The following is a 69,810-nucleotide window of genomic DNA, read 5'->3' on the forward strand; positions in this document are numbered from 1 at the left end:
TACTAGAGTCATCTATAAGTCGTTGGGTCTAATAGGTCTCGGGTTCAATTCCCGCTTAAGTTGTTTTATGTTTTTATTTAATTTTGCTACTTCGGCTATTCTAAAAATTCTATAAAAATATCCTAAAATTTCAGAAAAATAATAGAATATTTCTAAAATTGATTTGAGAATTTTCGGACATTACACTAGCGGCCGCCATAGGGGCCAGCGGGTCGCTGGCGGTCGACACATGCAACGGCCTGATGCCAGCCGACACAGTGGTAACATCGGCCACCGACACGGCCGACACAGCGGCCAGCTGCCCATTGGGCCAGCGCCGGCTGCCACAAAGGCAGCAGGTAAAGGAAAAAAAATGAGGGAGAGGAGTTCTTACCAGCGAAATCGGGGAGGAGGAAGTAGGGTTGGTGTTTTAAGCGGATTTACAGACGGAATCTGTATTCCGTCGGTAAAAACGTAAGTTACCGACGGAAACTATTTTCCGTCGGTGTAGAATTTTTTTTTTTTTAAATACATTTCCGACGGAATAAAAGATTTCGTCGGAAATGAAAATAATACCGATGGAATATTTAATTCCGTCAGTGATTAAGAATATTACCGACGGAAATTGTTTTCCATCGATATGCCCGTCAGTAAAACTGTATCAATTTCCATCGGTATGTCCGTCGGTAAAACTGTTTTTTTTTTAATGAGAATAACATTACTCCCATACATCCATACCATGTCTAATTTTTTTTTTAATTTCTTTAGGTTTAATACTACAACCAAAATCTTAGAATTAAATCTTAAATTCTAACTCTTAAGCGTTATTTTTTTTTTTACCACAGGGCGCTTACACCGCACCATTTAATACGTATGCTATTTTGTCTAAAATGTTATAATTTTAATAGATTTGTTAAAAATTATTATAAAATAGCTCGAATGAAAATGATTAAACTTTTATACATTGCAAAATATATATATATATATATATATATATAAAACAAGCCTAAAGTATGCGGAAGAGACGTGGGAATCATATATATATATATATATATATATATATATATATATATATATATATATATATATATATAAAACAAGCCTAAAGTATGCGGAAGAGACGTGGGAATCAAGTATGTCATTGATTGAGTTTCATCAATCATTATGATGTAAGTTTTAAAACTCTACTGCAAAAGTAATGGCAAACCTATTTCGATTAGAATTCAGCTAAAAAAATGTTTACTAATTAGGATATATATATTTACTAATGTTCAATAACACAATTATGGATAAAATAAATTCATACATGGAAAAAAAATTCGCCAACTAAAAACAGTAAGTTTTTTAAAAATTAAGTTATTTATTTATTTTTGTTTATTTTAAAGATGCTGTGATTAGTTCCGACTTTCCGCGGGACTCAACCTGTTGACCTGGTCAAATCTACCCAATACACACACACGATTCCTTTCCCGCCCACAGACGCAGTCGCATGCATCCTTTCGGTGGGCCCATTGCTTCTTTACGATTCCATCCGACCTTTTCTATCCGCGTTCGGGTACGACTTTTACGGTGCGCGTTTAGCCACCGCCAATTCTTATATAAAAGCACCTCGAATCCGTAAGCCTTCTCCTCACTTCGCTCTTCTGCCCGTTCACGCCTTTCTCCTCCCCTTCCTCTCTGTTTTTTCCCCTTTTCTCCGTTTTTTCCCCTTTTCTCCGTTGCTGCCCCTCAAATTGCAGGAGGGGTTGCGATCCAGTTCTCCGGAACCCTACAACTCCCCCGTGCCCTCCTCAACTCCCTAGTTCTTCCGTCTCGATCCGATTCCGAACGACGGGCCTGCGCGCCGCCTTCAATTTCGTCGGATTCGCCTCTCGAAGGATCGATCTAGGGTTTCGTCTCCGATCGATTTGGGGTAACTGAGACCCGGAAGGTCCCCCTCGTACGTTGCGATCTGCTTCCGATTCGTAGGGGTTTGTTTCCGGTACCACGCTACCTCCTCCTGCAGCCATATTTTGGTTTGTCGGTGCCATCCACTCAAGTGAAGGGGCTTTAGCTTGGAGAAGCTTTTTTCCGTGCAGCGTCAAGTGGAGATTGCGTCTTCCAAGCGGCGATCTAGGGCTCTTTTATCATCTTCTGCGGATAGCTGACTCTGCTGCGTCCACCGTTCAGCCCGTACAAGAAGGCGGTCTTTTGTACTATTTTCACTTGGCGTTCGAGATATTCATCCAAGACAGACCCCTCCTGCCCTCCCTAAGGGAGTCATTAGAAAGGAGATAAATATACTGTATACAAATCTATGATTTATGTTGTTCTAGTTTAAACTCAGGCCTACTTAAATCTGGCCTAAATCAGTTTGCGGCTCATTTTTACTGCAAGAGTTTTGTTATTTTGTGGTTGATTTTTCTTGATATTGGACCAGAGAGAAAAATAGAGAAAAAAAAAGTAATGGCTGTGTATTATAAGTTTAAAAGTGCGAAAGATTATGACTCAATTCCCATCGAGGGCCAATTTATATCTGTTGCCAATTTGAAAGAAAGAATTTTTGAAATGAAGTTATTTGGAAAGGGCATTGATTTCGACCTCATGATCTCTAATGCACAGACTGATGAAGGTTGGTTCTTTTCCTAAAGTAATACTGTTGAATTTAGTTTGAGCATTTCGTTTCTGTAAGTAGCAGTTAATAGATTAGGAGAGACCAATTTTTTGGTTTACGAAACATTATCATATAGGCGATGTGGGAGTGACTGTTCTCAGCTAGTCTTATTCAGTTTAGGGGATATGTTTTTGTTGGAATTTTTTTTTTTCAGTGTGTGGAAGTTGAAATCATTTCTTTGGGTTTATGGACTTTTTGTTCCTCCCTTTTTCGGTTTCAGAATACGTAGACGAAGGAGCGATGATACCCAAAAGCACATCCGTTTTGGTTCGTCGAGTTCCAGGACGACCTCGGAAGCCTATTGTTACTCAAAGAGACAAGTACTTCCTTGGACCTTAATTCTTTAAGTGCATGCTCTTAGTTTTTACTTAATTGTGCTAATCGACATTGAAGATTTTACGATAAGAATGTTGTGACTATCAGTTTCAAAAATTGACTGGCAGGTGAACCATTTACACTGCAGTGTCTCTCTTGTTCTAGTTGGACACTAGTGATTACAGTAGAAACTCAGAAGTTTCTACATTTAGATTCACTACGAGCATTTAATCCAAAAGGATCTTTTCATGTATACTTTGAGATGCTAAGAATAGAATATATTAATCTGCAGGCCTAACGTTGTAGAGGATAAGATAGAAGAGCTTCCACCATCCAGCAGCATGTTGGCTGGGGATTCGGCTACTAACAGATATGTGAGTTTTATATTTTTCTTGATAGACGAAATAGGTCAGTGTAGTATTTTTAACTTTAGCAAAATGGACTTTTAGCTTTTGTTTCATATGGCTTACTTGTGATGGTCGGGGAGAACTCGATTGAACTATGTTTAGCCTCAAGGTAGTAAGAAGAGTATAACACAATAGTGGAATTTTGCAGCATGAAGAATATGAATGGGATGAGTTTGGAAATGATCTGTATGCTATTCCAGAACAAAACCACTCACAAATCAGTATTCCTGTCGTCGAAGTTCCTACTGCAAACAATGTTGATGAGGAAAGCAAGATTAAAGCTTTAATTGATACGCCTGCCCTTGACTGGAATCAGTGAGTCGTATTCATACAATTTTCTTAAAATATTTCTTTTTTACAATAGATAAACATTCAAATATAAAATAGTAAATCACACTTACATCCTTTATTTGCTCATAATTAGTATTCAGAACTTCCCATTCTAATTTACTTGATTGCTTTTCTTTAGTTCAACTCAAGAGTCATATGGTTCTGGAAGAGGTCATGGAAGAGGCTTTGGTGGCAGGGGAATGGGTGGTTGCGGTTTTGGTAAGTTTTGCCTATCATTTCCTTTAATCTTGAGAGGTTCATGATTACGAATTGCATCAAATTAAGATAGGAAAATCCAATGACAAAACTCTATCATGAGTCTCTTCCTGGTGTACTCGTTGGTTTGTAACAGAGAAGCATTTCAATTTTTCATGTATGCTAGATTATTGGTTTAAACAGTTGATTAAGATGTCTGCTGAAGATTTATTTCTTTGAAAAATGAAGGACGTGGTATGCTTGAACGGAAGACACCTCCACCTGGGTATGTCTGTCATAGATGCAAAGTGCCAGGTACAATATGATCTCCTGGTATCTAGTTTTTTTTACACTTAAAGCACGTGTTGAAATTAAGCCAATGGTACTTATCTGTAGGCCATTTTATTCAGCATTGCCCCACAAATGGAGACCCTAACTACGATATCAAGAGGGTGAAACCTCCAACAGGGATTCCAAAATCAATGTTAATGGCTACTCCTGATGGATCCTATTCTTTGCCAAGTGGTGCAGTTGCTGTTCTAAAGCCAAATGAGTAAGGAATTTCTTTATTAATATCTGTGGTCTAACAGAATATACTTCAGAACTCATGATTTTTGTTTCTTTTTTTTATTGTTATCTAGAGCTGCATTTGAGAAAGAGATTGAGGGTTTACCGACTACTCGTCCTATTGGTGATCTTCCTCCTGAATTGCGGTGCCAATTATGTAAAGAGGTAATGAAAGATGCAGTGCTAACTAGCAAATGCTGTTTCAGGAGTTTCTGTGATAAATGTAAGTCTCATTGCGTGTATATTTTCTTGTATTATAATTTTTAGTTGAGATATTTTAGCCTGTCAGTATTTCATTAAGTCGAGTTTATTTGGTCTGTAATCAGGCATCAGAGATTATATTATGTCAAAGTTGATGTGCATCTGTGGAGCTACTAATATATTGGCAGATGACCTGCTTCCAAATAAAACACTCAGAGAAACAATTAATCGGATATTGGAATCAGCAACCAGTAGCACAGAAAATGCTGGAAGCCTGGTCCATGTCCAAGGTATGTAGTATAAACATGTTCAATTGTTGGATTATTCACACTGATCTTGTAGTATCAAGCAGAATGACATAAGAATAGCATTTGCAGATATGGAATCAGCTCATCCAGCACTGCCAAAAGTTCCATCTCCTTCCCTTTCTGCTGCTTCAAAAGATGAAGCTAATCACCCTACCATGGATCAATCTTCCCACATGAAGGATGGGGAAGTTGCTAGTGAAATTAAAACAGCAAATAACGAATTAATTTCTTTAGACAAGAAGGCTGCTATAACTCCAAATGTATCTGAGGCAACGCCAGAATCTCTTGGCAAGGGGCAAAGGTCACCAGAAAGTGCTCCAATAGTGACTGAGGATCTCCATGAAATGCAGCCTGTTGGAGGACAAGGTAAAAAAATATTTTTCTGATGGCTAATCGTGCTATATTTGTTCTTTTAGATTCAATGTTGTTCTAGTCTATAGTCACCTAAGTGCTTTGTTTATCATCATCATCAACTTGTTTGGTCCGAACTATTCGGATTGGCTAAATGGCTCTTATCCCTTGCTATCCAATTGTAATTTTGGGCCTTTTGTTTATACTTAAGTTGAATTGCAGAATTACCTTTTGATTTGTTCCCTGCTGTATTTTCTAACACGTGATTTTTGCAGCAAAGAAGAAAAATAAGAAAGCTCAAGTTCCTGCCACAGGTTCGTTCACTTGAATTAGATTCAATTTCATATTGCTTTTACTTCAAGTGTGACAACTTGAAATGTACTGCAGTTCAGGTTGCAAAACAACCTAAATATTTTCTTAACTCCATTCTTTCACTCAACTGCAGTTGCTGATATGCAATGGAGAGGCTACCAAGACCTTGGGGCTGAAAGTTTTGGCATGCCTTTAGTAGCTTCAGGCTATAACCCTTACTGGGGCGGTGGGATGTCATTAGTAGTTGATGCCTCCTATGTGACACCTTTTGGTGCAATGCCATTTATGGGTTATCCACCTGGCCCCTTTGATGTTCCGTTCGGTGCAGGAATGTTTCCACAAGATCCCTTTTCAGCGCAATCTTATATGATGCCAGCGGCTCCAAGGTGTGCTATTGAAAGTTGATGGTTGATTTAATGGTTGCTAGTATTCTTCTGTTTTAGATCTAGAATGCTTGGAATGCTACAACTAGATATGAAGGGTGCATCTGTTTAAAATTCTATTTCATTTTCTGCATGGTTTATTATTTAATTCTTATCCTATTGTGTGTTCCATTAATTGATTTAATAAGGTGGTGGAATTGGTATACTGGTTTAACTTTAGTGTTTGCCAGCCTATTGTTGATGCTTGGTTGATACGTTCTGTAGGGATCTATCTGAGTTAGGCATGGGCATGGGTCAGAGGCCTCCAGGCATGAACAGAAAAGAGATTGAATCCCGGAAGGCTGATATAAGGCACAAGCGAGGGATGGACCGACTCAATGAAAGGTGTGTGATCAATTTTTACTATCTTTCTTCTTGTGGTGATTAGAAAGTTATTAATTCACGGAATTGGTTAAATTCATTGTATTATTCCTCTATGCTTTTAATTGCCTCAATCACGTTTCTAATATCTGCGTACTATCCATCCTAATTTAACTCACAAAGTATCCCAAACTATACTCCTATGGTTTGGATTGGGTAGGAACGTTGGGATAGACCCATTTGTCATTTAAATTATATGATAGTGCATTTAGTTAATAGGAAAAATATTCTATTCTGAATGGATTTTGATATTCCTATATCTGTTGAAAAAAAAACACAATTTTCATGGATTTTTTTATCCTTTATTTTGAAGGAATAGTTATTACTTTATTTCAGTAGTAATAATTCCTTATCTGTTGTATTCTTCAAATAATTCATTGGCTCATTTGGAAAAGCCTGAGGGATCATATTGCTTGGTGAGGCCATTCTAGTTATGTGAGCCAAATGAGTCAGTCTTTATCTTTATCTGCTGCCTAATGACTAATGACTAATGAATAATGAGTAGGGTGGTCAGGTTGGTCAAGTTAGGCAAGTCAAGTGTGTTGGTCAAGTTAGGCAAGTCAAGTGTGTGGATGATTTAACAGACTGGTTGAGGCAGTTCGAACAAAACAAAAAGGTCATTCAAGCTTGGTAGGTTGGATGAGTTAGTCCACCCAATCAACTGATTGGTGAATCAATTGAACTAGGCAAAATTTTTGGTGGAAGCATGTGGATTAGTCAGGCTCTTCCTACCCTGTCCGAGTGGTTGGATGGTTAAGCTGATTGTATTGAGCTAGCTAGCGGACAAATCAGCGCAGTTGAGCTGGGTGGATTAAGCGAGTCACATAGGTCTATCAAATCGGAGGGGCTGGAAAATAACCCTTTTACTGTGTTCCTTTTCTGTTGAAGCTGCAGCTGTGATTTTGTGCAGTGCTTCATTTAACAGAACATGAATCTCTTTGGTTACATTAAACTTGCTTCTTGAATACACGCTGCGAACTACCGTTTCCTTATAGTTGTGCTACCTTTGTCACTTAAATGATCCTCTGGCTGGTCGCAGGGAGAGGGAGCATTCCAGAGGCAGGGAGCCAAGAAGGGAGTCTAGCTGCATTAATGATGCTTCTTCAATGAAACCAAAGCATGTATGTTTCTTTTTGTCGATCATTGTTCTTACTCAATTTTGTATTGTTGGTTCTGCTACTTTACCCGCATTGAACGTAAGCAAGATGGCAACAGCCGAGCATGATGAAAGACCATGCTTACAGTGGACCGATCTTCTTTAAGTTAGCCGTTTGTTGAGATCGGCATGCTTATCCTGTCTTCATTTATCCCACTGTATGCATCTCTCCGAATGACGACTGACGCAGCCAGTTACGCACCATCCAAGTTGTAACATCGTGGATCTAAAATGGGCAGTGTCTCCTGAAACGATCCATCATTTTGAGGGTGGAAAATAGTAGTAGTCATTTCAGTGTATTTTTTTTTCTGGAGTATAGCCGTTGATTCTACTCGTTCTTCAAGTTGTTCAACAATTAAGCATTTTAATGATCAAACAACAGATTCATTGGAAAGTAAATCATTAATTGATGATCATGATTAGTTAAAGAGTGATAGGTAGCGTTAAGGCCTTAGTGTTCGAGTCTAAAGTGCCGCGATCGTGCCCAAAATTTATCCGAAATTTCAGTGGTACCGCTTACGGAGTTTCACATGTAGGCTTGTGGACCCGCCCGTGGTTCCCACTTAACTTTAGTGGTGCAACAAGTGGTCAAAATTGTAATTTTGTTTCTTCGTTGTTTCACTCATATAATTTTGATTTTGCAGAGGTCAACGCCCGTCCCTGATCGGGCTGACCGTGATCGGTCTGAGAAGTCATCAAGCATGGATCGGCATGGATTGGTCCGCGAACGCGAACCCACCCGGCACTCGCCTCCTCGTCGTCCTCGCCCTTGCAAGAGGAAAGTCGCCGACCACGAGCAGCCTTCCAAAGCAGTGACCGCTGCTGCGGCCGCCGAGGCGGACTGGAAACAGAAGGCGGCTAGCGTCTTCTCCCGCATCAGCTTCCCTGAGCCCGGCGAGGGCAAGAAGAGGAAGGCTTCCACCTCGTCCGATGCCGCGCCGAGGAATGGGCTGAAGGAGGTTCCGGCGATTCACAAGTCAGGCTCCGATGGGCACCGCGACGAGGCCAAGCGCGCCAGGAGAACCTCATCGGTGAGCGCGAGGAGGGGGAGCAACGGGCACGACCACGTGTCTACCGAGGAGGACTACCACTTTAAGCGGAGGCCCTTGTCGTCGTCGTCCTCCTCAGCGAGGAGGGAGGCGACGGCGGACGTTGAGCAGCGGACAACCAGGCCATCGAGCCGCTCCCGTGAGCGCGAGTCTCGCGAGCGGAGCGGGAGGGATCACGGCCACTACCGTGCTGCCAGCAAACGGAGAAGAGAGAGATAGATCAGCGAGAAATAGTTTTATGACTTGATTATCGATGGATTAAGTCCACAATTTCACAAATGAAAATTCAATTTTTGATATAAGATAATTGCATCTATTTGTTTACAGATTGTGATTAATTACGTGCCTTGGATTTTTTATTTCTATCGTGTAAAAAAAATTCAGGGCAGAATGACGAAATTTAATTTCCGGATGGCTCGATCGACACCGCCAACTCTACACCCAACGCCACGTCGCCCAACCAGCCGCATGCTTATGCGACGAGTCAATATTACATGCAAGTCTTCGCCACGTCTTCCATCTCTCTTGCAACGTGCCATCTCCTGATGCATGTCTAAGCTCTGCCATTTTATACATCCACAAACACGCGATGCACCCCAACACACTAATTGTCTCCTCTTTCTTCGTCGTGCCCCTCAAATCACTCGATTAATAATTAATATGAGCCAGGGACAACCGAGGCGATCTGGTATTGGTCAACGCAGGGCAGTCGATGGGATATCCACCTCTTCCAAGAAGGTCACAATAGGAGAGGCACTGGAGGCGACCGCTGCGACGGCCGGCGACAAGCCTGTGGACGCCAGCGACGCCGCCGCCATCCAAGCCGCCGAGGCGATAGCCACGGGCATGAACGCCATCTCGGGAGGCGTCGCCGCCTCCGCCGCAGCCGCAGCTGCGGCTAATGCGTCAGTTGACCGCGACGAGGACAAGACCAAGCTCTGCGAAGTCGTCGCGGTAATCATACGACTAATCCTAACCTACTAATTCATCAGTATAATCAATCAATCAATTCATTAGGATGCGAATATGAGGCTGACGGACAAAGAGGCAACGAGGGAAGACGCGGAAAGGGTGGCGGCGGCGGAGATGAGGAACAAACCCGATCTACGAACTCATCCCGGCCGCGTCGGGGCTTCCGTTCTCGCCGCCGCGAAGCTCAATTATGACCGTTGACTTTGCGATATATAGACTTCTCCGATGTTTTCCTTTATACATAGCTGTGTGCTAGCTTTTGAATAACACTTACTTAACATAAATTATATGGGTAATGCTAAATGGCCAGAATCTGGTCAACTAGAATCAATACATGCAAATATACATATGGGTATTTTGATAATATCATTTGTATACATTAATTACATGTATATACATACATGTATTTTAATTGGAGCATAAGTAATTCTATCGGACCAGATTACCGAAATTATATATATATATATCATTTACTACTATCCTTAAAATTAAGTTAGCGTGGCTTTATTGCAACAAATTAAACACACACCGGTCTTGCTCCACTACGTACGTACCAAAAAAGTGCGTGCATTAAATAATCAATGAGTCATCAACTAGCTGCCCACAGGCAACAGCACGTTCTACAATTACATAAAATTAATTATACTAACGCAAGTGTAGATCCTCTCAACGCGTGCCGCTGGGCGCGGTCTACGACGACTCCATTAAAATCGGCCTTGAATGGAATCTCTCCGCCTACGAGGCGCTGCGCTTGAGTCCAGATCGGATTAGGCGGCTAAGCCCGGAATGTAATGCGGAATAAAAGACGATTTGCGCGTCTTAAAACATCTCTAATGATTAAATCTTTCAATAAATTTTTTTTTATAATTTTCAATATATCACATCAATGAAACATTACAAATATAAAAAACTTTTAAATATAACCTTTCAATGAATTTTTTTATAATTTTTAATATATCACATCATGTCACATCATAAACATAAATATCTATTATATTTTCATAATGAAAAAACTTCCATATAATTTTTTTATATGTCCTATATTATAAATCATATATTGTTATTTATTAATTTTTTATTTAATATATCAATATATTTTCCATTTAATATTTTAATTAATTTATGATTTTGATTTTATTTATTTATAATTTTTAATTAATAAATTTATGATTTTAGTTTAATTATAATCATTTTTATATTTTTAACTTATCTCAAATATAGTTATTTTTAAAAGAAAAAAATCACTTTAATTATTATTAACTATTTATGAAATAAAATATTATAATTAAATATTATACCAAATAATTTATTTTAAATTATTTAGAAATAATCACTTTCAAGAAAAAAAAATAGATTTAAAAATTCAAATATATTTTTAAATTAAAAATCTCAAACTTCACTTACACAATCATAAAATCTCTTTTTAATTAGATTTTTTAATTTTACAAATCTTTCACAAAATTTACATTGTCATCAGTGTAAGTTACTTAATTTGTGGGTCCTACATTACAAATCATACATCTTTATTTTTATTTTTTCATTTAATATCTCTATATAATTTTTACTTAATATTTTATTTAATTCTCATCTTTAAATTAATTTATTTGTAATTTTTAATTAATAAATTAATAAACTTATGATTTTAAATTTAATTTAATTTGTAATTTTTATTTAATATTTAATTAACTTATGAATTTTAATTTAATTATAGTCATTTGTATTTTTTTTAACTTACCAAATATATTTATTTTCAAAAGAAAAATGTATAATTTAACTATTAAATAAAATATTTAATGGTTTTAAAAAAATCAAACATGCAATATTAATTTTTCAATAATTAATGGCTCCATCTTCAAGAGAAAAAAACAGGTTTGAAATATCAAACCTGCTCTTAAAATAAAAACCTCAAAACTTATGTCTCCACTCATTAGAACTTTTTTGTTGAGCTTTTTCAACTTTATAAATCTGTTAAAAAAACTGCATTGCAGATGCTCTTAATGTTAGTCAATTTGTCCCTAATTCACAACGGAGGAGATAATAATTTATCCTTATATTAATACGGAAAAAATAAATTATCAATGAATTAGTCATTAACACACTGTCTACCCCAAAACTACAACATTCCATATCTTAAGCCGAGAATCTAACATGGCCATTCAATACCCAATTTGGTGCACAATAAAATCCATTTAAATCCACATTGATTGCACTGTGAATGCATTACAGTTACCGTATCACAAATATTTTCTTATTTAGTGCGATTTTTAATTAGTCTAAAAAGATTTGTTCTATTCAAAATAAATAAATATTTTTTTTATTAATTCTTTAATTAGGACTATAAATTACGAGACTAGCTCCGTTCGCTCCTCTGCTCTGTTACTTTACAAGGAAAGCGAGATGTTTGGGGAAAACTTGTACCAGTGCTTCTCCGGCCATCGCCGTTCGTCCCGTTGCCGTTGCCGTTGCCCTACTCTTCCGGCGCCCGCCGCCTCTTGTTCCTCTTCTTCCTCCTCCTCCGTCGTCTTCAAGCACTTCAATTGCCTGTTCGATCCTGGCATGACGCCGGCCGTGCTTCCACCCCGCTCCACCTCCCCCGCTGGTAAAGGCGCCTCCTTTTTCCCCTCCTCGTCATCTTCCGGCGACGGCATAGACGGAAACGAGGTCTCCAGCTGCCTCTCCGAGCGTGACCTCTCCTCCGCCATCGCCTCCCGCCGCCTGCTGCCGGCGTCCCCGGGGCGGTCCAACTCCAGCGTGGACTCCTCCGCGGCGCCGGCCGCCTTCGGAATCAGGGGCATTTCCGCCGCCGCCGTGCCCACCTACTCGCCGGACCCCTACGGCGACTTCCGCCGGTCGATGGAGGAGATGGTGGCTGCGCTCGGCCTCGACGCCGCCGGCGACCACCGCGCCCGCCGTCTCCACGAGCTCCTCCTCTGCTACCTCACACTTAACCGGAAGCACGCCCACAAGTACATTGTCAGCGCTTTCTTCGACCTCCTCCTCGCCCTAGCCGCCGCCACCTCCGCCGCCGAGGATAATAGCTCCACCGCTCGATTCGCCACTGCCTCCTCCCAGCTGTAGATTGTTAACTCGACATGCGTACGGCATATCTGCTAAAGAATTATTCTCTCTGTCAGATCCTCGTCGGATCATATCTGCTAACATATACGCCATGCTTACTCGACATGTAGACGAGATTACTACTAATACTACTACGAAGCATCATCTTAATCTTTGCTCTGATCAAGTGTCTCATGTGTGGACGAGGACAGTTTCTCTGGTCAAATAAACTCCTCTTACTGGAATTGACATAAAGATGAGATCAATGGTGGAGTCAGATCGAAGTAGTGCGCGCTGGAAAAGCTGTCCCAGACTCGGCCAATGCATCTCAGCGCACTGAATCAAAGATGCCAAAGACTTCAATTACTGTCTTTTTGTTTATCTTTCCAGAAAAATAATTGGCGACGACAATGCTGTTCTCTGTAAATTTGTTGCAGAAGTTGAGTGCGTGTGCAGAGGACTGCAAATATGGAAACAGGAAGATCAGTAAAAAAAAAACACCGCAATCTAATCCATTGATGATGGACTATGAATTTGTTCTTCTTTTGAATAAAATATCTATGTGTAATCTATCGTATCGGCAAAAGTTTCTTGTACCCATTTTAAAACCACTCATGAAATGACACGCTATTTGATGTAGTGTGGGGCCATGTAGCTGTGTGGAATTTTAGTTCCGACACGGAGTGTGACTTGTCTTATATAATTGTATGGAATATTGATTATATATATCAATTGATAGAAGCCATTTTCGCGGAGACTGGAGGCCGATCGGCAGTAAAGGTGAGTTTTGAATCTGTGATTTTCCTCGGAAAGAAGGGAACTTGGACCTCTTTTCTCTTCGTTAGATCACGGTGATTACAAATGTTCCATTTTTTTTCAATATGATTTGGTTGCTTTTGGAATTTCTGCTTCCGGTTGTGAATCTGACTGTTTAGTTGGCTGATACTGAGATTACAGTTGGTCTCGGTATATTCTTCAGCCCGTTGTCTGTTCTAGACTCGAAATCTGCGGTTTTTGTGTATTTTTATGGCGATCTAGGGTTGTTGTTTAGATAACCAAAACCTAGATTGGGATTTTGGCGATAGTGGTAGATCTCTTGATGCAAGATCATGTTTTACTTTTTCTGCATTATGAGGATTGAGAATTCATAACGTGACCAATTTATCTTGGACCTTTGGAATAAAGCTAGGATTTTTTTTTTCTCCCGATCTCGTGACAGAAATATGTAACTTCTGTTCGGAACTTTGCAGCTAAGCTACAAATGGGAGAATCCAGTGCAGAAATAGCAAAGGATGTAACTGAAGTAAATTCTCATCTCTTTTTGATTCCTCTTAATCTCCCACGTGTTTTTTTTTTTTCTCACTGCAAAACATTAACTATTAATTGTCATGCTTATTTTTTAATCGTCTAAATTTTCAGTTGATTGGAAAAACCCCACTGGTGTATCTCAATAAGGTAGTAAATGGCTGTGGAGCCCGGATTGCTGCGAAGCTTGAGATGATGGAACCTTGCTCCAGCGTCAAGGATAGGTAAGGATTTATGATGTTCGTGGTAAATAGAAAATCAGTGATTTTTTCCCACCTTTAATTAACATTTCTTCACTTCAGAGTTTTCAGTGATTTCAATTAATGAGTTGATAATTTTTCCTGGCAGGATTGGATACAGCATGATTGCTGATGCGGAGGGGAAGGGTCTTATCACACCAGGACTGGTAAATCAGTTCTTCAATCGCTTATTTCTGTCTAAAAGAAGTCAAGGCAAATGCTTATTTTGGCCATGAAATAAATATTTCTTCTTTTGAAGAAAAAAACTCATCTAATTAGCTTACCTTCACATTGGTAATCTGCACTAGCATCTCACATTTTACATCAATTATCCATTCAAACAATGTTTAGTCCATCTTTAGTGGTCCTTTAAAAAGGTATATCTATATAAACCTTTAAATTCCTCAATAGAAGAAAGGAAAGGAAAGAAAAGAAAAGAAAGGAAAAAGAATTCCATTTCCTAGTTTATTCTTTCTTTTTCAATAGAGAGGAAAGAAGAGGGATTTTGGCTCCAAATTTGATCCATAATATTGTGGTGATTTTCTTTCCTTTGAAAATTTTAGTAAGGAAATGAAATGTATTGAAAATTGTGCTTTCCTTTCTGTTCCACTCAATTTCATCAGAGTAAACACAACAATGAAGAAGTCTTCAGAGATGATGCTTTCTGTTTCCAAGTAATAGTAAAGGATATTATAGTGCTGAAAAGAACTTCCGTTGATAAATCATTGTGTAAACAATGATTTTTTTTCCATTGCTTACTATCCTGTTAAGTCTGCAAATGTTTTATTTTAAACAATGAATTGTTTTTTTTTTTTGTTCATTACTTACTATCCTTATAAGTCTCCAAATGTTTTAATTAAATAAGCATTTGCCAATTTTTTCTCTGTGAAGAGTGTCCTGATTGAGCCAACTAGTGGTAACACTGGTATTGGACTGGCTTTCATAGCTGCTGCCAAGGGTTACAAGCTCATTCTTACAATGCCCGCCTCAATGAGTATTGAGCGAAGGATCATTCTTAAAGCTTTTGGTGCGGAATTGGTTCTCACTGATCCAGTTTTGGGAATGAAAGGTGCTGTTCAAAAGGCTGAAGACCTTGCTGCAAAGACACCTAATTCTTATATTCTTCAGCAGTTTGAAAATCCTGCTAACCCCAAGGTATATATTATGCGATGTTATTTTTGAAACTTTTTACATGCAAAAGTAGTTATAATTTATGTTTGGTTTATGTGTGTAGATTCATTATGAGACAACTGGACCAGAGATCTGGAAAGGAACTGGTGGAAAGGTGGATATGTTGGTTTCTGGTATTGGAACAGGAGGCACAATTACTGGTACAGGAAAGTATCTCAAGGAACAAAATCCCAACATTAAGGTAGTATCAACAGAAAAATACTATCTACTGTTATCATCTTGTACAGTCCTTGGGCAGTTTCCTTTTCCCCTCTTTTACATGGTATATCTGCTCATTGTTTATTCTTTTCTATTTGTAGCTTTATGGTGTGGAGCCAGTTGAAAGTCCTGTGTTATCTGGAGGAAAGCCTGGTGAGCTAAAACTTAATCAAGTGTTTCCCTTCTTGTTCTGAATTCTATGTTCAGTTTTCTAAATTGGTAACATAGCTTACTCAAAAGAATGTTCACCTTTATTAGTCCTCTCATCCTTTGTTACACATAATATGTGCCAAACATAAGTAGCTTTATATGCCATGTCAATGAACTTACCAATAGAGAAAGCTTGGATTTCATGCCTTGGTCGATAAGAATCCTCTTTGAATCACCCATTCTGCTTTGATGCAGCAGGAGATGAATTTGAATTTTTCAATCTGATGCAGCTAGGCATTTCTATTTCAAGGGAAACAATAAAAAAAAATCAATAATCTGTAATTCTAAGTATATTTACTTCCGTTATTGGCTTTTTTGCTTTCTTGACCAATGTGGATTTCTTTTTTTTTAAATAAAAAATAATTTCAGGTCCCCATAAAATCCAGGGGATTGGAGCTGGTTTTGTCCCTGGTGTTTTGGATGTTGATCTCGTCGATGAAGTTATTCAAGTAAGTCTGAGAAATTTGTTTACTGTCATTGTTAACACACCATGTTAGTCCCAGTTCTGAAAAGTGTTCAGGGTGCTAAAATAATGTCATCAACATTCATCAGACCTTCAGAGACGGTGACAAATCTTTTGGTTTCCAGTAGCCGTATGGCTTTCATTTCTTGTTTTTTAGAGCCTACAAATTGTTCTGTAACGTTGAGAAAGAACAACAGTGTATTACATTTCACGTGCCGATGACCAGGTCACAAGTGATGAATCCATTGAAATGGCAAAGCTTCTTGCACTCAAAGAAGGTCTGCTGGTGGGTAACGTTTTTCTTAAACGTCCTTCTTGATTCAAGTTGTCACCAATTCTAATTTAATAAAAATCACATCAAGGTCTTATACCGATATAAGTGCAATATACGTTGCAGGTAGGAATATCATCTGGTGCTGCTGCCGCGGCAGCCATTAAGATTGCACAGAGGCCAGAAAACAAAGGAAAACTCATTGTGGTAAGTCCCATTTCATTTTTTTCCTTCAATGTCCAACATACATGTTTGAATTAAAAAGAATCATCACTTGCTTATGAGGTATTTACAATTTATTCAAATACTGCTCCCACTATGGTATGCCATTTCATCATCAATGATCTTGCATTCTCATCCAGCCATTTCTGTCTTTGACTGATCAATATCAAATTGGCATACTTGATTACTCCGAGTTATATAACAGTCATCCTCTTCCCACTTATAATTTGTAACAATGTGCTCTTTCACTTTGGTGAAGGAAAGTTTCCCTTAGCACTCTCAGCACTATGTTTACCTAAATGAATAGAAAAGAGATACTAAAGAACTAAACGGAAGTAGATACATTGTCTTGTACATTTTAAAGATGCACAAGTGGTAGAAAATTAGTTTTTTCCCCACATTGTACTACAAGGAAAGTAAAGGAACTTTCACTTTAATAGCTATCTGTATCTTCTTTGGCGCAGGTCGTCTTCCCCAGCTTCGGCGAACGTTACCTTTCGTCTGTGCTCTACCAGTCAATCAAGAAAGAAGCTGAGAACATGGTTTTTGAGCCATGAAGTTTCTTTGTGCGCCAAGAATCCTTATCCAAGCAATTCGACGAAAGCAGCCGGAAGGCTCTACCCTACTGCAATTGTCCTTGTCAGAAACTTTCCAAGTTATTTAATGAATAAACTCGAACAATTTCCATAATATAAATAAGTGAATTTGAACCTCATCTGATAGATTTGGTATAGAATATTAGTAACGTTTGTGTATCTGGTTGATGTGCTCCAATTCTGCCGTCGAATTTGACTAAACTAAAAATGCATATACATATTATATTGCTCAAGCATCATGTAAGAACAAAATATCTGCTTTTGAATAAAAGAGTGCGCTTGACATTAATTATTATATTTATACACAATGTTTTTTTTAGTAGATCAAATTCTAATTGAGTTGTTATTGTCAATTCCCTGTAGAGAAAGATGACAAGAGTGCGAGGAGCCACAGCCACATCAATAGCAATTGTTCTTCTTCAGACAAAATCTACATACATATCACTATCCTTCCTCTCTATCAAATTGCAAACCTTGCATAAGAAATGATTACTACTTGGCGGTGATGATCAAACAGCTACCTGAAGAGACTCCAAGGAGACCACAACATCCCTCATCAGAGGCCTTGCCTTGAGGTTGTGATTGAGGCAGTGGCTGGCCAACCATGCCACCCTCTGAGCAGCTTTCTCAGGGTAGTTTTTCCCTAGCTTGGGATCCACAATGGCAAACACTCTCTGTCTCTTGGTCAGATATGGCCCTGCCCAATCCACTAGTGTCTGCTCGCCCGCCGGCCGACACTTGTCCAGCGACCTCTTCCCCGTGAGGAACTCCAGCAGCACGACTCCGAAGCTGTAAACATCGCTCATCGCCGTCAGATGACCTACAAACACCAAGAGTTCACATCCAGTTCCACTTGGTAAACTGAACCAACACAATTGTAAATAGAGAGTTTCAAACTGAAGTTTCATGTACCCGTCTTCAAATATTCTGGTGCTGCATAGCCACAAGTCCCCATTATTCTAGTTGAAACATGAGATATGTCCCCTACTGGACCATTCTTTGCGAGGCCAAAGTCTGAAAGCTTTGCATTGTAATCCTAAGTGTAGAAATGATGAGGAAAAAATATCTATAAGATGTTCCATGCATTGAGAAGATGTAACAACGGCAAGAAAGAATTTTTAGATGGCTAACATTGTCTAAAAGAATATTTGATGTTTTAAAATCGCGGTATATGATTGGTTTTTCGGCATCATGGAGGAAAGCAAGCCCCTTTGCAGCATCAAATGCAATCTTCATTCTGATACCCCAAGGAAGGCAGCCAAGCGCTCCTGTCACATGGAACTTAATTTTAATTAACCAGAGATATCTACATGATTCATATTTAAAATGCAAAATCACTATGAAAGCTCGCATTAAGTTTTGTTGGAAAAAAGTAAAACCAATTATTCTACTATTAAAATAACCTATGATATCAAATGATTGAGAACTATGATAACATTGTTAATTTCCTATCTATCTTTTGTTGGTTAAAAGTAATTTCAACTATGATGTAAATATTTTCTGTTCCATCTATTTCAACAGAAAAACAAAGAATATATAGAAGAAAAGTATGATAGAGGATTGAAATGAAAAAGAAAAACAGATTGTGTAGAAGTATTTTGTTTTTTGTTTTCCTAAACCAACAGTCAGTCCTTTCTTAACAGGTATCAATCAGAATTGTCAAATTGGATAAGAACAAATAACAATTATTCAGCAAAATAAATCAATTGGAGAAGGAAGTTGATATTTGTGGAGAAGCATGTCTACTAAAAGATTGATGAAGAGAAGTTTGAAATTTCTGAAAAGGAGAAGATTACTCGAGAAGAGAAGAGATTCCACATTCCCCTTGTCCATGAACTCATATACCAGTACTCGGTGCTCGTCTTCGCAGCAGTATCCAATCAATTTCACCAAATTCGGATGCGAAAGTTGCCCAAGGAATATAACCTCAGCCTAAACACATCAAAAGCCAGCCTTAAAGACGACTAACATCAATCGAAACGACTCAAACTATTGCAGGAAATCAAGCTGAAAATAACTAAGAAGAGTTCCTATATATTTACCAGCCACTCTCTGTGACCCTGGAAACTGTTTTCAGCATCATGGACCTTCACAGCCACTCTCTGAGGTTGAAGACCCTTCTTGAGGTTCTCAGTGATGAACCCTGCGTACACGCGCCCAAATCCCCCAATTCCCACACTGTTCTTGAAATCTGCAGTAATAAGCTTGAGTTCACTGAAAGTGAAAGTTTCTAGAGGATTCCCTGCAGCCTCCTTCCTCAGATCCTCGACCTCCTTTGCGTTCGACGGCAACTTGCTAATCTCCTTCTCTTTTTCCTCTCTTGGACTTTGAACTTGTGGAGATTCTGATAGAAAGAACTGATTTTGAATCAAGAAAATCAATTAACATATTCAGAATTATTATAACTGAAAACGCACTCACCTATCTTTAAAGAGGAAGAGACTCGTCTGATGGAGAGGTTCTTAAACCAGCAATTTCCCATGAATACCAGTAGAACTATTCACCAAGATTGCATGTTACTGAGAGATTATATGAGCTTTGGCTTCTTCAAAGAGAAGGTAACAAGATATATAAAGAGTTGAAGTGATCAGTAAACCGTGTCCAGGCTATGGATTGCCCGAGTAAAGACTTGGTCTACCTTCCTCTAAATTATTTTGAGATGAAAATCGAGACCATGACTGCTCCTCTGACTGGGTTATTTGTAGAGAAACCACAAGTGTTCTTGGAGAGAAGTAGAGCTGTAGTTTCGGCATTCTGGAGGTGCTTTAAGTCACTATAACATTTCAGAAAAGATGTGGATGGAATGTCATTGTAAAAATCAACGTCTCACCACTCACCAAAGAGGAAGACTGAGTGGAGTCAATATTGATAGTAGAAGAAAGAAGAGTAAATGGATTAGCAAGAAGAATTAATATTGTTTTAATATTACCACTTTCTTAAACAAATAATTCATTTATATTCAGTGATAGACTTTCTAACTAGTTACTATTTGATACGATGCATAATAATAGGATCTGATAGTCAGAAGTTAAAAAAATATGACAATCAAAAGTCAAAGGAGATGTGATAGTCAGAAGTCAAGGGGATGTGATAATCAACATACGGAATAGAATCGTCTGGGGGTATCCGGTGTATAAAACCAGGGCGGGGTCTACTGGTCAGGAAACCAGGTCTGCGACAGGACGCGTGATCAGGACAGAAGTCTGACCTGGCTTTGCCGGTCGGGTTTCCTTAAGCTAGCTCGCATAAACAGATTTATCATTCTCGGTTGGGTCTGAATCGGGATAGCATGGAGAAGGGGACTCTGGTCACGCCCCTTCGTCCATCCAGTCTATTCCTCAGCACTTAGCTAGACCGACCCGGACTCCCTCAATCACACCCGGGCGAGAAAGAAGGCGCTACGCGCCAACAGATCAGGGAATCGTAACCACCTGTCAAAGAATAATTACTGTATGTCAGAGAATATTTTAATAGTCAGGGTCATCTGCAAATAGAGCCTTCCTTTAGTCTATAGGAGAAGGTCACATGTCTTCCACCACTTGACAAGTCCTGACACCTGACACCCTCTGACAAATGTCAGTCTCTAGAAGGTACGCATTGTCATATAAAAAGGAGTGTCCTCTCCCTTGCGTAGGTACGCTTACTCGCACACTTGTCTACTTTTCTTCTTCCTTGAGCGTCGTAGGGCCTGTTCCGGGGTCTTTTTCCCTAGTTCTTGGTCTCTAACGTTCCGTATGCTTGTCTGAGTGTGCGCAGAGTTCCAGTACCGCCGGCTCATATCCAGTAGATCTTCAAGGTCACGTGGAGGTCTGTTCGCCGAGGCCCGTACTACCGCAACATCATAGTTTCTCCTCCGTCAACACCAGCGATACCTCATCCGATCCAACTTTCATAATATCCGACTCAGTTTCCGGATAAGATGACTCTTCAAACTTCGAATCTTCAATACACATTTGAAATCTTGCGTCTAAATCGTCCATCAGACTGACCATCCACTGATATAATTGACGGTTGAACCAGTAAAGTTAATTAGGTGGTCAGTGAGTGAAGAAGATCCTAATAATGGAGTTTAAGAGAAGAAATCACCACTTTTGTATTGTCAGAAACTTGTTTTAAAAAAAAAAAAAAAAAAAGAAAGAAGAAAGAAGAAAATATTGGAGACGGCTTTATTTTAATTAACAGGATTAGCTCATGTGTCAATTTCAATGAGCGACAAAAAATGGTTGCTTAGCCAGTAATACAGAAGAGGCAGTTAAATGAGCTCAGCATAATCTCGTGATTAATGAAACAAATCTGTTGAATTGTTTAATTATTATCAATAAAATAGAAAAGGAGCTTGAATAATTCAAGTCAAATGGTAGACCAAGCAATTACAAGATTGCATTAAAAGTCAGAGAGATGAATACGATTTATTTGTTGGTACATACGATTTATCTGTGGGTGCAAGATTTAGCATTTAGACGAGAAGAGAGAAGATGAATAATGATCAGCATTTTACTACACCGCGTCAGAAAATTTCAACGTTAATTTCCATAATTTTAAAAACAGATAATACAATTTTCATTATATCCTCCCACCACGAAATAATGTCCTTAAATTTTTTTATTTTATCCATTTAAAAATTTTAAGTCAGTCAGTTTTGGATATTGATGGACTTGCGCTATTTAAAAATTTAATATTTTTAAATTAAGGGAGTCTGGAAACTCATGGATAGAATTAGTAAGTGATTATCATTATCTTATAATAAATTTGTAATAATTTTTTAAAACTTTTATAAATTTAAGAATTTACTAGTCTCACTATATGCTATCTAATTCAGATTTAGCGAGGCTTCCTAAAGTAATTTAGAGTTATCTAAATGTAATAGAGATCCTCTAGTCCGTAAATTATGGATCAGGAGATGGTCCATTAAGGACCTTTGATTTGGATGGATCCTATTTTTAAATAGGTGGGATCCATCCAAATCAAGGGTCTTCATCAGTGGATCATCCCTTGATCCGCAATTTGTGGATTAGAGGATCTATTCTCATCTAAATGAGTCAAGTTTGTTTAAAATTGATTTCTAGACTAAAAAATTGTGAATCATTTCAAATAAAAATAATGTTTTCATTTAAATTAGGAATTCGATAATATAAATTGAGAGTAATAATTTTTTAAAAATTTATGTAAAAACTCGGAGATATATACATATAAATTCATGTCACATGTGATTATTTCGTAACAAAAAAGGAGGGATATAATGAAAATGTACTATGTGTTTTTAAGATTATGAAAATTAAGTATGCGATTAAAAATGAATAATATTCAAACTTTCTTATGTTGGTTGGTAAAATGCTGAACAATGATAAGTGAGTAGTAGTAGGAGAGCTAAAGCCGACTTTGTCAATGAGGAAATTTTTTTGGTCAACTGGTAAGACTGAAAGAGTCAATCAATATACGGTTTCTACGTCGATAAATCAAACTAAATTTAGTCAAAGATCCCAACCATAATTCTCTGTTTTTTATTTTATTCAATAACTTGTTCGTTTAGTTTTACTGTTTAAGATTTCTTGAAATATAATAGAGTAGGTTGAGAGAATATTTATATTATATAACATTATTTTAAAATATTCTCAATTCGATGGATTTGAGAGTTTAGGAAGAAAGCCATATTCGATCATTAATAAATTTTGATTTTTTAAAAATGATTTCATATTGAATTGAAAACCATTAAATGTTTTAAATCATCGAGATATCATTTAAAAGTTTTGATTTCTTATTATTATTTGGGACAATAATGAAAAGGGCGTCCTTTGGTATTTCAATAATCCCAGAGATGTCTATGCTCTCATTAATTGAAATAGTTAGTGCTTATATGGATATTTATTTTAATAGGTCTGTCAATTTTAAGTGGATGTAAAAATATTTTATTAGGTTCTTAACATCCTCATGCAAGGGGTCTTTCGACTAGGACAAATGTTCTTTATGATTTATCTTTTCTAGAATATGTGAATGTGAGATCATTTTGAAGGGACCATTGATGTGAGGGCTTCATATTTTGAGAGAGGATGGTCTATTTTTTTGGACTAAGGGATGGTTCATAATTCAATTATGATCGAATCATGATCGTAATATGATTTGATAATAATTAGTTGTGATCCCTCTGAGTTCATCTTCCCACCTAGGTCGGACTACCTGACGCTGAGCGGGAAGTGGCTTCCGGACAACCTTCGATCGTTTGCCTCAACCCAAACTACAACTTAATTAGAAAGATGAATCGAAAGAGGATCGCAACTAATTATGACCAAATTACAATCACAATCTTATCACAATTAAATTATTGATCATCTTTTAGTCCATAAAAAATGAACCAAAGATCCCGTCTCTCATATTTTACCCATCAAAGAAATATTTATTTTTTTATTTTTTTTTTATCAAAACGTACAAACATACCATTTAATATTAAAAAAATAATATGCTAAGGAAAAAATTTTAAATGCTCAAGAGTAAACACATAAAATGATGAAATCCATAAAAAAAATAAAATTATGAATTATGAATTTATATATCTATCATTGAGTATTTGATTGAAGTATCACTCTTAATATTATTAATTCGTTTATTTATGAATGAGACGGACAGATATTGTCAGACAAAATAAATGCTAACTGCTACCATTTAAACTTATTCCATTTAATAACATTCATATGGCAATAATTATATTTTAGAGTGGGTAGAACGCGTTTGATCGGTTCAACTACGTCATTTTAGAATGAACTGTTAGATTGACAAAAGCATTTGATAAAAAAAAATGAACTTATACGATGATTTAAAAAAATAGAGAAGCTTTTTTTATTTTTACCTTATTATTTTCTCCTAAGTTTTCAAAAGAGCTTTCTTCTCTCATACTGACGTTGAGTTAATTATATGGCTGTGCTGGTCAAGTAAGCCAGTGGCAGGGGACGATAGATGAACTAAGAAGTTAAGGACGAGTAAGACGGCTTCCGAGGCGACTTCACTAGCGAGCAGAATTGAACCTTAAAGAAAAGAGATGAGAGATTCAGACTAGGCTTTTTTCTTCTGGGTCGGAGATCAGGAGGTAGGAAGCAGGGAGAGCAGCTATTAAAGCTACGGAAGCAAGAGCAAGGCAAATAAAATTTCCCTTTCAATTTATACAGATCAAACATTTACCCCGGACAATGGTGTAGCATATAGCACCTTTTTAATATATTCATCAAAATTCCAATTTCAACTCATTGACGAATGAATTATCTTTAATAAATGATTGATCTAAAAATACTGATTAATACATCATCCATTGCAAAAGTTTTCTGCCAAAATCGAATTAATCATCCCTAAGTTAATCAACTTAAACTGAATATCTAATGACAATTTAAAAAAAAACTACAAATCAAATATTTTGGTAAAAATAATAAAAAGGATAAAAAGTGTTAAAACACACAAACGATACATTAATGACAATGTGTTTGCTTCAAAATAATAAACAATAAATAATATATTTTCTTATAGAGACGAAGCAATCATTGAGTTACTCAACCAAATAAGGACATCTTTAATATAAAATTTTTAAAAAGATTTGTAAAATGAAAAAGCTAAATAAAAAAATTTTAATCATTGTAGATGTAAAGTGATCTGGTGGTAAGATGTGGCCTGTCCAGTAGGAGGTCAAAGTAGGTCAACGTATGAGATAGACGCTCGATCAAACGAGCTACCTTCCCGATTAGACGGAAGAATAGCCGACCCGACACTTCAATAGTTCGGTTTGATGCCGAACTTCCAACGTTCATAAGGCAAAGCAAGAAGAGGCGAAGGCCGAGCGACCATCCTGCTCGGCTAGACCATGGACGCGGCCTCAACCCGGCAAGTAGGGCTCACTCGCTCGACAAGGTGAAGCCAGCTAGCAGCTCATTGACCGAGCGGACACTCTGCTCTACCGCCGCCTCACCTGAACAACAAACTGGCCGAGCGGCTCTCCCACTCGGCCCGATAACAGACAAAGAAAGTTGTTGGCAATATCTTCTTAGGCACCAGTGTCGCCGACAAGAGACATAGTCGGTGGCATGGTCAGACAGAGAATTATACGGTGGAACCTTCCACTATCGCATCAGGGATATGCCTGGGTTATTAAGGTATGACGTCAAACACGCTTTTCTGACACGTCCATTCCATGTATGCTTTGAGGAATGTGCACGTCTCGGGGAGTGTGCACGCGCCTCTTGGGAGCCCTATATAAAGACCCTCAGACTTCGACGGAGGTACGCTCACTTTTTTACACTGTAGCTACAGTTCTCATTTCCTTGTTGCTCTATTTCTTTTCGCTATAGATCTTACTTGAGCGTCGGAGGGCCATCGCCGAGGAACCCCTTCCCGGCTCGGCGTTGTGCTTGCAGGTCCACGTCAGCAGGATATCTACGTCTTCAAAGTCTTCGACTAGTCAACAAGAGCGTCACATCCCAGCGTCCATCGACTCAGCTCTCGGACAGGAACAAATTTAGCGCCGTCTGTGGGAAAAAGATTGTCCTGCAGAGGTCGATCGGGATCCAACTCATCTATCAGCCGATCAGCCAAACGGTCACTAGGCCACTTGTCTAATTAGTCGGACTTGCAGTCTCCTTCGACTAGACTTGAGGGGGAGGCACGTGATTCGGTGGTAAGGTGTGGCCCGCCTGGCAGGAGGTCAAAGTAGGTCAACGTGTGAGATAGGCGCCCGATCAAGCGAGTTACCTTCCCGATCAGACGGAAGAATAGCCGACCCGACACTTCGACATCTCAGTTTGACGTCGAGCTTCCGACGTTCATAAGACAAAGCAAGAAGAGGCGAAGGCCGAGCGACCATCCTGCTCGGCTAGACCATGGATGCGGCCTCAACCCGGCAGGCATGGCTCCCTCGCTCGACAAGGTGAAGCCGGCCAGTAGCTCATTGACCGAGCGGACACTCGACTTTGCCGCCGTCTCACCTGAACGACAAACTGGCCGAGCGGTTCTCCCACTTGGCCCGATAGCAGACAAAGGAAGCTGTTAGCAGTATCTTCTTTGGGACCAGTGTCGTCGACAAGAGACATGGTCGACGACATGGTCAGATAGAGAATCATACGGTGGAACCTTCCACTGTCGCATCAAGGATATGCTCGGGTTGTTAAAGTATGGCGTTAGACACGCTTTTCTGACGCGCTCATTCCAGGTATGCTTTGAAGAATGTGCACGCCTCGAGGAGTGTGCACACACCTTTGGGGAGCCCTATATAAGGACTCCCAAATTCGACGAAGGTACGCTCACTTTTTTACTGTAGCTACAGTTCTCATTTCCGTATTGCTCTATTTCTTTTCACCATAGATCTTACTTGAGCGTCAGAGGATCAACGTCGAGGAACCCCTCCCCGGCTCAGCGTTGTGCTTACAGGTCCACGTCAACAAGAGATCTACATCTTCGAAGTCTTCGACTAGTCAACAAGAACGACACATCCCCAGCGTCCATCGACTCAGTTCTCGGACAAGAACATAAAATTTGAAGTTTTTTGTTAAAGAGAAGTAGTAAAATTTCAAAATTATTTTTTTTTATTGAAATTGATGCAATATGTATGTAATCATGCAATTACATATTATAAAATGAAACATACAAAAATTATTTAAAATTCTAATTATTGGAGATGTTTCAATAAATTTATAAAATATTGATGTGACATATTAAAATCATTAAAAAAAAAATTGTAAAACTCTAACTACTGAAGATACCCTAAGCATTGAGAATATTCCCCAGGCAGTTATAAAATCCATAATATTACCATGCAAAATGAAATATACTGAGTTTCAACCGACACACACATGAACCAATAAAAATGTCCATATAAAAAAAAAAAAATCTCAGTGGGACAAACTTCTTGCCATGGTTTCAGTCTTATGAACTACACAAACAATTTGCATCAGCTCAAATCAGAAATGTTTGCAGCACCCATTTATGCTCAACCCCAGGCTAAATCTTATATACTTGTACCTGTATGCATTTGAATATTACAACAAATGCATCACAGATTTTAAAAAATAGTGAAACATGGATTGCACTACTCCAACTTTCCATTGAAAAACATGGTTCATACACATTCAAAATCTTGAAATGGCAGGTAAAAGTTGAAAACCCAATGAAGGGCACTGCTTTCAGCTGGAAGCAGAAAGCATAAACTAATGCAACTACAACTCGAGTAAAAGAAAAGTTGCATATATTTTACAAAATAAACACAAATAACTGTGGCACCAATAAACATAAACAAATAAATAAATGCTACACCAGAAAATGTTTCACAAATAAATGCTATACCAAACTCACATAGATAATCACAAGAAGGTGAGCTGAACATGTCTTATAAAAAATAAAAGATGAATATTCATCAAGCATAAAGCACAAGGCACAAAGAAAGTGCAAGAAAAATATTGCAGGAGATCAGTTGCTTAGCAGACAAAAGGATCTTCTGATTCCTGCAAGAAATCGCATATCAAAAGTTATAGAATTATATCAGATCAAGGAAGACACGATCTACATCTGACAGAAAATTGATCTTTCTGATGCCGAGACAAACAAATGGCCTTATTTCTAGAAGTCGGCACATAGTAAAAGACAGAGTGAAGCAAGGATTGGATTCGATCCATAGGACAACAAAACCACAAGCAAAACAAGAAAGCCTCGAGTTGCAACCGAGAATAGGAAATAACAAAATCAAGGGTGCCTGGCTTGGAAATCTTTCATGAAGGCAACGAGCTTCTCAACTCCTGCAAACGGCATAGCGTTGTAAATGGAAGCCCGAACACCGCCCACTGATCGATGTCCCTTCAGCTGAACCATGCCTTCCTTTGCAGCCTCCTCGATGAATTTCTTCTCAAGATCAGATTTTTTCAGAGTAAAAGGAACATTCATCAGGGATCTAACTGACTTCTCAACAGGGCATACGTAATACCCATTGCTCTCATCAATGGTATCATAAAGAATTCCAGCCTTCTTTTGGTTCTTCTTCTCAACCCCTGCCAACCCACCTTGCTCCAATAGGTCCTCAAATACTAGAGCGCAGATATAGATCGCAAAACAAGGCGGAGTATTGTAGAGGGAAGCGCTGTCAGCATGGATCTTGTAATCCAGCATCACAGGCGTGATAGGCTGGGCATTGCCAATGAGATCCTTGCGCACTATCGCGATCGTGACGCCGGAGGGACCAACGTTCTTCTGTGCCCCAGCATAGATCAAGCCAAATTTCGAAACATCAACAGGCTTCGAACAGAAGTTGGACGACATATCAGCCACCAAAAGCGCATTTTTATTGCTAGGACTGGGGTAATTCTTGAACTCCACTCCATGGATCGTCTCGTTGCCGCAGATGTGTAAAAATTTCGCGTCCGGGTTCTGCTCGAGGCCATCAAACGCGGGGATCTTCGTGTACTTTTCAGATTTGCCGGACCAGATCAGGTTGGCCTTGCAGAACTTCTGCGCCTCCTTGAAGGCCTTGTCACTCCACGATCCGGTGACGACGAAATCTGCGCTGTCTCCGGGAGCACAGAGGTTGAGAGGGACGGCGGAGAACTGGGTGGTGGCGCCGCCCTGGAGGAAGAGGACGGCGTAGTCGTCGGATATCCCTAGGAGGAGGCGGAGGTCGGACTCAGCCTTCTTGATGACGGCGTCAAACTCCTTCCCTCGATGGCTCATCTCCATGATGCTCATGCCGGAGCCATGGTAGTTGTAGAGTTCGGCCTGAGCCTTGAGGATGACGGACTCCGGGAGAGTGGCAGGGCCGGCGGCGAAGTTGAAGATCCGTCCGGTGGCGACGGAGGGCGAGACCGGGGGAGATCGGACGGCAGTGCAGGAGATGGTGGAAAGGCGAGTTTTGCGGCGGAGGGGCGCAACGAGGAGCGCCTGCTTGCAAGGGAGGGGGGAGGAAGGGCGGAGGGGTTGCTGGACGAGGAGAGCGTGGGGAGAGGATGAGGCAGCCATCGCAGCAGGCGGGAGAGAGCGATCTGAGAAGTGCGAAGTGCGAGGGAAGAAGAAGGAGCGAAGCGAGGAGGAGCGAAGTTGGCGGCGGAGGAAAAGGCAAAAGAAACTTGGCTAGGTATACTGAGGCACGCCGACCCTACGCTTTGGTAAATGTTTACTAAAAATTACCAATAAATAAATAAATGTATACTGACCTTTTTTTTAATAATTAATTAATAAATTTTACAAAACCAAATATAGTAAGATATATATAAATTCATGATATAAGTACATTTTTAATCAAGCAATATATTAATATATAACTTATTAATACATTAAGATATAACTTATTAATACATAAGCCTTTTACTAAACAATTCACCAATGAGTTGATAAAAGATGAGTGTGCTATCCCCTCCATTAATATATAATTAATAGATAGAGTAAATTATAGATAAATACGAACCCTTAAAATAGTAAAAAATATATAAGGATATAATATAAAAGTTATCCTATTTAAAAATTTTATCCTAATTTTTGAATAGATTAATTAAAAATTTTCTATATCAGTTATCTTATTCATTCCTTAAATTTAGATTTGATGAATAGTGATTCTCTAAATTTAGGGAATAAATCTTTTATCTTAAAAATAAAATAATATTTCTTTTTAATCTCTTTCCTTCCATTCAATCTCTTTTCTTCCACTCATTCGATAAATATAATAATAAAAAACGGAAGAAAAAAATAATAAAAAATTAATGGTGATGAAAATTTTAGGATATTTGATGTAGTGAGTAGTGAAAAATAATTATCTAAATTTAATAAAATGGATCATTTATTTTAAATTTTAAATATAGTAATAAAGCAATTGATATTGATAATCTTAGTAAAAGGGTTGAAGCTGCTGGATTGGATAATTTATCGTCCTTCGGGGCGGTGCGATTGTTAAGATATGGGGTGTTGTCACATGAGGTCTTGGGGTCGAAACTCGGCGTGACCGAGTATAACCTCCCCCATGTCTTGGCCATTTGCACTAATGGCTAGTAGCCACCCGTGATTTATCTCCTCTGTGTTGGCCTAAGGACGGGTTGGTGGGGACATTGGGGTAAATGAATCACCTTTTCCACATGAATTGAATATCTGTATTATGAAATAACTCATCTGTCAACCACTTAATTAACATAATTTATCTTTGGTCATATAATTTTTTTAAAAATCTCTGAACTCTACCTGAATCTAAATTCAATCTCAAATTCATGAATTTGAATCTAAATCCGACCAACTCGTCTAATCTGAATCTGACTCGACAAAATTATTTTTTTTTTACAATTCTTTATTATTATTATTATTATTATATTAATATATATATATATATCTTATTTTTAAAAATAAAATTTAATTTAACCCTAAAAATAAAAATAAACTTACTAAATCTTAAATTTAGATCAATAATTCGATCTAAATCTAAAAATTTATAATATGAATATAATTTTTTTTTAGCGATTTAGGTCAGATCAAATTGTAAAATCAGATTTATTTTTGACAACCTAGGTCTACGTCAAGTTCGTAAAAGTCTTTGGTTTTGGCCGCCGGTTTGAATCACTTGGCAATGCTTGAACCGTTGTGCTAATTTTTCAATACCTACTTCTTCCGAGAAGGATGCTTCACCAGAAAGTGAAGCACCATCTTCACCTTTGCTCTTTGGACAAGGAAAAAAAAGCTATTATGCGCCATCTTCACCAGAAAGTGTTCGTGGAGTCGCTGTACGTTTGTTCCGTTACCACCTCGCCATCTTCGTAGCCGCAGAATATACGGTGCATTTCAAAGAAAATTAATTTTAAGGATGGAATCAAAATTGTCTAAATTTAATAGGGTTGTTATAAGTCGCTAACTAACGATAAATATTTAATTATATAGCTAAACTAATAATGAAAAATAAATTTTCGTCACTAATTGTTCAACTCCGTTGTTAGATATAACGATAGAAATTTAATTTGGTCATTAATTTTAATTAAAAATTTACCAAAATACTCTAAAAATATTAAAATCGTAAAATTCAATTTAACATTGAGAAATCCTAAACAAAGCTACATTCAAAATTCATACGAATTACAGTGGTTTAACTACAAAGCAACATTTAAAAACAACTATATGGTTCAGAAAATAATATATTCATCTCTTCCTTTATGAAACAAACACCTAATTCAATTTTCAATACATTCCCTCAATAATATAAAAGACTGCTGTATTAGAAAAATATCTTTCATAATTTACCCTCTTTCAAAAAATATAAGGCCACCAAAGAACTTCTAAAATGACGAGTTTACCTTTTACTCTAATTTCTAATACATTCTATTAAAAATAAAATTCAATCGTCACTTCTTTATCTTTTACCTTCTTATCATTCAATCCAACAAGTACACTGCAATAGTTCAAACTTTATGAATCTAGAGTTCATTACATTTCTAATTTTGAAATAATCCTATTCATATGTAAATTGAAAATTAAATAAATATACACAAAGTAAAATTACTTATCAAAAAAATGCAAAATTGATAAACATAATTTTAACATGTTTTAAAATATATATACTTTAATGCTAGAATATATATACTTTAAGAATATATTCAATTCTTAAGTGCTGACATTTTATCTATATTATTCCTAAAAAAAATATAATATAATTAGAGTTACATATCATATTGATTAAAGCGAGTACCAGCAACCTCCACTGCTAACCCTATAGCATGCACCCTCCACTGCTAACCCTCTCCAATGCTAACCCTATAACATGCACCTTCGCCCCACGGGGTTATCTCGGCTGATAAAGGCGTGGAAGTTTGCCACTGAGAACATGGGTTCGAGTCCGCAGGGCAACGGGGATTTATTCCCTATCCCTGTGCAAAAAGTCTCGGCCCACTGCGTACTTGCCACCGAGCTACCGTGATTTACCTCCCTCGTGATGACCCTGGGCAGGGTGCGGCGGGGGCCCTGAGGGCGAGGGTTTCGCCTTTTGCCCCTTTTGCCACCTATAACATGCACCTTCCACTGCTAACCCTAGAGCATGTGAAAAAGAGATAAATTACGAAGAACCTTTAGGCATGCTCAGAAGCTTCCTAGGTGAAGGGGTGTTGCATTCAATTTCTATAAAAAGTCATACGTTGACCTTGAACGTTCCATACGGCTGATCCTACAACTATCTGTAGAGAGATAATCAAAAAATCGAGTAGGTAACCACATTGGAGGATATTTTTGTCGGCTTCGTCAGAAATCAACCCTTATTCATTTCTATAAATCTACCATACGATGACTAACTCGACTATGCCTTGGGGCCTTCTACAAAAAGCCATACGCCAGCCTTAGACATCCCATACGGCTAGTCACATAGTCATATATAGAGAAGTAAATCAGAAAACCAAGCAAATCACTACATGGGTGGTGTATTATTATTCAATTGCGAAAAAACGATTACTTTCGCCCCCAGTGCCTCCATCAACTCGCTCTAGAATAATAAGTGAGAGGTAAATCATGATAACTAAGAGGTAAGATAGATGAGAGAGTGAGTTGTAATAGGGTGCAAGGATTTACATATCGCTAGTCCTGGGATTTGACTCTTTGCTCACTAGACAAATCTAACATCTAATTAACATCTCAATTAAGCCCGTGGGAGTGTTGCATTATCATTCAATGTGTAAAAAGGTGATTCGTTCATCTCCAATGACTCAGTCAAACGATTTCAAGATCATCACGAGGGAGGTAAATCAAAATAACTAAGGACCCAGATGGATGAGAGGATGAGTTTTCTTAGTACAAGGATTTATACTCTGCTAATCCTGACTCGCATACTAAATGTACAAATTATAGTCTACTAATTACCTTAGGTAGTCCATGGGAGGCACACTGCATTATCATTCAAGTTAGCAAAAAGTGATTGCACTCATCCAGCGTCCCCGCTAATCCGTCATAAAGATAAATCATAGGTGGTTATTAGCTCTTGAAATAATGATTCACATACGAAGAAGATATTTACCTTAGTTATACTAAATTTCAAATTTCAAATTTTAAAGTTTAAATTGTCAGTATTTCATAGGCTAGCCACTTAATCGTCTCGGAACTGCATTGTCATTCAAACATCTATTAAGGAACGCCCCAAAAATGTACTTTAAAATCCAACAAAACTAGGTGAAAAGGAATGAAATTGACCACTTCCTCTGCGGCACTAGTTCGTAGTTCAAATCTTCTGTCCCGAAACTCCTCTGTCCCTCTGTCCCACGCAGAAAATGACAAATTGGAACAGTGTTTCTCGTGAGAACCACGTGACGCCAATGACCAAAAAAGTCAAAATCGTCAAAAACCTCTTATGCGAAAAACGTGTTCGATGCAGCCCTCTCTGTGCCCTAACCCTTTCTCCTTCCCACGGCTTCTGTCCCGACGAAGGTCCACCGGTGCGAAATCCCTCTGTCCCTCCAATTGTCGACGACAACAGGCGGCACCATTAAGGCTGCTCCCGTCTCCTTCCCACCTTCGACGCGACCCCTTCCCACCTTCGACGGTAACAGGCAGCACCATCGACGTCCCCTTCCGAAGTCGACGACCTCCCCTCCCGAAGGTCGCCAGGACCTCTAGCTTCGTCTCTGCCTTTCCTCGACGAAGATCCTCCTTCGTCTCTGCCTTTCAGTTATATGGTTCTAGAAAATTTTGCTTCTTTTTTCAAGTTCTTTATCTGGTGGAATCATTTTATTTTATTTTTTTCTATGTTTTTGTTTCTGCTTCTGGTGGAATCTGTGTTCTTTATTTGTGTTGTGTGATTCCACCAGGTATGTGCTATGTTCTTGAAAAATTTTGTTTCTTTTTTCTATGTCACTAAATGTCAAGATTTTGTTCTTCCCTAGTGTTCCACCAGTCCAATTGACAGGAAGAATAAAACTGCAAAGCAACATAGATATAGGCGCAAATATTTTCAACCTGCATAAGAACAAAACTATAGATAAATATTGGTGAGAAGCCATAAAAGAGGAGATGTTGTAGTTAAATAAGAAAAAGAATTCTAACTTTAACATAATACCTAGAGCAACATAAAATCCTAAATTAAAATGCACTAGAAAGCAACATATTGTTAAAGTTTTTTTTGACTAGAGATATTAGTTATATGTGTTTTAGGATTAATTTCACATCCAGTATTATGATGGTAGAGTACCAATTTTCTTGTGCCAATTTGCACTTGTGCCAATTTCTGCCAATATGAAGTGTGATTTATTCCATTACAATCAATTATATAATTATATTTTAGCTTCAAATGTAGAAAATGTTGATGCATAAAGACAAATTTGAAAAAACTATAACATAAAGAAAGAATCTTCCTTTTAGATTCATTTTGTAAACATTTTACCAAGAAAACATTAGCAGTCGAAGGGACATAATTTGTGTAGCATGCTTACCATAATGAGGTACATCATTATAAGTTACACATAAATTAGATGATGCTTTTTTCCTTTACTTTGAAGATTTAATTTGTCTCATTTCAAACTCTGAAGGGGTTCTCTTAATTAGCTCTAATTTTGTTGAATTTTATTTTATAGGTTGTTGTTGAATGACATCATCAAGTAACAGCAGTATCGATCATACCAAATTTGAAAATGTACAATGCAAGTACTGCGGGCTAAGAGCATTGGTGCTAGTATTTAGATCAATCAACAACCTAGGAAGACTATATTATGGATGTAAGCGACATGGATGGTTAAAGTGGGTGAGATCTGATACTAGACTAAATGAAGACACGAGTGATATACATTCAAGGATGTTGCCAAAAGTGGAGCCGAGAGTAGGAAGTGAATGCATTTCTTATCCTGGTCACAATATGAGAAATTGGAATGTACCGTTTATCGTCTGAATATTAGTGACAGTGGACTTATTTCTTTTGGCTATATATTTGTTTTGTTTGTTAGTTGGTCTGGTTTAGTAGTAATGTGATAAAGAAATATAATTATGGATGATGTTGACATGTGCTTTTATTATTTATGGATGGAAATTAATTATGTTTTCTTCAGTTAGCTTCGTATGTCAACAAATGATGTTATGATATTATCTTTGCCTATCCATGTCTAAGTCATCCTTAGCACATATTGCCGAGATTGCTTCCCACTTTAAATGTCGTTTTTGTTAATCTCAAAGATATTGTTGATATACACGACCATTTTTTCTAATGGCTTTTAGTGAACTTATAGGACTTGATCGATAGGGACAAGGAAGATGAGAAATATGGAATAATGGAAAAAATTCACGAAGCAAAATTGTTACCATGACTATTGTTTTAATATTACAAGAACAAGAAGCAAAATTATAAGATGATAGTTACGATGTATATGGATGTACATTCTATTGCTATTACTAACTTTCACACAACTATTTATATAAATTTGAAGACGTTTATGTAAATTTGATCAACAATATAGAGAAACATGATTCAATCACAACCAAAATTGTGGACTCATAGTTCACTAAATAACAAGAAATATCTATATTTTACAAATCTCGTTTTAGTTACTAGAACACAATTTCACATGCATTATAATGGAAAGGAGACATTAATCATCACTCTTTGTTGCGTAAGAATAACCCTCCTCCGACCTGCGATCGCCGGCGCATGTCGGCGGAGGAGATCGCCACGGAAATGCACTAAATGCTGGGAACGATTCAAGAGGAGGCAAACTGAAACATAGCCAACTTCGCTTCTTTTGTGCAATTTAAAATCTTCTTCTTGCAGCATGTGAAACCAGGTATTCAATTGCCAGGAGAGTTCTACTGGTTGAGAATATATACAACAAATAAATCGAAATGTTGCAGTCAAAATAAAACGATTCAAGAATCTGAAACCAAATTCTACAAAGTGCCTAAGTTCATATAACTTTCAAACAAATTATGAGTTATTCGTAATATCATACACTAATAGAAGGGTTATCTAGACCATAGACTAATGATTTCGAACGATTGCTGAATCGATCCAAACAATGGGGAATTAGTAAGTCACATAAACAGCACCAATCCAAAGTCTTGATTGCAATTTGATACAGAAACAAATCACAGTGCATTTCTCTTAAACAACTGAAACCTCACAATGACTGCTTCAATCAACTTAATAGTGCATACATATGTGGAAAGCACACATTGATATTGTAGTGCTAATTACTTAAGATATCATCACATACTTATTAGCACACACAAGTATATTGCTATAGTTACCATACAATTACAGATACAAAAAAATGCCCCCTAGAGTAGCATTTACGGTGGCTAGATGTTAGGTGATAATAACACCACAAAAGCAATTTCAAGTATCATGATCTTCAAGTTTAATTCAAGAAGAAGTTGTCAGCAATTTTAACATGGTAATAAGAATCACGACTTGATCACGAAGAACAAGTGCAAGTGCCCTCCTCCGACTTGCGATGTGCAAAAATAAGATATTCACAATTAGGAAACAATTATCCTTGTGTACATCAATGCATGCTAATATAACATAATAGAAACATATATCTATATTGACATCAATCACTTTTTGTTGACATGCATTCCATTGTAGCAACATCCACACAATTGATGCCCCTGGAGAGAAAAAAACTAGCCATCAGACTGAGAAAAAAACTCAGCGCTAGTGTTCAGAGTATAGGACAATGTTGCATGTTGACAGCAACATTTTGTGTAGTGATTGAGATAGGAAAGTTAAGCATTTAAACTAACCATCAAACAATATGTGTGTCTTAGTTGCTCATTAAACAATGTTGACTTTGCATTAGCCATTAACAAACATTACATGAGAAACTCTTTATGCAGTAAGGAAGCATAAAACGGGGCAATTAAATAGATAGCAGGATGCGTATTCCATGTGTGGCCACGGGACAAATGCAAAATGGAGCAAAGGATGAAATGCAAAGGGAATAGTTGCTGATGAGATATGAAAACCATGATAGGCTGCTATTTATAAAGCAGAAAAAGGATCTTTCATATGTGATATAAGCCACTAGGGCAATGGTTTAACAAAAATATCATTGAATCCAAGAAGAAAAAATACATTTATAATTCCAGTCTACTTTTTCCTTAGATACTCTCTAAATCCTTTCAAATTATAAAACAATTAAATATCCATTAGAAGAGTTAGTTTCTTACCATCGTTCCTGGTCATTTGTCTGAAAATAACCAATATCAGAATGAACCTGAGATAGTTGTGTTGACAAAAGTGGTTGAAATTGAGTTTCGGCCATACTCAAACCTTCAACACTAGGCATGCTGGATATACTTTCATAATGCTCTTCTATAGCCTGATATACAAAAAAAAAAATAGAATGATTTAATTCTATATATTTTCTCAAATGAAATGACAACAAATAAACAACACTTTAATAAGAAAGAGGGTGAAACCTTAACAATTGTTGAAGTTTGGTTATTTTTCCTCGCCGCTTTTCTTTTCTTTGAAATCTTATCTAAGCCACTTTTCAATCTTTTACCTGAAACCGCTTTCTTCTTTGCTTTAATTCCTTTGACTCCAAGAGAGTTTCCTTCGCCAATTTCAAACTCTCTTTCAATAGAGTGTTGGACAATTGGTTCATTAATTTGTAACCTCTCATCCACTATCTGAAACATACTCAACAAATCATCTTTAACAACCTTGTAAGTGTCTTCCCTCTTTGCTGCCTTGGTAACCAGTTGAACATACAATCCACTCAATTCTTTATATCGCATACTGTTGCAAGTTTTTGGACCCAAACTACCTTTGTTTGCAACAAGTTCAATAACTCCAAAGTATGCATCTTTTGCTTTACTCACTTGGGATTTTCATGATTTTTTTCATCGTAAATACTTTCAAAATATGAGAACACAAAATCCCAGCAAAATCATATTTTCTACAGCTACACTCAATCTTTTAACCCCATGAATAAAGTGTAACTATATGATGATAACTCTTTTTGTGAGAAGTAACTTTGTATTTTATATGTGATCCAACATCCTCATAAATTTGTATAATAGAATCATGAGATTTATACCACTCTTGTTCAAAACATTTGTATGCCTCAGAAGTATAAATAGAACATGCATGCTTTAAAATTTCAATTGGATACAATAGACATGGAACACTTGTATTTGATCTAAAATCAGCTTTTAACTCCTCATATCGACAATCATCAAACAATATTTGGAAGTGATTGAAAAAGTCTAAAATCTTGTGTTGATAAGTGACGTACCTTTTCATAATATTATTCATGCTCTCACTTCTTTGGGTTGTAGTCATATCTGCACAAAACATATGTCGTCTATATACTAAAGCCCATTTTTCTTTTATGCAAAATATACGTCTCAACCAATCATTGTCTTCAAATGCATACTTATTCAACATCATGTTCCAAGCTGAAATAAAATCTTCTTCTTCATCAAAATCATATATACACGAGGCAAAATCTTTAGTAAACTCTTTGAACTAAAAAAAAAACTCCACTCAAATGTATTGCCGCATTTTGATAACTGTGCTAAATATACAAATGATGATGTGTTTCAGTCCATCTGGAAGTCAAAGCCTTTGTCATTGCTGCATCTTGATATGTAAGAATAGTTATTGGTTTTTTTTTCACACATAGCTTTAATGAATGTATCAAACAACCACTCGAATGTCAAAGATGTTTCATCATATAATAAAGTTGCACCAAAAATTATGGATTGCTTATAATGATTAACACCCACAAACAACACAATTGGACGACATTCATTGTTCTTCTTGTAGGTTGTGTCAAAGCAAACAACATCTCCAAAATTACCATAATCAGCTATCATCTTATTATCACACCAAAAAATATTAGTTATCAAATCATCTTCATCAACTTGAATAGCATAAAAAAAATTAGGATCATCAAACTGCATTTTCTGCAAATATTTTAATACACCTCCTGTATCACCAAGTCTGATATTTTTATTTTCTTTTTGATCATAAGTAGTTGTTGTAATTTTGAGGAATAAAACCTAAATTCTCCCTCCCACCTACTTGTTTCACCATAAGATCATGAGATACTTTTGGGGAGATTTCCACATCACTTGTCATCTTAATCTGTATTGCCGCAGAAGATGATATATTCCTATGACTTCTGTAGAGGTGAGTTTTGTTTGGATTTGAAAGATAATAATTATGCTCTTTAAAAAACTGCTCCACACTCAAGTTGTTATTTTTTCGACAACTAATCTTCATTTTAGCCTCACAACCAAACCTTGTTTCAGGACGATGAGATTTCATATAAACATCTCATTTGTCTTTTCCCCTTTTTCCTTGTGCACAACAATGAAAAATCTTGTCAACAAATTTATCTGATTTATCATTGTGGCTTTTACTCCTTATGCCAAATCCAACTTGTTTAGCATATTTCAAATAAAATTCATAGACATCCTCTTCTATCTTAAATTCCATACCGATTTTTGACATCAATTCTTCTATGATAGATGTGTCAGAACTCATCAATAACATGGTAGAGTCTGTACCCTCATCAATAACATCAAACTCATTATCCCGACAATCTTCATTTGCATCAAAATTCAACCTACGACAACTTGTAGATTTAGCCAACGACAATTCCATGATAATTACCTTGATCCTGAACAAAAAAAATAATCAAAAAATGTATATATTTTCTACACATATCACAATGTGATGACAAAATAGTTATAGATAATGGTTACACAGATCATATTTTTTACCTAGAAATTGACACAAGTGCAAATTGACACAAGAAACTGAAACAGAAAGAGAAAGTGCAAATTCACACAAGAAACAGATACAGAAATAAACTGATTCAAGATTCAAGAACACAGCACAAACCTGGTGGAATCACACAGCACAAATAAAGAACACAGATTCCACTAGAAGCAGAACAAAAACACAGACAAAAACAAAATAAAAAACAAAATGATTACACCAGATTTAGTGACATAGAAAAAAGAAGCAAAATTGTTCAAGAACACAGCACATACCTGGTGGAATCACATGACACAAATAAAGAACACAGATTCCACCAGAAGCAGAAACAAAAACACAGAAAAAAATAAAATAAAAAACAAAATGATTCCACCAGATAAAGAACTTGAAAAAAGAAGTAAAATTTTCTAGAACCATATACCTGAAAGGCGGAGACGAAGGAGGATCTTCGTCAAGGAAAGGCGGAGACGAAGCTAGAAGTCCTGGCGACCTTCGGGAGGGGAGGTCGTCGACTTCGGAAGGGGACGTCGATGGTGTTGCCTTCTCCCGTCGAAGGTGGGGTGCTGCCTGCTGCCGTCGAAGTTGGGAAGGGGTCGCGTCGAATGTGGAAAGGAGACGGGAGCAGCTTCGATGGTGCCGCCTATTGTCGTCGACAGTTGAGGGATAGAGGGATTTCGAAACCGGTGGGCCTTTATCGGGACAGAAGTTGTGGAAAGGAGAAAGGGTTAGGGCAGGGCTGTCTCAAAATTCTTTGAGGCCCTAGGCAAAAAAATTAAAAAATAAAATTTTTTAATATATTTTTAATTTTTTAAAACATTTTTCATTTAGATTTGGGACCGAAAATAATAATTTTAAAAAAATATTTTTAAAATTAGTTATTAAAAAGAATTAAATATTTTTTTTAAAAGGAGATAATTTTTTATATAAAATTTAGTTTTGGTATTTTGATAATAATTTTATTTTTTATTAATAAAATTATTAAATTATTCAATCTTTTTAGTTAGAATGTCGAATAGACTTTATTAATTTTAATTTTAAAAAATTTATTTTTGCTAATACATTTTACTTTGTATTTTATGATAAAAAAATCTCTAATTCATATTATTATCGAGAAATAAAAAGAAAGAGCGAGGAAGAAATATTATCGGCAAAGGAAGAGAAGGACGTTCTCTGCGAGTATCATCTGTGAGGAAGGAGAAGCATGCAAAATCGCTGATGAAAAAAGAAAAGGGCACAATGCACTGATGATAGAACTATTAAGATTTTTAAGAAATATTGAGGAGAAAAGAATTCATTAGGTTTTATAAGAATAGTATTACTAATTACAAAATAAAATGGGAATCGGAGTAATAATAAAAAAAAAGAAATATGTAAATTTAAAAATGAATTATATTTAAGTTAGAATAAAATCTCATATAAAGTAGGCAATTAATGAGAAAATAAAGATAAGTACAAGGTATAAATAGGAAGTGGAATCGATAATGAATTAATTAATAAGGTGTCAATTAGCAAGATATTTATAATTAATTAATATTAATGATGCTAATTTAATTTTTTTAATATCTTTAATTAATTAATCAATGGACCCCAATAGAAGGTATAAATAGGAAGTGGAATCGATAATGAATTAATTGACAAGGTATCATTAATGAATTAGCAAGACATTTATAATTAATTAATATTAATGATGCTAATTTAATTTTTTTTAATATCTTTAATTAATTAATCAATGGGCCCCAATAAAATTGGGGCCCTAGGCATAGGCCTTTAAGGCCTATGCCTTGAGCCGACCCTGGGTTAGGGCATAGAGAGAGCTATTTTGACAAAGGTTTTTGGCAATTTTGACTTTTTTTGTCTTCGGCGTCACATGGTTCTCACGAGAAATACTATTCCAATTTGTAATTTTCTACGTAGACAAATGGACAGAAAAATTTCGGGACAGAAGATTTAAACTGCTGCGGCACAAACGCCCACAGAGGGTAATTGATTGCCCCGATCACCTACTCCAGCGTTCAAATCGCTGCTCAAGACGTCTAGCTCAGACAGGCTCCAAATATCGACTGGCTTTAAGCTACGGTAACCACAATTCTTCTGGTTCTCGTAGCAATCGAAATCATTGAAATGCTGTTCTCTGTTTCTGAACAGTCAGCAAATTGGTCGTGCGTCTGGAGCAGTTATCATTGTGCGGGTAATGCATCTGCCGTCCGTGGCCTCCTGCCGTCCTGAGAAGGAATCTGACCGTCAGCTGATTTCGATGGGCGGCAATAGGACGACGACTAAATTGGGTTAAACTGCAGCAACAGGTCATAACATTTTCGCGAATCGACCCACGAAGGGCAATCTTGTTATACGACCGTCAGAGCAGGGGCATTCGTGTAATCGTGAAGGCGGAAACTACAAATCGGCCGGAGGCGAGCAGGAGGCCGGCGACAATGGAGCCCGGCTCTCCGTGGCCTCCGTCGCAAGTCTTCCTCAACGTAGGTCGGTCGATCATTCCAGGTTTTCCTTTTTTGTTTGCTTTCTTCTTCCATCTCTATGGCTTATTCGCGCTCCGAGACGGCTCTACCTAATTAGGGTTTTTGAGAATATGCTCGGACATTGATAGGGGAGGATTAGTCTCTCACTGAATGCGTTTCTTTAACAGGAGATCTTATATTTCCATGAGGATTCTCAAGCCTACGTGGGATTAGTTACTCGTTGATGTTTTTTGTCCGAGGGAGAACCTGACTATAGTGATAATTTGGACTGGATTTCTTTCCTTTGGTAGATGACTATTAGGTTCATCTAGTTTTATATTTACAACCGAGTTGCAGTATTTCGGTAAAAAAAAAAGGTCTGTACTTAATAGGCTATTAAATAACTCGGAAGGTAATTGGAAGGGCATTGATGTTCAGCAGAAAAACTTTAACTCAATTTAGCCCTTTGCCGGTTCATTCAGACAAGTAAGTCTGCAATGACTTTTCAGGAGTTAGCTATTATATAACTCTCTAGATTAGTCATTCTTTGATTATCTTAAGAGTTGGCTTGACAAATAAAATAAATTACCATCTTAATTTCTCTTGCACAATTCATTCTCTTTTGTGTTGTACTGATCCTTCGTTCTAAGACCATTTATTTCAGGGGGTAAGAAATATACCACAACAATTGATACACTCACGCACCGTGAGCCTGATTCCATGTTGGCAGCGATGTTTAGTGGGCGGTATACAGTTTCTACTGATGATAAAATGGTATTGTTAGTACGCTAGCCTTATGGCTTGGTCTCTTGTTTGTACTGTACTTGTATGTTTCCTGCCTGAATCTTATTGCTCTGTTATTTAATGTTTTAGGATTGGTAACTTATCACTTAATTGCTAAATGGAAGTTAAAAATGGTAAGGAGAACAAACTGTTTTTCCCAATTATTTGAAGGTGGATAAATGTATTTTACTCCGTTATTTATTAGTTTATTTGTTGTTTTTATCCTTATCCGTAACATAAAAGAGATAATCAAAAAACTTGGAAATAACAATTTGAAAGCTAGCATCTAAGTTATCTACTGAGAGAACTTATTATAGAATTTTCTTTCTTTTAATGCTTTTAATGATCAGTCCTCCTGTTCATGTCCAACTTTGTGTTATGCATACATTTTTTTTTTTTTTGTTATACATTTTTTCTTGATTTCTTATATTTTTAATGGTGATTTTATCATATTGTATTTTCTTCTTTATATCTGGTCCTGGATGGCTGTTTGCGCCATAGAGAAAATTGCCTTCTGCATGGTTTCACTTCCTTTTTTTCATTTGATGCCATTTGTGGCATCTTGTAAAAATTATGTCAAGCTAATCCAGTTGCTTGCCTATCACTTTTTTTGTCTTTTAAAGGAAAACTAGTGGTCTACCAATGTTTACATTATGCTTTTCTAAGATATATCTTGCTGTTTACATGATTGGCATGATCTATTAAGTGTAAAACATAATTTGATAAGCATATTCAGAAAATCTTTAAATGTTTGTCGACTGTGATTTATTTTATCTAGCTATTACCAGCAATGTAGTCTTAAATGGTTTGCAATATCAGAACAGATTTTCCTAGCCAACCTTAATCAATTGGGTTACACCTAGTGTAGTTGTTTAAATTAGCCTAAGGTTTATCTAGCTATTACCAGCTATGTAGCTTTACATGATTTGCAATATCAGGACAAATCTATCTACCCAACCTCAAACAATTGAGATTATGCAGTGTTGCTTTTGGTTGTTTTGACAAAATTAATTTAAGTTTTTTCTGATGTTGTACTCTGTTTTTGCAGGGAATGATATTTATTGATAGAGATGGGAAGCATTTTAGGCATATACTAAATTGGCTAAGGGATGGTATCATTCCGATGCTTCAAGACTCTGACTACCAAGAGCTGATACGAGAGGCAGAATACTATCAGTTACTTGTAAGTGATGATGGCCTTTCTGTTCTATCAGCACTTACTCTGGAAGGTTGACAAACGATTCTATAAAGATGCATCTATTAGTTTTCTTTAAAATACTAGAAAGTCATTTAATGATACTTTAGAAACTATGAGCCAGCATCAAGTGCAAATCAAATAGCTCCATCCATAGCACAGTACTATCTTTTGCTTCTAAAGTGAGAGCATCCCCTTGAGTAAGCCAATTGACCATTCTTAATATCATGCAATGCATCAACATTTTCTAAGTTAATTGAATCCTTGTGGCAACTGAAAGTACAGAAACATACAACCTCCAAACATATATGATGTGACGTTATCTTAGTCTACAAAGTAATGTTTTAGTTAGATTATTCTCTCAATTAAATTTTTGTTCTATTATCTAGTAGTTCAATTGTGCCTCCTTTCTGTTAATTCATGCAACTCCATAAATATATATGAGAACCATACTGCAGTAGTTGCTATCTCTGTAACATTTTAAAGTTTTGTTATCCTATTAAACAAGGCTTAGTATTTGCATATAGTTGGAGTAAGAAATTGTTGTTGCATTTAATGCATGCGATGTGAACATGAAAATTGAAGATAAATGCAGTATGGTTGAAGTTGGTGCCTTGCATTCATTGGGAGTTTCAAAAGCAAAACAAGTATCTACAACTTTTGAGTGACCCTTGACAGTGTTTCATATCCAGATTCTTTATGCTAAAACACAATACTTTGAGCATGGTACTTCATTTTGCATTCAGCAGTAACTCTTTTTATTTTTTATATTTATGAGGTTTGTTATTCTATTAACTAATGTATTTTGTTTCTTTTGGAGCTTAAAAGCATCTATGAATTTTGCATCTTGACACTGCAGGGATTGATTGAAAATATTAATGCAAGTCTGTGTAATAGAAAAGATAAAGATGCCCCAGTGGTTGAATTAACACGTAAAGAAGTCATCCAAATCATTCAATCTGAAAAAGTGAGGTTTCGAGGTGTGAACCTTTCTGGTCTTGATCTCTCTAAGCTGGTAAGACTTCGAGTGCTCCTTTGTGCTCATTCTTATTGTTGTTCTGTGTTGAAAAATACTGAAACAAGGACCTGTTCAATCTTTATCTTTTGGTCTATTGACGATGTGTCCCTTTTATATAATAAGTTATAGTTGACAGAAGGGTGGGGATGCATGGCTCTTATAGATCCACTTAATCTAGCAATATTCAAATACGTTAAAATTATTTAAATAATTTTCTTTAATCCCTCTATTCCTCACATGTTGTCTTCAATTAATTCAACTTATCTAACTATAGAATTTATTGGTTGCTTTTGAACATATTCATTTCATCTTAATATATTTAATTTCATTTATCATTTTGTGATGCTATGCCTAATTACTGATAGTGTTAGTTATGATCTCTTCTCTTGTACACTATCTATCCAAAACTTTGACCTAGAATGTATGATAGATTGTGCTATAGCTTGCAAATTTTTTCCTTTACCCCTAATCAGCACATCATGATCACACAAGACACTAGAAGTTTCTTTATATTTCAACAATCTGCTACTTATCCTATTAATGTTTTCTTTTTCAATTTCCCTCTTTGTTGAATAACTCATCCAATGACCAATATATCTGAAACTTTAAGTCGAATGTTGGTCCATTTCATCTTACTTGGAGCTGATAAGTAAATCAAGAATATTGATTTGTCATGTCAATTGGTTTCTTTGAATGCAGTTATTGCACTTTTGGTTCTTTGCAGGACCTATCATTTGTTGATTTCAGTTATGCCTGCATACAGAAAACCAATTTTTCAAGAGCTAATCTCAATAAGGCTAAGTTTGGGGTAGGATTCTTCACTTGTCAACTTTGAGATGTAGGTTTATTGTTTTTTCATATATCACTGTTACTTTCTGTTTGTTGTACAATAGTCTTTGTTCATAAGCATGTAATCTTTAAGAGATATTTGATTGTGGATATTAATCCTCATAAAAGTCTTTGTTTTTTTTCTAATCATAGCCAAATAGTTTCACTTTCTTTCAGTTGACGTATATTTTCTTCTTGATAGGATGCTGAAGCAGGGGGTTCAATCTTCGAAGATGCAAACTTGCGTGAGTAAGACTTTGTCAACAAAATTCAAACATTTTGTTTTGTTCTTCTTAAATCCCTTCAAGTGATTTCTATATGCAGAATTTAGTTAACTATTTTCCGGATCATTCATTATAAAGAGACTTGCACCCTAATATCATGCTGATCTCTCTCCTTTTTTTTTTAATTGCAAATTTATTGAGTCTGTTGTTACTTGGGTGACCCTTATGTGACATAGGCTTCAAGTGCTTAACTTGGAAATAAACTCCTATCTTGCCATAATATCCTCTTCCACTTATCTTGTTTCACTCCAAATATAAGCCTATCAACTGAATTGAAATTTTGGAGCAACAAATTACAAAAATCTTGTAATCATTTCAGCTATACCTCACTAATACCAATTGAGTATGATTCATCAGATCAGAGTATTGGTGATTTGGTTCTAGTAGCATCTTAGTAAAATTGACCTCTTAATTTTTAAAACTCAGATTAAAAAAGCTTCCATGATTTCTAGTATTGGAAATGGTATTTCTATGGTTCATTCATTAGCTCATTTAACCACTAAGAATTAGACTAGAATTGTGATAACTAGAACTAGAACAGGCAAACTATAGGATATAGATATATATCCGTTTCTAGGGCTTTGGTGTCACTTCTCATTGTTGGTGCTGGTGTTCTTATTGGTGTTTCTCCTACCCCCTCTTTTTATAGTGTTTCATTTTCCACTCCATGTTCGCAACAAAATCAAATAACGCCAGGGAGAATCATCCTATCTCATTGGTTCCAAATCGTATTGGCCAAGAGAGGCCCAAAATTATTATGAGGTTAGGTGGCCAAAATTTGATCCCTATGATTCAAGTTACACAGTTCCAATTAGTACCACCAAAATTTGATCAGCACAGCTAACAATGGTATACCAACCACAGTTCAAAATTTCATTCCATGCCGGGCGGAACAGGCAAAACTTACGGTTTCGCCCACGCATTGAAACCGGTACCAGATTAGCGGTGATTTCGTCTTGTCATCACGTGCACACGATAGGAGGAATCACGCACCCGACAAAAGGAATCGGGCGCGCTTGTCATCGCGCGACAGAAGGAATCATGACAGCGTGTCGCGATTCTATAGGTTATAGAATTAGACTAGAATTGGGACAACTAGAACTAGAACAGACATACTCTAGGATATAGATATATCTCAGGTTCTAGGGCTTTGGTGTCCCTTCTTCTTGTTGATTCTGGTGCTCTTATTGCTGTTTCACCTTCCCCCTCTTTTTATAGTGTTTCATTTTCCACTCTATGTTGGCAACAAAATCAAATAATGTCAGCAAAGAATCATCTTATCTCATTGGTTCCAAATCTTATGGGCCAAGTTCCAAATCTTATGGGCCAAGAGAGGCCCAAAATTATTATGAGGTTAGGTGGCCAAAACTTGATCCCTATGATTCAAATGACACATAGTTCCAATTAGTACCACCAAAATTTGATCAGCACAGCCAACAATGGCATACCAACCACGGTTCAAAATTTCATTCCATGCTGGCCGGAACGGGCGACGATTTCGTCTCATCATCGTGTGCACGCGACAGGAGGAATTGCATACGCGATAGGAGGAATCGCACACGCAACAGGAGGAATCACGTGCTCGTATGTGCCGTGAAGATCGTGAAGACGTTACTGGTAAAAATTAAATGTTTTGATTTAATCAATTTAAATATTTCCTAACTTAAGTGTGATATTTTGAAGACAAAATTATCTCAATAAAATATAAATATATTTAAAAAAATTTTAAAATTATTTTTTTATTAATTAATACTCTGAAAATTAATTTTATTGATTTAAATTTTATTTAAAAATTCTTAAAAAATAAAAAAAATATTTTTTTAAAAAATCTAATAAATCAGATTAATATTCTGATATTTTTTTTTCTGTTTTACTATTTAATTAATATTCTGATATTTTTTATCATTTTAAATATATATTATTTAAAATAATAATTAATTTAAATAAATAAATAGTTAATTTATATAATTATTATACATAACATAGTATTTTTTAATTAATTTATATACTTATTATAGAAAAATATAGAATCAATTTAAAATTTAGATCCATAAATATTAAGATATTTAGCTTTTCTTACTTCTTGAACATATGAAACATGTTATTTTATCTGAGAATGTCTCTATTGATCTGCCTAGGAAATATTATATGTCCTTTGTTTAAACAATTTTGATAAAGGCTTGTTAAGTTTATGATTCCTAATAAAATACTTATAATCTTGTGCACCTCTAATCATTCTAAATTGGGATAGTTGAATTATTATTATTATTATTATTATTATTATTATTATTATTATTAGAAGATTGTTTCAAGTTTAAATAAAAAAAATATCAAAATCGTATCAGCACGGCACGGTACGACACAATACGATACCGAAACCGTATCGTTCCGGTTTGGGACTGAAATCTCGACACGAGTCGTGATTTTAAACCTTGATACCAACATAGCATTAATATTGATTGGTGGCTGGAACAAAAATGTTTTAGCCATGTTGACTGATCTATATCAATATTTGAAGCCATGGACTGTGCTGCTCTTTTTGACCACTTTATTTGAATTAGGCTAGACAATGTTTAATTCCAAGCATCACACGTGTGTGTTTATTTTCATTTTTTTAAAATTTAACAGTTGAAATTTATTAACTTGTAGATTCTTTTAGTTTTAGACTTGCATCTTTCTGGCTGGATTTTATCATTGTTTTGTAAAATACTCTTTAACCCGTGTGCTTATTTCTTGAGCACTGAATTTGTTTCACACTCAAGATTTGTGCGTTCCAATTTTAACTATATTGTGCATGTCTCAATAAGTTTTTATATTCTCATTGTAAGATTATTTGTTATTCCTCCTTGCATTCACTTCTCACCAACAAAACCAGGGGATGTCTTTGAAAAAGTTGGCATTTGTTGGAGGAAATAATTTCATTCTTCTTAGAGTTTGTTACGTAATAACACTAGAAGTAACAAAAATTAACTTCTTTTAATTTTTATTACTTGGATAGTGCAAATGTTAATGTCTAAGATTGATGTCATTGAGTGCCATCAGGATTTTTCTCATCTTGGCGAAGTAAAATAATTTCATTTACGGGCTTGTATAAGAGCTGTCTCCATATTATCTGACTTATCTTCTATAGATGTGAGCTTATTGGAGCCGACCTTCATCAAGCTAAATTGGATAGAGCTAATCTTCAGAGTGCAAATCTTCAAGGTTGTCAGTACTTTTTTTTTCTATATGAATTTGTGTCGTAGACAAAAATCTCCTCTCTATCAATATGCGTACCTCTTTTTTATGTGCTTTTGATGCATCCCGAACTTTCCCTATTTGATGTGGGCTTATACAATCAACAAAATTATCTTCCGATGAAGTTTCTTAAACCATTCCCTACATCACCCTTAATTTATAAACTTTCCTTGAAAATAAAATCATATAGTTACCAACACAATATTGCTGCAAATTGGGTCTTCAAAGATTTTTGGTTTGTAATTCCTTTTCTTAATTCTTTTGGAACTTATGCCTGATGAAAAAAATGATTGACTTGTAGGTTCTTTTTTTTTGGAAAAAAAAATGGAAATTCTTGCAAATAGTCATTTGGTGGTACTAATAAATGATGTAAATTTATGATTCAACAGATGCATGCTTAACTCAATGCAGTCTCTGCGATGCAGACCTTCGTTCAGCACATTTACAGGTTGGTTAACTTTGTTACCTTAATCATTGTGTTCTCATGAGAGGGTTTACTGATTATTCATCTAAATATTAGCTTTCAAGTTATTTCTAGTTAGCAAGTGTCTGTATAATGAATAGCAACAGTAAATAATTCACCTCATAGTTGAAGTTTCTTGAAACTACGGAGTATTTTTGTTTAGCTACATATATTGCATTTTAGGATATTGTCAATTTAAGTTGCTTGCTACTCAAAGCTCATCTTGTTTACTAGAATGACAGCATGAATCCTTCCTCAATATGTCTAGTCCTACTAACAAAATTGTAGCTGTGACTCCGTATTAAATGAATATTTTTTTCTTCCTTCTTACTCCCTTGTTTTTGTGTACCCAAGCTTATTTAATTCTATGAAATTTCAATGGACACCGCCCATTGTTTAAATCTAACCTTTTGGAGTTCTGTTGGAAAACATTTTTATAACTTTGCTTAAGTAATGGCCTTTTTCTTATCAGTTTGAAAAAAATAAAAAAATGGTGACTCTTGAGATATTGTCTTGCCATACTGATACTTTGCCATTTATTTTGTTGTTTAATCAATGACCCTTTCCTTATTAATTAGTCACCATGTTCGCTTGCATTTAACTTATTTTCAGAGTGCAAAACTTAGTGGTGCAAATCTCCAAGGTGCTAATCTGGAAGGAGCAAATCTGAAGGTAAACATTGCTAAATACTTTCATCATGAAACTATTTATTACCAAAAAACAATGAACTGAATTTATCATTTCTGCAGCTGTTATTTTGAAATAGTGTTGACTAGAATGTCTAGCAAAAAGCTGTCACAGTACGGACTAATTGTGACACCAAAGAAACTCACATTCATGACTCATGTAGGGAAATATTATTTAGGTAAAAATATCTCAGTATATGAGGTCCTAACCCATTTTATAAACTTGAAGTAGGAGCTCTTCTAGGTAAAAATATTATTTGGTTGTCTTAACAATTTTGATAATTCTCGAATAAATATAAATGATTTTATTTAAAAAGAAAGGAAATAAAATAAAACCCTAGACTACACTTTTCCTTAGTTTACAAAGGAACATTTTACTCCAAATGACTTGTTAGCCATTCAGGAGGTAGGTTGCTTGATGTTTTAGGATGATGGGTGTGGAAGACTTCTTTGTGTAATCAGGAGCGTGGGGAACCTTAACTTAATGGAGGTTGGAGGAAGCTGAGTTTGATCATATCCAAGATAGAAGTGTGGGGCCTCCCGGGAGGCGCTTCTAAGGTGATGATCTCAACTTTTTCCACAAATTAAATGTACCGCTAAAAAAACTCGAACTCACATCTCATGAAGGGGAAAATATTATTAAGCTAAGATATTTCAATACTTGGGATTCCTTTTATAGACTCAAAATAGAAATTATTCTCTAAAAATTTAACTTCGTTTAATAAAAATTCTAACAACTTCCTAATAAATATAAACAATTTTTTATTTCAAAATAACTGAAATAGAATAAAACCCTAAACTGTGTGGAAGGCTTAAGATATTGATTTTTTTTTGTTAGTAGTAAACCAAAATTTGAATGATATTAGGAATTGATGAATGTTATTTGTTATTTACAGGGTGCCAAGTTGAATAGTGCAAATTTGCAGGATGCCAATCTTCAACGGGCTTACCTTCGAGAAGTTGATTTGCGTGATTCTGTAAGTTTTCTTTTCCCAGTTTCTTTTCATTCTACCTACAGGAATGTTACAGATGGTTTGAAATTTTGGTATTAATACATGACTATGTCAATATGTTCTTCTCTTATTTGTAGACCCTAATATGATTGCGTCATTTTGTATTATTGCTGAGATTTCTTATCTCTCATTCTAACAACACCAGCAGTGATGTTTCTATACATCGTTTATCTTGAAACAGCAACTTGAGGGAGCTAAGATGGGAGGCGCTAATCTTCTTGGAGTTATCAGATGATCGAGCCACGGAAGACTTACTGAGGTCTACAATTTGTCGAGCAGAGTTCCGTACGAAGCAAGTGATTTTAGGCTGCCCTAGTGTTGCATATTTCCAAATACTCGGTGTCTACTTAAGTGGCTTGAAGAAATTGTCCCTGATAATTTTTAGGCAGATGTGGGTTGGTTTTCATATGATCGATTTAAAAATTCACTTTTCAAAAATGAGCTATTTGAACCTTGTGTGACGCTTAGTACAATACATTTTGGTTACTATCTTAATAATCAACTTATTAAAAGGGATCAATTGGCGGAGATGGGAGACTCAGGTGGTGTTTGGTTAAGTAGTTGGAATGCTTATAACTATAAGTTTGATTGAAAGATGGAATGAGAATGAGAATGAGAATGAGAATGAAATTGAAACTTATCTAGTTATATCAATTTGGTTGATTTCTATAAATTTAAAAATTATTATTAAATTATCATTTTTAAATTCATAATTTAAACATTATCTTTTATTGTCATTTCATTCTTTCATTCCTAAATTTATAAATCAAATACTCTCTTCCTCCATTTGTTGGTAGATTTTTTTTTTTTTTTTGACTTGAGATATTTTTGGAACCTTTTATACATATTTTTTATTTTGAATATTTATTTTGTAAAAATTATTTAAGTTAAGAATAATCAGCCCAACTTCTTCATTCACCAAATGAGTACCGTTCAAGGTGTTTATGCAATGAATATGAAGTGTTTTTTTTTTTTTTTTGAGGAAGTATCTATTTAGTAGGAGTTATATTTGATGTTATATATTAATAGATACATGCATTTTATTTTATTTAAGCATGCAATGAATATGAGGTTTTTTTTTTAGGAAGTATCTATTTAATGGGAGTTTGTATATATTAATAAATAAATGTATTTTATTTTATTATACGTAATTAAGTTTGAAACATATATGCATATTTAATTTTTATGAATAAAATTAGTATTTTATTTTATTATATTATAGGTACTTAAGTTTGAAACATATATATACTTATTTAATTTTTATCACTCTAAATAAAATTATCATTATTTATGTTTGCAAATATGATATTAAATTATTTTTAGAATCATAAAATATAGATTATAATTTACTATTATAATTTAGTATAAAATATTTACAAACATAATTAAAAGATTTTTTTATTTTAAAGTCATCAGGAATTGATACGTATCGCATTTCATTTCATGTATTTTTCAAGAACACATTTATGTCTCATTTATGTCATTGTTATTATTGAGGTTAATGGATTACATTATTTTTAACCTATAAAATTTGACATTGTTGGGCTCAATTAAAATTATACTTGCATGTTATAAATATATAATCACATATACTTTGTGTAAGAGATTGTTAGATTTAATTTCGCTATTCGATAAACTTGTATGTTATTTTGTAACACACGGATATATGTTATTACATAGAAACATTAATCATTTTGATTGATGGGGGTGTTTGGTTGATGAATTTAGGAATGAGGGAATGGAATGATAATAAAAGATAATGTTTGGATTGTGAGTTTGGGAATGACATTTTGGGAATGATTACTAGATTTATGGGAATCAACCAAACCCATATAATTTGATGGGTTTCATTTTCATTCCTATTCCCATTACACCCTACTATCAAACCTATACCCATACTCATTTCCATCATTTAACCAAACGTCCCCTAAATGATCTAATTGGTGTTAATTGTGAACTTATGTTGTTGGATGTGAATTTATACATGCGTACAACCTATTAGCTTGTATTATGTTATTAATAATGTGCTGATAATAGAATCAGATATAATACTATATATAGGACGTGGTTTCCATAGGATTAAGTAATTTATGAGATCTTCCTAATTCCAATTGGCAAGGAGAATATCGATGTTGTCATTCCAATCTCTATCGAAGATCCGTTTGCTGTTCTCCTTAAGCTACCGGATTTTATAGATGTGACACTAAAACAATGACAATTGTTTTGAATTCATGATTAAAAAAACTTTCATCATTTAGTTGGGCACACAAATGTATTATGGAGTGAGACCAGATCACCAGATTTCTTGGTCCATTTTTTATGGATGAGGGGATGATTCACTTTTAATTATGATCGGATTGTAATTGTGATTTGATTACAATTAGTTGTGATCCTTTTTTAAGTTTATCGTTCCCATCGGGTTATAGTTTGGATCAGAACGGACGGTCGGAGGCCGTCCGGAGGTCGCTGGAAGTGAGCAAGTATTCAGGTTGTCGAACGCTGAGTAGGGAGCGGTCTTCGGTTGTCCATTCCGACCCTAACTATAATCTGATAGGACCGATGAACTCAAACTATAATTCAATCATAATTAAAAGTGAACCATATAAAAAAAAAATGGACCAACAAATCTGCTCCCGTTGGGAGAGCCTCCTGATACATGCATTGCTACCTTTACAACTTAGTTCCTGCAAACTGGTTCAGAAAAAACAAAACTCCTCTTTTCTTTATAATCCATAAACACAAAGAAACCACATCAACCTTTTCTTCAAAATAGTAAGACAAAGCACACCAAAGAAGCAACAATCAAATGCATTCTCATTCAATTGCACCAAATTATGAAATTGCCAGCTTAAGGATCCCTCCGGCACTATCCCACACAATCTGAAAAGAAAAATTACGGAGATATTTATCTTAACACAACAATCTTTTACATGAGTAAATACATTTTAAAAAAAATATTAAACCAAATAATATTGAATCTTATAAATTTTTCATATTCTCCTATCTATTCTCATTTATTAAATCTATCCCCTATCTAACTTCATAGTCGTCATATACTTAATTTTTATTCTCATTATCATAGTCATTAGAGTATCAATTATTCATACTATCCATCATTCTATTATTATTATCTATAATTTTTTTAAAATAAATTATTTTATACGAAGATAACTTAAGAGCTAAAGTTTTTCGGTAATTTACCAAAAGACGTACTACGTTTAATGTATTTACCAAAAAGCACATCACGGTTTTGTATTTACCAAAAGGCACAGGTAAGTGATGTTTATTACCGAATATAACCCTACCGCCAACTCCTCTGATCAGTCATCATTTCCCAGGCATCCGAACCACATTTTTAAAAAACTTTGATATTAAAAAAAAATGATCATTAGGGTACCTCCCTCCTTCGTGACATGCGAGTGCAGCTCCGTCTTGTGAAACCCTAGTTTAGTGTTCGTGAGCCATCAGTTCGAGTTTTTTTCAAGCGGCATCTATCTAGCATTTCAGTTTAATTAAAAACCAGGAGTGTTCGTGAGCCATCAGTGAAGGATTCTAGGGTTTACATTAATCAGCTAGTATCATAATGGCGCAAAGACGTCGATCGGGTGTATCATCATCCTCTCCACATCAATTAGCTGTAAAGGTTATCATTTTACAAACTCTGTGATATTGAGAAGCTGAACTAGTATCATTTACATTTTTTTATTTTTATAAAGTATATGGTTCAGTTGATGTTGGATAGAAACTGCATTGGAACAGTGTCCTCGGTCACTTTAAAAGTTTTTTTCAACCATCCACGAAGAAAGGAACGCATGGAGGCTCTGTTATTTTACATGACCGACACATAGTGCTGATCAAACAGTCACCCTTTCGTATTTTTTTGGACATAGAAGATATGCAGCACATCCGTGGGATTTTGGTAAATATATTTAAAAATTGGGATTCAAGTAGTCAAACCTTTAGATTCTCAGGTATAATTTATAATTTTGTATTTTAATTACAAAGTAGTTGTATGGTAAAATTTAAGCTTTTGCTAAACGAGGGGCTGATACGATGGTGTATCAGGCCCAACGTGGGCCTGATACGATGGAGTATCAGTGCTTGATATGACATCGTATCATGTCCACGGTGTTCCTAATACTTTTGTATGTGTTGGTAGAAGTCTAATAATAATTTAACTTGGTCAGGTGTTCCGGTTTGCTTCACAAGAGGAGACGTTTCATTGTTCCTTGGTATTGCAGACCGAGGAGCTTCAATTCCGATGAATTCAGCTAAAGCATCCAGTGACCTCTTTCTAACTTACTTCTCAAACAAAAAAGAAGCTACTAGATCAAGAATTGAGGAGTTGCTTAAATTTTATGGCAATCGCGTTGAAGTCGAAGATGATGTTTTATTATTTTGCAAATTCTATATTTTGTATATATTTGTTTGTGTCTTATTTTCTTCTAGTACATATAAGGTCCCGTTAAGTCTTATAGATATAGTAGATGATTTTGAGAATCTTGATAGATTCAACTGGGTTGAAGCAATCAATGAATTTATGGCTCCACAATTACCTAAGATTAGGGACATATTTTCATCAACTGAGACAAAACATGCTAACACCAACCTCCCTTACCTAAAGGGATTTGCTGGTCTTTTGGCAGTAAGTGTTTAATTTGTGTGAAACTTTTTAATATTTTGTGAACAATTTTAAAATAGTTAACCCTTGTCATGGTGAATCAGGCATGATTTTTGGAGCATGTTCCAATCCAAAAATCATACAAAATAAAAGGAGCCAGAATAAATAAGTGGAGGAATATTCCTTCACATATTAGTAAGGTGAGAGAATTGATTAACCAAGTTTCATCTGAAGAGGTAAATTTAGAATACTTTGACTATAGTTTGGTTAAAAAGTATGGTTTGAACATGTGGTTTAATATTCTTACAGGTTGTGATTGACCTAATCCCTAACCAAGATGAAAGATCATTGGTTGAGAACCTTGCTGGCGTTGATGACAGTCCACATGCAATTGAGGCATCACAAATTGAAGTCACTGTAGGAGGAATGCAGATTAATAAGGATTGTTGTAATTGCATTATTCAAGCAAACATAAATAAAGAGCTAACAATGGAGAACATGCAATTGAAGGAGAGGGTGAAAGAGTTATTTAAAATAGTTGAAAAAAAAGGCATGGAATCTCAATATAGCGAGCCTGTAGACGATCCTCAAATTGAATATGTAGGTGTTACAACAAGAAGTAGGAGAGGACGTGACAGAAGTCGCTATGATTACAGGGATACTCCAATTGATAGTCCATTGTGGCTCAAAATTGTACCTAAGAGGCAGCGTAGAAATATACATATAAGTGAGCCTGCGGAGAAAGTTACAAGTATAGGAGAAGGAAAAAAAGTTGTCAAAGAATATGTTGTTGTGGGCAAGGGGAAAGGAAAAATTGGTTTGGATGAAATAGAAGAAGAAATTAATATTGTACAATTGATGGAAGACAAATCTGATGAAGAGGCAGACAAGGATGTAGATATGTTTGCCAAATATGACAAAATGAGGAAACAAGCAATTACTGTAAGACGATATATGCAAATTTCTTTGCAATTTGTTAGATATAATGGATTATCTAATTGCCTTTTTTGTTTGTATGCATAGTATGTGAAGAAGCAATTTAAGTCTTCCAAGAAAAAAAAACAAGACGAAGAGATGACGTACTTGTTAAAAGCTTTGGAGGAAATAAAGTATGTAAATTAAATAGTTGAATAGTAAAGTATATTATATGCTTATCTGATTACATAGTTGGGCTAAGGTTATAAAAAATAAATTTGTAAAAATAATCTGTGATTTGTTTGTTTTGTAGGTTTACAAATGATATAGTTTGGGAGGAACCACCCTTTTGTTTAAATTTATATTCCCTTTTATCTGGTGTGAATGGAGAAATGTTGACAAGAGGAGATGTAATCGACACGTATTGTAAAATTTTATTTAGGGGGGCATTCCCGTCTGGAAGCACATACAACAAGTCAATATATTGTTCAACATTCTTCACAGTAAGGAATTGATTTGATTATAGTAAAAAATAGAATTCTTTTTATTATTTGGTTATGTATGTATGACTTTGCATATTTGTAGTCATTAATGAAATCGTCAAGTAAGTTTGCCTTCCAACACATGATAAAGACGGATAGACGAGATGAAGAGGTAAGGTATATATTTATACCTTTGTGCAGTGATAATGCACACTTCCACTTGCTGGTGGTGGACACCAAATCAATGACGTTCAATCAGTACAATTCTCTAGCAAGTGGAAGTAAATACAAATATGAATTTGAAGCAGCGGTGAGCATCTAATAATAATGTGTAGTTTTGTATTTTAATATAAATGCTAGTTGATGGAAAATGGAAATTTCCTCTTCAATCTTCAGGTATCAGATTTTAAATTATATAGTCGTGAGCACGTTGTTGCTATTCATCCAAACTTGGAAAGGCATTATCCGTTTGATAGATGGGTCTCTCGCACAATTGAATGTCCACAACAATAAGCAAGGTAAATCGAGCACAACGTGTGAATATAAATAATTGATAAAAAAAATATTGACCATAAAAATGTTGTTGTTCTTTACAGCGTTGACTGTGGCTTCTTTGTGATGCAATACATTCGATGTCTCCTATATGATATGAAGATGGACTTCAAACAAGGAGATATGAAAAAGATTAGAATTGATGTAATGGTAGCAATTTTGAGGGATAAGTATTTTAAAACATTGGATTAAATATCCAGTCTTGTAAGGCAAAAACTTGTATAGAATGTAAATGCACTTATTACGTAGTGTAGGACTTTTAATATCTTTGTATGTAGTCTTTGTTGTATAATACGGTGATATGTAGTATATGAGAAGATTAGAAACTGTCACTGGAATATTAATAATATTGCATAGTGATTAGTCAAATATAAATCACAATATACAAAATGTAATGCTGGTGCTTATCAGTGGAAAGACACAATGGAAATAAGTTATAATGCACACCATTTCTATCTTCTCAAAACTGAAAACATGGTAACGGTTGGGATTGTTTAAAAAATCAAATAGGCTCGGACCAACAGTCGATTTCAAGAGCACAACGTCACTAGGTTCCGTGCCAACTGCCACGGAGCAATACCTTATTAGAAATGGGGTATAAATACGTTTTGACACCAGATATACCATCTTCCCAGTTAGAACTTCACAGGGAACATGATTTCAGGTAGAACCAAGTAAGGGAGGGCCATCAGTGGGTTTTGGTCAAAACCCACTGATGGACCTTAACACCTCTGATTGGACCCATTTCAGCTATAGTGGTATTATGGAGTTGTAAGGACTCCAACTCTGCTGGCAAATCATTATTTATATATATATATATAGGTGCTGGGAAAAAACAATATAAAATTAGCCTTCGTTGGCCCTGATATGCTTGGATATCAGACCCAACGTGAGCCTGATATGAGGGCATATCAGGCCCAACGTGGGCCTGATATGAGTATCATTTAATAAAGCATTATTCTATCTCCCCCTAATATAAACTCCAAACATGCTAACAGGGGCCTGATCAAAATAATAAAATAACATCAATTTTAAAAGTCACCTTCCATAGGGTAGAAAAGATAAGCTGTGCACTGTTCCGTGCCAACTGGCACGGAGCCATACTTCTAATTAGGGGTGGCAATTCGGTTCGGGTTCGGGTTGACAGGTTCGGATTGGCAGGTTGGCGGGTTGGCAAATGACAACCTGAACCCGACCTGATTATTAATTCGGGTCAAAATATTCAACCTGAACCTGATCTGTTTATTTGCACTTGACCCGAACCCGACCCGAACCCGACCCGAACCCGACCCGTTTGACCCTTTTAACCCGTTTAACTCGTTCGACCCGTTTGACCCGTTTAACCTGTTTGACCCGTTTGACTCGAATATGACCTGAATTCATTAAATAAAATTTGTATATTTAATTAAAAATTAAAAATAACATTTATCTACACAAATTAAAAATTCATATAATAAATGATAAGTCATAGCAACATTGCAATCAATAGCATAACATATCTCTATGTTTAGGGTTTTTAACTTTTTTAAATTTGTAATTTTAGTTTAAATTTATAATTATTTATAAACGGGTTAGCGGGTTGTAATTGGGTCATTTCAGGTTGACCCTAACCCGACCTGTTTATTAATTGGGTCAAATGGGTCGACCCGATTTCGACCCGAACCCGAAATTACCCAACCCTAACCTGATTTTTTCGTGTTTGGTTCGGGTCGTGTTTTCGTGTCGGGTCAAAAATTGCCACCCCTACTTCTAATCCATGGTGTATAAATTATATTTTACACCATATATACCATCTCCCCACCAAGACCTTCACAGGGGAATTGATTTCATTTAAATCCAAGTAGGGGAGGGCCATCAGTGGGTTTTGGTCAAAACCCACTGATGGACCTAGACACCTCCGATTGGACCCATTTCAGTTCTAGTGGTATTCTGGAGTTGCAAGGACTCCAAATCTGGTGGCAAATCATTATTTAAATTTCTATAGGTGCTGGGAGAAAATTAAAATACAATCAGCTTCCGTTGGGCCTGATATGCTTAGATATCAGGCCCAACGTGGGCCTGATATGAGTGCATATCAGGCCCAAAGTGGACTTGATATCCAAGCATATCAGGCCCAACGTTGGCCCGATATGAGACCATATCAGGCCCAAAGTGGCCTTGGTATGGTATCCTTTCTTATAAATTTATACTATCTCCCCCTTTCTATAAACTCCAAATGTGCTACCATGCTCCTTATGAAAAAATAAATGGCAACTGGCACGGAGCCATACTTCCTAATCCATGGTGTATAAATTATGTTTGACACCATATATACCATCTCCCCACCAAGACCTTCACAGGGGACTTGATTTCATGTAAATCCAAGTAGGGGAGGGCCATCAGTGGGTTTTGGTCAAAATCCACTGATGGACCTAGACACCTCTGATTGGACACATTTCAGCTCTAGTGGTATTCTGGAGTTGCAAGGACTCAAAATCTGGTGGCAAATAATTATTTAAATATCTATAGGTGCTGGGAGAAATTTAAAATACAATCAGCCTCCGTTGGGCCTAATATGCTTGGATATCAGGCCCAACGTGGGCCTGATATGAGTGCATATCAGGCCCAACGTGGGCCTGATATCCAAGCATATCAGGCCCAACGTTGGCCCGATATAAGACCATATCAGGCCCAAAGTGGCCTTGGTATGGTATCCTTTCTTATAAATTTATATTATCTCCCCCTTTCTATAAACTCAAAATGTGCTACCATGCTCCTTATGAAAAAATAAATGGCAATTGGCACGGAGCCATACTTCCTAATCCATGGAGTATAAATTATGTTTTACACCATATATACCATCTCCCCGGCCACCAAGACCTTCACTGGGGACTTGATTTCATGTAAATCCAAATAGGGGAGGGCCATCAGTGGGTTTTGGTCAAAACCCACTGATGGACCTAGACACCTCCGATTGGACCTATTTCAGTTCTAGTGTTATTCTGGAGTTGCAAGGACTCCAAATCTGGTGGCAAATCATTATTTAAATTTCTATAGGTGCTGGGAGAAAATTAAAATACAATCAGTCTCCGTTTGGCCTGATATGTTTGGATATCAGGCCCAACGTGGGCCTGATATGAGTGCATACGTGGGCCTGATATAAATATCATTTAATAAAGCATTATTCTATCTCCCCCTAATATAAACTCCAAGCATTCTTACAGGGGCCTGATTAAAATAATAAAATAACATCAATTTTAATAGTCACCTTCCATAGGGTAGAAAAGAAAAGCTGTGCACTGTTCCGTGCCAACTGCCACGGAGCAATACCTTATTAGAAAAGGGATTTAAAGAAGGTATTTAGTAACCATAAATTTAATTTACAATAATTTGATTCATCATAAATTTAAGTTACACAAAGAGTAAATCATTACTAGAATACAATATTACAATTGTTCACTATTTCTATAGTTTAAAGTTTTTGTCATACATGATTTTGTGTCCAAGTCTAAATCTATAAGCTCTCATATCAGCTTGTACAAAGTCTGTAGATCTTCGGAACATCAAACTCTCTGCATAGCGCATTATAAAAAAAGCACAATCCAACCTACAAAACAAAAGCACAATCCATCATAAAAAAGCCAAATAGAATTATTATGGAACATACACTAATACTTACGATTTGCTTTGTGTGGGGCCAATAACTTGCATCGTTTTATACTCTCTCCCGGAGAATGGTGCTAAACCTTGATGCCATCTGTGATAGTATGACCAGTTTAGCTCCTTAAAAAACAACACCTACAAATATCAAACCATAGTAATTAATACATAAACAAGGATTATTGGATATAAGAAATTTGTTACTTACAGTTTGATTAAAAACAGAAGTGTAATTTTCTGTGGTGCCAAGAGAGTTATAATGAATTATTTGACGTTCCTCCAGGTCCATGACCATTAGATGCCAATGATCATCTTGGTTATGTAGAGGACAAAAAATATATCTAATGTCCTTGTCGTCATCAGTTTTTGCAGTTTGTTTCAATGCATCCACGTGCATCATTCCGAACAAGTCCTATGCAAATAATAGAGCTATTATGGTGACTGCATCCAATATATATTGTAAACAATTTACAATGAGATAAGGGACATACTGGGAATCCAACCCCACAAAATATGGATGGGTGGTATGGTGAGTTAGAGTGTTTGGCTTCATTAGCAAGAATATTCCAATAAACATTTATGCAATCCCCATTGGTATATTGTGTCCAATCAAATATTGTCATAAAAGATTGCATATCTAAAGAGAAATTATCATTTACCCATATTGGTTTCACCGTCACCCTACACACAAGGATACAGTCAATGGTATTTAATAAATTAAAAATAAAAAAAATATCATTAAACTCCAATAATAATCCTTCGTTGACATGTGGGTTAAGTATTTAGGTTGGCAACTACGTTACCTAACTGACTGAGCTTCAACAATGCATCGGCTATCACATTATCTTTGCTCTTTTTAAAAAATATTTTCGCTTGTTGAGATAATTAAAATAATACTATATCATTAAGGATTATAAAATAACAACTTACCTACTCTCGACCGTACCTTCAATATTTTGATTTTGACCTTGTTAATTTCATGACATTGTGTTTCTATCTGTGATGAACTTGTATTTTCTGTCTTTGATGGTGCAGGAGCATCTGGTTCGACAGTAAGAACAAGCTGTTTACCTTTTTTTTTTGGTGCATTGGGATATCAAACTTCTCTGGGTTCTCTTTCTTTTGGGGCCTACCCGAAAATTAGTTGGAATTATAGGCAGATTAGGGTCTATGCCTTCTGATGCTGGGTCTATGCCTTCTGATGCTCTTGGCTCCCCTGATATGCTTTGTATGACTTGTTGGAGGTCTTTAATCTTATTTTCGGCATCGGCTATGATTTTGTCTTTTACAGTTAAAATTCTGTTATCCACGTCAGAATTTATAGTGTCAGCCTTGTTGCCACTCGTATCCCGTTCTTTACGCAGTTCACTTATTTGTTGATCATTTTCTTTAAGCATAACTTCCATATCAGCAATCACAATATCCTTTGCTGCTACTAGACTATCCTTTTCTTCTATCACCGTTGCCAGGTTTTTATTAGCTTCCTCCAAACTTTGAGAAGCTTTATGTAATTCTTGCTTTAAACTCTTAATTTTGTTATCCTTTTCCTTGCACAAAATACATTCTACCGTATCGTCACACTGCAGTTGACCTTCTTCGGCTTGATGTAAAGATCCTTGGCTAACCAACTCAAGATACTCAGATGGCTGAGGCCGGTTTGATAGTAAATTCAACTCTGATTCTGTCGGAATTAAATCTACTAAAATTTTATCTGCAGTTACACGGTCTATCATTTTTTTTACTGTGTCAACATGATAGTTAGGTCACCTCCATCGTAGTATTCTTGGCAATTTTTCTGGATGGTCTGGATCAATAATGCTGATGTGCTCACACACCCATACCTACAATATGATTATAAAAATAATTCATAATCTTTACACATATCTTGATATATATGTAATCGGACTTACAGCTAAAATATTTGGAAATCCCTTTAGCAAGGGGGCCTTGGGCGTTGCATCAGCAACCTGTGGTTTTGGTCTTAATGTAAGCTCCAATCCAATGGAGTCTAATTGTGGAGCCATGAAACTGTATACTGCATTGCACCAGTTAAACCTAGCTAAGTTGTCAAAATTATCTACACAGTCAATTAGGGAGAGCACAGGTATTCTGAAAACACTGCTACTCCCACAAAACAGAACAATTGTAAAAAAATACAGGATAAAAAACTGACAGTACAGCTTGTCATTTGATCTAGACTTCCTAATCATTTTCTCTAAATGTTTGGCAGAACAATCCGATTCTCGGAAAAACTCCATGTACAGTGCGCTTGAAGCCTCATTTAAATCGAGACGAACTATATCTCCATTGTCGGGTAGGCCAAGAATCAGTTCCACATCTACTTTTGTAAAATTGAGCTTCTTCCTATGGAAGATAAAGTTTTTTTCCTCATGATCCCAGTTATCAAACATATTTTGTACCTGAGCTCTTACAAAAGAACTATCAGGGAGGTCGAGGATCCACGAAAAAGGTGTGCCTCGAATCATCTGTTCTTGTTCTGCAGTCGAGTTAACAGAAGAGATAAACTTTCTGAAGTGGCAAATGGTACTTTTCCAGTTCATTCTTTTAGTTCTTCCTCTGTTGACGTAACTTTGATAATTTGGTCGATCAGCACACACACTTGTCGAGACTTCTTTTGTTGCCATTGCGAACCTAGGTACTGTATAACCACACCCAGAAAAACAACTCTTAGTTCCCGTAATAACGACTACGCTCTTATTCTAACACACCCATACAAACCCTAGGTTAACCGGTTATAGAAAGCTTAACTAAATGAGCAACCGACCTACGTACGGAAATGATTCTTGAACGCCGGTGAAGGTAGAGTCACGCCTCGACCGGAGTTGCGTAGAATGGTTTCGAGAAGAAGATGACGACCGAAGCAGGAGAGTGTGCGCTTTTACAGATTGAAACTTGGGCCTGATATCTCATTATTTTATTTTATTTAATCGGCTCGATTTATGTGTAAGATTATTTATTATTATTTTGAAATAATACTTTTTATAATATCAGGCCCCAGTTGGGCCTGATATGCACTCATATCAAGCCCACGTTGGGCCTGATATCCAAGCATATCAGGCCCAACGGAGGCTGATTGTATTTTAATTTTCTCACAGAACCTATAGATATTTAAATAATTATTTGCCACCAGATTCTGAGTCCTTGCAACTCCAGAATACCACTAGAGCTGAAATGGGTCCAATCCGAGGTGTCTAGGTCCATCAGTGGGTTTTGACCAAAACCCACTGATGACCCTCCCCTACTTGGATTTATATGAAATCAAGTCCCCAGTGAAGGTCTTGGTGGGGAGATGGTATATATGGTGTCAAACATAATTTATACACCATGGATTAGGAAGTATGACTCCGTACCAGTTGCCATTTATTTTTTCATAAGGAGCATGGTAGCACATTTTGAGTTTATAGAAAGGGGGAGATAGTATAAATTTATAAGAAAGGATACCATACCAAGGCCACTTTGGGCCTGATATGGTCTCATATCGGGCCAACGTTGGGCCTGATATGATTGGATATCAGGCCCACGTTGGGCCAGATATGCACTCATATCAGGCCCATGTTGGGCCTGATATCCAAGCATATCAGGTCCAACGGAGGCTGATTGTATTTTACATTTTTCCCAGAACCTATAGATATTTAAATAATTATTTGCCACCAGATTCTGAGTCCTTGCAACTCCAGAATACCACTAGAGTTGAAATGGGTCCAATCGGAGGTGTCTAGGTCCATCAGTGGGTTTTGACCAAAACCCACTGATGGCCCTCCCCTACTTGGATTTACATGAAATCAAGTCCCCTGTGAAGGTCTTGGTGGGGAGATGGTATATATGGTGTCAAACATAATTGATACATAATAGATTAGGAAGTATGGCTCTGTGCCAGTTGGCACGGAACAGTGCACAACTTTTCTTTTCTACCCTATGGAAGGTGACTATTAAAATTGATGTTATTTTATTATTTTGATCAGGCCCTTGTAAGAATGCTTGGAGTTTATATTAGAGGGAGATAGAATAATGCTTTATTAAATGATATTCATATCAGACCCACGTTGGGCCTGATATCCAAGCATATCAGGCCCAACGGAGGCTGATTGTATTTTAAATTTTTCCCAGCACTTATAGATATTTAAATAATTATTTGCCACCAGATTCTGAGTCCTTGCAATTCCAGAATACCACTAGAGCTGAAATGGGTCCAATCAAAGGTGTCTAGGTCCATCAGTGGGTTTTGACCAAAACCCACTGATGACCCTCCCCTACTTGGATTTACATGAAATCAAGTCCCCTGTGAAGGTCTTGGTGGGGAGATGGTATATATGGTGTAAAACATAATTTATACACCATGGATTAGGAAGTATGGTTCCGTGCCAGTTGCCATTTATTTTTTCATAAGGAGCATGGTAGCACATTTTGAGTTTATAGAAAAGGGGAGATAGTATAAATTTATAAGAAAGGATACCATACCAAGGCCACTTTGGGCCTGATATGGTCTCATATCGGGCCAACGTTGGGCCTGATATGCTTGGATATCAGGCCCACGTTGGGCCTGATATGCACTCATATCAGGCCCACGTTGGGCCTGATATCCAAGCATATTAGGCCCAACGGAGGCTGATTGTATTTTAAATTTCTCCCAGCACCTATAGATATTTAAATAATTATTTGCCACCAGATTTTGAGTCCTTGCAACTCCAGAATACCACTAGAGCTGAAATGTGTCCAATCAGAGGTGTCTAGGTCCATCAGTGGGTTTTGACCAAAACCCACTGATGGCCCTCCCCTACTTGGATTTAAATGAAATCAATTCCCCTGTGAAGGTCTTGGTGGGGAGATGGTATATATGGTATAAAACATAATTTATACACCATGGATTAGGAAGTATGGCTCCGTGCCAATTGCCATTTATTTTTTCATAAGGAGCATGGTAGCACATTTTGAGTTTATAGAAAGGGGGAGATAATATAAATTTATAAGAAAGGATACCATACCAAGGCCACTTTGGGCCTGATATGGTCTCATATCGGGCCCACGTTGGGCCTGATATCCACTCATATCAAGCCCAACGGAGGCTGATTGTATTTTAAATTTTTTCCACCACCTATAGATATTTAAATAATTATTTGCCACTAGATTCTGAGTCCTTTCAACTCCATAAAACCACTAGAACTGAAATGGGTCCAATCAGAGGTGTCTAGGTCCATCAGTGGGTTTTGACCAAAACCCACTGATGACCCTCCCCTACTTGGATTTACATGAAATCAAGTCCCCTGTGAAGGTCTTGGTGGGGTGATGGTATATATGGTGTAAAACATAATTTATACACCATGGATTAGAAGGTATGGCTTCGTGCCAGTTGGCACGGAACACTGCATAGCTTTTCTTTTCTACCCTATGGAAGGTGACTTTTAAAATTGATCTTATTTTATTATTTTGATCAGGCCCCTGTTAGAATGCTTGGAGTTTATATTAGGGGGAGATAGAATAATGCTTTATTAAATGATAGTCATATCAGGCTCACGTTGGGCCTGATATCCAAGCATATCAGGCCTAACGAAGCCTGATTTTATATTGTTTTTTCCCAGCACCTATAGATATATAAATAATGATTTGCCAGCAGATTTGGAGTCCTTGCAACTCCAGAATACCACTATAGCTGAAATGGGTCCAATCAGAGGTGTCAAGGTCCATCAGTGGGTTTTGACCTAAACCCACTGATGGCCTTCCCCTACTTGGATCTACATGAAATCAAGTCCCCTGTGAAGGTCTACCTGGGAAGATGGTATATCTGGTGTCAAAACATATTTATACCCCATTTCAATGACCGAGAACTGCTGTCCTATCTTATTTTGCAAGGATTACTACACTCCCTTTGTGCATGTTTTAACACATCTATATTTCACTACATATTTATGTGACTTTGAAATTACGAACCCCTTCCTGTTGAATTGAAATGTATCGCATTTTTATTTGACACAATGGAGATATGGTGTGAAGTATTATTTCTGCCTTGCAGGTGATGGTTTACACTTCTCATACCTACCATAAAACTGTAACACAAACTAAATACTCCATAAACGAATATAACAAAAACATCACTTTTAACAATTGTTTGTCTTACAAACAGTTTTTATGTACTTCATACAAAACATATGCCTCAACTCCTCCAATTTATAATTCAGTCAAGATCCAGGGGCTGGCGGCATTCTACAGGTCCTCCGATTATGACCCAGTTATTTGCACCTGCTGCATTTGATTTTTACCTTCCCATTATGTTTTGACTCGATCCTTGCCTTCTTTCGCCTACCAGGCTGCACAAGGCTACGGGGACATAGCACTATAATGTTGTCGACTCCCCTAGGCCAAAATTCCTTGCTTCGACAGGGGTAAATACGATCCATATATGTCGTTTTCCAATTATGTGAATGAAAATAATGCTCACAATATGGGAGTGTATCCATGTTCCGGTGTATTATGACGGCATTTGCATGTGAGCAAGGCAATCCTGAAATTTGAAACTCCCCACAGTTACAATATTTCCTCTCCAAATCAACAATGTATGAAGCACCCCATGTCTCTACTTCCATTTCGGATTGAGAGTAGGGGTGGACTTTATATCGTCTAACTTTCTCCCTCCTTGATTGCATTTCTTTGGTAGCATGAGGTGTCAACGCTACATACTATTTTGACGCTTACTCCTTACGGTTAAAGAACCATTGAGCTACCTTTCTTCTGGTATTATCAATTAACCTGTTTATCAGAAGTTCACGCGTCTCCTTGAACAAAGCATTTAAACTCTCTACACAATTGGTGGTTAGCATTGTATACTTTCTCCCATTAAAGTGTGCATTAGCCCATCTTTTAGGGTCAATGTTCTGAAGCCACTTATGAGCATCTGGATGTTTTTCAAGCATAGACTGCATTATGAGATCATATTGTAGTGTTGTGTTTGCTCGAGCAGCTGCCCAAAACAACCCTAAAACTGACCTACTGCCAGTATCTGTTACCATATTGCAAGACATGTGGTGGCAACAAAAAGCATGATGGGCAGTAGGGTAGACTTTCCTAACTGCTGCTATAATGCCACGATGTCTATCTGATACTATACTCATTGACTCTGGATCAACATTAAAGAATCTCTTCGTATGATCCAGAAATCACTCCCATGCAGACCCACATTCAACTTCAGCGATTCCAAAGGCTACTGAGAGGACATTGTCATTAGCATCTATTGATGTAGCCATCAACAACACACCCGGATATTTGCCTCTTAGGTGTGTGGCATCAATTCCAATTAATTTACGCAGATAAGACCTGAATACTCTCCTACAAGCTCCAAAACCCCAAAAACATCGTTGGAACTGATTATCCCCATTCCTGTGTAGTGCAACATAGGTTTCAGGATCCCTGACTTTTAACTCACGCAGATATAGTGGAAGATCTCTATATGCTTGATCATAATCTCCAACAACTTTCTTCATCGCTTTCTCTCGAGCTATGTAAGCTTTTCTGTAGGATATGGTCACTCCGAACCTGACTTTTATATTTGCTATAATCATACTTGGCTTGTATTGTTCATTAGCAAGAAATTGCTCTTC

At 36.5% G+C, this 69,810-nt stretch overlaps 7 protein-coding genes across 15 annotated transcripts; 5 read left to right on the forward strand and 2 right to left on the reverse strand.

Annotated features, from left to right (window-relative positions):
- The first annotated feature begins 1,590 nt into the window (after positions 1-1,590).
- On the forward strand, positions 1,591-8,952 carry LOC122028892 (E3 ubiquitin ligase PQT3-like). Its single transcript, XM_042587864.1, has 15 exons — positions 1,591-2,590; positions 2,853-2,952; positions 3,240-3,321; positions 3,503-3,669; positions 3,824-3,903; positions 4,129-4,194; positions 4,276-4,432; positions 4,521-4,669; positions 4,773-4,937; positions 5,025-5,321; positions 5,582-5,620; positions 5,752-6,004; positions 6,266-6,385; positions 7,461-7,542; positions 8,222-8,952. Exons 1-15 carry the CDS (start codon positions 2,425-2,427, stop codon positions 8,843-8,845), a joined length of 2,547 nt encoding a protein of 848 aa, XP_042443798.1. The 5' UTR covers positions 1,591-2,424; the 3' UTR covers positions 8,846-8,952.
- Positions 8,953-8,984: 32 nt separating this feature from the next.
- On the forward strand, positions 8,985-9,927 carry LOC122028894 (late embryogenesis abundant protein 31-like). Its single transcript, XM_042587865.1, has 2 exons — positions 8,985-9,580; positions 9,644-9,927. The coding sequence occupies exons 1-2, from the start codon at positions 9,176-9,178 to the stop codon at positions 9,797-9,799; spliced, it is 561 nt and encodes a 186-aa protein (XP_042443799.1). The 5' UTR covers positions 8,985-9,175; the 3' UTR covers positions 9,800-9,927.
- A 1,941-nt stretch (positions 9,928-11,868) lies between these two features.
- LOC122028605 (transcription repressor OFP12-like) lies at positions 11,869-13,082 on the forward strand. Its single transcript, XM_042587450.1, has one exon. The coding sequence runs from the start codon at positions 11,996-11,998 to the stop codon at positions 12,674-12,676; it is 681 nt and encodes a 226-aa protein (XP_042443384.1). The 5' UTR covers positions 11,869-11,995; the 3' UTR covers positions 12,677-13,082.
- Positions 13,083-13,328: 246 nt separating this feature from the next.
- Positions 13,329-18,442, forward strand: LOC122028604 (cysteine synthase-like). 4 transcript variants are annotated; one of them, XR_006124878.1, is made up of 12 exons: positions 13,329-13,435; positions 13,906-13,958; positions 14,075-14,184; positions 14,309-14,366; positions 15,091-15,354; positions 15,434-15,571; positions 15,690-15,741; positions 16,168-16,247; positions 16,488-16,547; positions 16,659-16,739; positions 17,219-17,393; positions 17,714-18,442. XR_006124878.1 is itself a non-coding variant. In XM_042587446.1 (11 exons), the coding sequence occupies exons 2-11, from the start codon at positions 13,917-13,919 to the stop codon at positions 17,309-17,311; spliced, it is 978 nt and encodes a 325-aa protein (XP_042443380.1). In that variant the 5' UTR covers positions 13,329-13,435; positions 13,906-13,916; the 3' UTR covers positions 17,312-17,509. The 4 variants fall into 4 exon arrangements, 3 of the variants coding, with proteins under 3 accessions (XP_042443380.1, XP_042443382.1, XP_042443381.1); XM_042587446.1 differs by lacking the exon at positions 17,714-18,442 and having other exon boundaries at positions 17,219-17,509; XM_042587447.1 differs by lacking the exon at positions 17,714-18,442 and having other exon boundaries at positions 13,389-13,506; positions 17,219-17,509.
- LOC122028603 (probable serine/threonine-protein kinase PBL16) lies at positions 17,750-20,092 on the reverse strand. Its single transcript, XM_042587445.1, has 6 exons — positions 19,772-20,092; positions 19,393-19,694; positions 19,147-19,282; positions 18,482-18,618; positions 18,263-18,386; positions 17,750-18,170 (listed from the first exon to the last, which is right to left on the reverse strand). The coding sequence occupies exons 1-6, from the start codon at positions 19,830-19,832 to the stop codon at positions 17,860-17,862; spliced, it is 1,071 nt and encodes a 356-aa protein (XP_042443379.1). The 5' UTR covers positions 19,833-20,092; the 3' UTR covers positions 17,750-17,859.
- A 7,792-nt stretch (positions 20,093-27,884) lies between these two features.
- On the reverse strand, positions 27,885-29,448 carry LOC122029714 (phosphoserine aminotransferase 1, chloroplastic-like). Its single transcript, XM_042588821.1, has one exon. It carries the CDS (start codon positions 29,318-29,320, stop codon positions 28,058-28,060), a length of 1,263 nt encoding a protein of 420 aa, XP_042444755.1. The 5' UTR covers positions 29,321-29,448; the 3' UTR covers positions 27,885-28,057.
- Positions 29,449-42,327: 12,879 nt separating this feature from the next.
- Positions 42,328-52,519, forward strand: LOC122029471 (FH protein interacting protein FIP2-like). Of its 6 annotated transcripts, none has more exons than XM_042588460.1 (11): positions 42,328-42,527; positions 43,149-43,258; positions 44,316-44,450; positions 45,322-45,477; positions 46,205-46,288; positions 46,511-46,557; positions 49,723-49,796; positions 50,219-50,277; positions 50,905-50,964; positions 51,875-51,955; positions 52,173-52,519. In XM_042588460.1, the coding sequence occupies exons 1-11, from the start codon at positions 42,461-42,463 to the stop codon at positions 52,224-52,226; spliced, it is 927 nt and encodes a 308-aa protein (XP_042444394.1). In that variant the 5' UTR covers positions 42,328-42,460; the 3' UTR covers positions 52,227-52,519. The 6 variants fall into 6 exon arrangements, with proteins under 6 accessions (XP_042444394.1, XP_042444396.1, XP_042444395.1 ...); XM_042588462.1 differs by having other exon boundaries at positions 46,244-46,288; XM_042588461.1 differs by having other exon boundaries at positions 42,328-42,509.
- The last annotated feature ends 17,291 nt before the right edge of the window (positions 52,520-69,810 follow it).

The sequence above is a fragment of the Zingiber officinale genome, chromosome 10B, assembly GCF_018446385.1.
Source record: "Zingiber officinale cultivar Zhangliang chromosome 10B, Zo_v1.1, whole genome shotgun sequence".
Taxonomy (NCBI): Eukaryota; Viridiplantae; Streptophyta; class Magnoliopsida; order Zingiberales; family Zingiberaceae; genus Zingiber; species Zingiber officinale.

What these genes read in the sequence shown, in the direction of transcription:
- LOC122028892 (XM_042587864.1), top strand. Translation starts at nt 2,425, where the DNA reads ATGGCTGTGTATTATAAGTTTAAAAGTGCGAAAGATTATGACTCAATT. An exon ending in CCTGCCCTTGACTGGAATCA is followed by an intron (nt 3,670 to 3,823) that starts GTGAGTCGTATT and finishes GCTTTTCTTTAG; the next exon opens with TTCAACTCAAGAGTCATATG. An exon ending in ATGGACCGACTCAATGAAAG is followed by an intron (nt 6,386 to 7,460) that starts GTGTGTGATCAA and finishes GGCTGGTCGCAG; the next exon opens with GGAGAGGGAGCATTCCAGAG.
- LOC122028894 (XM_042587865.1), top strand. Translation starts at nt 9,176, where the DNA reads ATGTCTAAGCTCTGCCATTTTATACATCCACAAACACGCGATGCACCC. An exon ending in AGCTCTGCGAAGTCGTCGCG is followed by an intron (nt 9,581 to 9,643) that starts GTAATCATACGA and finishes TCAATTCATTAG; the next exon opens with GATGCGAATATGAGGCTGAC.
- LOC122028605 (XM_042587450.1), top strand. Translation starts at nt 11,996, where the DNA reads ATGTTTGGGGAAAACTTGTACCAGTGCTTCTCCGGCCATCGCCGTTCG.
- LOC122028604 (XM_042587446.1), top strand. Translation starts at nt 13,917, where the DNA reads ATGGGAGAATCCAGTGCAGAAATAGCAAAGGATGTAACTGAA. An exon ending in TAGCAAAGGATGTAACTGAA is followed by an intron (nt 13,959 to 14,074) that starts GTAAATTCTCAT and finishes CTAAATTTTCAG; the next exon opens with TTGATTGGAAAAACCCCACT. An exon ending in TGCTCCAGCGTCAAGGATAG is followed by an intron (nt 14,185 to 14,308) that starts GTAAGGATTTAT and finishes TTTTCCTGGCAG; the next exon opens with GATTGGATACAGCATGATTG.
- LOC122028603 (XM_042587445.1), bottom strand. Translation starts at nt 19,832, where the DNA reads ATGGGAAATTGCTGGTTTAAGAACCTCTCCATCAGACGAGTCTCTTCC. An exon ending in CAAATATTCTTTTAGACAAT is followed by an intron (nt 18,387 to 18,481) that starts GTTAGCCATCTA and finishes TTCTACACTTAG; the next exon opens with GATTACAATGCAAAGCTTTC. An exon ending in ACCAGAATATTTGAAGACGG is followed by an intron (nt 18,171 to 18,262) that starts GTACATGAAACT and finishes TGGTGTTTGTAG; the next exon opens with GTCATCTGACGGCGATGAGC.
- LOC122029714 (XM_042588821.1), bottom strand. Translation starts at nt 29,320, where the DNA reads ATGGCTGCCTCATCCTCTCCCCACGCTCTCCTCGTCCAGCAACCCCTC.
- LOC122029471 (XM_042588460.1), top strand. Translation starts at nt 42,461, where the DNA reads ATGGAGCCCGGCTCTCCGTGGCCTCCGTCGCAAGTCTTCCTCAACGTA. An exon ending in AGGTCGGTCGATCATTCCAG is followed by an intron (nt 42,528 to 43,148) that starts GTTTTCCTTTTT and finishes CATTTATTTCAG; the next exon opens with GGGGTAAGAAATATACCACA. An exon ending in TTCGTTCAGCACATTTACAG is followed by an intron (nt 50,278 to 50,904) that starts GTTGGTTAACTT and finishes ACTTATTTTCAG; the next exon opens with AGTGCAAAACTTAGTGGTGC.